Source organism: Tachypleus tridentatus, chromosome 5, assembly GCF_004210375.1.
Source record: "Tachypleus tridentatus isolate NWPU-2018 chromosome 5, ASM421037v1, whole genome shotgun sequence".
NCBI classification, from domain to species: domain Eukaryota; kingdom Metazoa; phylum Arthropoda; class Merostomata; order Xiphosura; family Limulidae; genus Tachypleus; species Tachypleus tridentatus.
The window spans coordinates 37,991,724-38,063,812 of NC_134829.1; the positions used below are offsets into that span (position 1 = coordinate 37,991,724).

Sequence of the window (72,089 nt, forward strand, 5' to 3'; positions counted from 1 at the left end):
GGAATTTGAATGTATTATACTCATAAAAGGTGAGAGTATCTACTGATTTCAATGTATTGTAGTTTTGCATGTTCTGACAAGGCATCTCATGAGTGATCTCACTTATTTCTCGATGACACAGCCTTGGCTTTTAGAGGCCACAGCAACGATGGTGTGGTTAGCTGTTGGAGTTTTTGCAGGATAAGTTTCTCTGGAAACATCGATACAGTACTTGCTGCTTCTCCATTCATGATTAGAATATCCAATGCAAGCTTGAATTCTGCAGGACCTACCATTGCTGACAGAGATTTCATGGCTAACTCGGAAATGAGTGAGCAAGTTTTCAAATGCCTGATGTAATGGCTAGTAATGTATTTTCATACATGTGCTTTGTCACATTGAATTAGGCCAGATTCAAACGTCGAAGGATTGCTGGAATAGTCAACTCATTTGCTGTATAAGAAATTCTGAGAGTACTGGTTTTCATTAAGCAGATGGTCCATTATGTTTTTCGAAAATTCAGCAGAAAGGCAAAATAACCTTTCGATAGTTGTACACGGAAATAGTCATAATTGCAATTATTTAACAGTAAGTTGAATTCTAACTGTTCAAAATTTCAACTATGTGTGTAGGTTTTAAAAAAGGATCATAACTGTTTGATCATAGTCATGACCTGTAGTAAAGTTCTTCAGAGAAAGAATCATAAAACTGTAACTTTGCTAAGTATCATTTGTATGGGCTTTAGGTACTCATATTTCCCATAAAAGATGCAGCACCAGTGCTTATAAACTTTCCAATTCCCAGGTTTACTTAGGTCTATTTCCATTCGACCAACACATTTAATCATGGTGATTTATGCTATCCCTATTTGAGATGAGTTTATTTTCAAACTCAGCCTCAAGCCTCTCCATCTCTTCGGGTTATCACATGAGCAGAGTCTATTTCCAGTAGGAAAGAATGGAGATCGAGACTGCTGACTCAGATTAGGCAACACCTAATCTCACTTTTAACTATTATAATTCATTTTACGGTATCTATCCAGCGGAAAATTCTTTAAGTTACAATTTTAGTTCTAAGTTTTGGTGTGAAGTACAAAGTTTCACAATGTGTGTGTGATATTCCACCTTCTCTTTGCAAAATAATAGCCTGCATGTTTTGTATAAGTAACCATCTAGCAAAACTGTATGTTTGTCAAATACGTTTCAACCTACATTAATGAAAATGTTATATCATAACCAAATAAGACATTAAGTATCTATTAATTTAATTTGTTACTGATTAATTCACTTATTCATAAATATTTTATTTTGGTTAAATAGAAATATCTTGCACTACTTTTCACGAAAAGAATCAGATGAAACTGTTTCCAGTTTCACACATTATGATTCTTTTGTCATCATTATAACTCAATAAAAATTCGTTAAGTGTCAAATATTTCAACCTCAAAACTGAAACATCCTATTGATACCCTTTTCGAGTAACTTTCTAAAGCTATAATTCAGTAGCTGGCCCAGTGATGTGTTGCCATCAAAGATCAATCACACCCTCCTGGTTTTTCTTTTAAGACATCATGAAATAGGTAATCACTAGCTGAAGTAAGACTTTTCAGCTAAAATTTTCATCTGCTAGGATTATTACCAATACCATTATTTTAATATACATTTAGAGAAACCATAAATTCTTCAATACATAGATTTGTCGTACTTCTCCAGGTGTGAGTGTAAGAATGTTTTGATAACCAGACAGTATGTTCCATGGAGTACTCGCTATTCAGCCAGATCAAGAGAATTATCATCTTGAAATGTGGGATATTTTGTTAAAAAAAATTGCCTAGTACCTCATAAAGCAATGTTACAATGCTCTTTCATTCAATGATTTTGGATTATATGATTATCCTAACTTATAAGGTAAATAAAGCAAGTTTCATATGATATCAGCTGAATATTTTCTTTAGTGAAGCTCTGCTCAGTAGTTTGGAGAACAAAGGTTGCTAAGTCCTTCTGACCCCATCCACCTTATGACTGAAAATCTTACTAACTGTATAGTAAGCCCAGCATGGCCAGGAGGTTAAGGCACTCGACTCATAATCCGGGGATCACGGGATCGAATCCCAGTCACACCAAACATGCTCGCCCTTTCAGCCGTAGGGCCGTTACAATGTGACAGTCAATCCAACTATTCGTTGATAAAAAGAGTAGCCTAAGAGTTGGCGTTGGGTGACGATGATTAGCTGTCTTCCCTCTAGTCTTACACTGCTAAATTAGGGACGGCTAGCGCAGATAGCTATCGTGTTACTTTGCGCGAAATTCAAAAACAAACAAGCTGTATAGTGATAGTGCCAGAACAGATAGACTTAACTGCGAAGTCGACGAGCTCGTTCCCGCGAATACCAATGTAGCCCGGTATCCAGAAGAACTGGATAGAAGTAAATGTTAAAGAGAAATGGGCCAGTCGGTTTTGAATAGGCGAGAACAGGGTGTGAACTAATGTGAGGTGATTCCAAGGCCAGTAGAGGATGAAGCGAGTCAGTATAAATAGTGCAGTTTAAGTACTGCTTACCTTCTACTGTATGTGATGCAAGGCAAAAGAAATGGCATACAGTTCAGCATTGAACACAGAAGCTGTAGAGGGGATTCTGCGTGCAACTACCGAACCACAACAAACCATGGCAGAGCCCATACAGTCACCTGATTTCGAACCATTTGTATAAATAGGAATGGAAGGATGGTTCGAAAGATATTCAGCAAATAGCAGACAGTATTCCCAATCAGAAGTGTCTACTTTTTTTATATGACTTAAAGATAGGTCACAATTGAGGACTGTAAGAAGCCATGGTGAGATGGGATACAGCAATGAAAGAGAGGACACGGAGGATGTTCAGTGCTCTTGTATCTTTGACCCATAGCTGCCTGATGTGTGGTATAAAGGTCAGCTTATGGTCAAAGATAAGCCCCAAAACCTTGTCTCAGAGACCACAGGCAGCACAATTTCACCAATACGGAGTTCAGGATCAGGGTGAATACCCCGTTGACGGCAAAAGTGCATGCAAACGGTTTTAGAGAGAGAAAAGTTAAAGCTGTTTGCTGTGGTCCACTTCAGTAAACGATTGAGGGCAGCCTGTAGCTGCTGCTCAATATACCTCATGTTCGACGACTGACATGAGATGTGAGAGTCGTCGACATGGAGCTCGTTTGCAACAGTGAGAGAGAGTTGTTCAGTGATGGCATTAATTTTTATACTGAAAAATGTGCCACTCAGAACAAAGCCCTGATGGACTCCAATTTTCTATAGAAAAGAATGGGAAAGTGTCGAACCCACACTAACTTGGAATTTCCTGTCCATTAAAAGAAATTTAATAAAAATGGGCAAATTGCCACGTATCCCATATATACGGAGGTCTCGCAAAATACCATACTTCCGTGTTGTATCATAAGCCTTCTCAATGCCAAAGAATATTGATACAAGATGTTGTCATTTGAAAAAGCTTCTCTGATTGACGTTTCAAGTCGAATCAAGTGGTCTATGGTGGAGCGCTGTCGTTGGAACCAACATTGGGTGGGCGAGAGGAGGTTGTTTGATTAGAGGTACCAAACAAGACGAGCATTAACCATTTTCTCTAAAGTCTTACAAAGACAGCTCATCAAAGCAATTGAACGGTAGTCTGAAGGAATCTTGGGATTCTTCCCAGGCTTAGAGAAAGGTATGACAATAGCCTGGTGCCAGGCATCAGGAAAAACATTTTTCTGCCAGATTTGGATAAAAACGACAAGAACAGCAAGAAAAGCAGGAAATAGGTGGCGCAGCATGCCATAATGTACATCATCAGATCCAACCAATGTACTGCCAGACCGACAAAGGGCCAGTTTGAGTTCCACCAGTGTAAAGGGACAATTATTGCCATAGAGACAATCAGCTCGAAAGGAAAGAGGTGATTTTTCTGCTCGAGTCTTTATGGCTAAGAAGGTGGAAGAAGAAGCAGAAGTGCTAGATACCCAGCAAAAGCTATCACCTAGAGCATCAGCATTCCCGGAGCATTCCGGGTATCAGCTACTTCCTGGTCATCAGAGAGCAAGATCGAGAGGGGAACAGAATTATACTGCCCACTGACCTTACGAATCTTGTCCCATATGACTTTGGAACTGGTGGTAGAAGATATGACGGTTGTAAACTTAATCCAAGATTCCTTTTGGTTTTGACGTCTTACTCACCGAGCATGTGCATGTGCCCGCTGAAAAGCAATGCGGTTCGAGATGTGGGATATCGAAAAGTATCCAGGCCCGATTCTGAGCCTTCTATGCCATGTGGCAGACAGGATTCCACCATGGATGAGGATATAGTGGAAAACGTGTCGAGGTTTTAGGAATATATTGAGCAGCTGCTTGTATAATACAGTCAGTAACTGCTACCACACAGTCGTCTACTGATGGCTTACAGACAATGGCAGGATCAAGTTCTGTGAGAGCAATGAAAGAGGGTCAGTTTGCTTGATCCAGCTTCCATCGGGGCACGCGGGTCGGGTGGCATCGACCACGTCCAGTCTCTCTCAAAATTATAGGAAAATGATCACTGCCTCGTGGATTATTGTCAGCCCTCAATGAAAAATGGGAGAATAATGAAGGGAAACAAATTGAAAGATTAATAGCACTAAAGGACTGACTAGGTGCATGAAAATAAGTATAAGAACCAGTATTGTTAAGAGAAAGGTTGTGATCAGAGAGCATACGCTCTGCAGAGCAACCCCTCCTATCAGCACTTCCCCAGAGGGGATAATATCCATTAAAACCCCCAGGATGAAAAAGGGAGAAGGCAACTGTTCAATGAGAGCATTAGGGTGTGATTGATCATATGTCCCTCCAGGCGACAGGTAGAGAGAACAAACAATGTTGGTATGACCCAAAAAAACACAAACAGCTACGGCCTCCAAGGGTGCCACTCGACACAAAGACATGGTGGGCAGATGCTAATCAACCAACAGTGCCACCCTTCCATGCACTCGTCCATCACACAGCCTGTAATTTCTGTACAAAGAAAACCGCCGAAAGGTAATTGTATCAGCAGGTTTCAGAAATGTTTCCTGTAAGGAAAGACATACAGGATAGTATGAAGCAATCAGTGTTTTGATGTCATCCAGATTAAAACGTAAACCTTGACAGTTCCATTGTATCAGGGTGGCCATTTTTATTTACATGTAGGCAAATTGGGTGGAGAACCCTTCTGTTTACGACCATGTTTTTTCTTTACTGTCCTTATTCAAAAGAGGTCTATCAATCTCCATGGATCCTTCCTGGGTCGATTGGGCAAGTCTTTGCTGTTGGATTGGGATTCCAGAGACTGAGGACGTGAACAAATGATTGTTTTGCATCTTGGGATGGGAGAAGAAGATGTATCCGAAGAAATGCCTGTACTTGGAACCAAAGGATGTGGATCTTGGGGTTTGTTGGAATGTATGTAAGGGACAGAGATAGGTGTTGAAGTTGATTCATCAACTTTTTTAACCATAGAGGCCAAAAGACTTTTAATTTGTTTGGAGAACGATTCTGTAGGAGGCACAGAGAGATCTGTCTGCACCGCACTGTGGTTGTGTAATGAAATGCAGCAGCATACGTCCGAGATGAGATGGTGGACAGCAATTTTCGAGCCTCAGAATAGGTAATATTATGAATCATTTACAAACGCTGCACCTCTTTTTCTTCCAACTATTTAGGGCAAGAACAAAAGTAGGACGGGTGAGAACCATTGCAATTGATGCAATGAGGGTCTTTTCACACTCTTAGGCATCATGGTCTTTTCCACTGCAACGAGCACACGTCAAGAAACCACAACATGACGTCTTTGAGTGACCAAACCCCTGACACTTGAAATATCAAGAGAGGGTTTGGAATGTATGGCCGGACCCTGCAATAAAGATAACCTGCCTTGATGGTGGCAGGTGGGCGTGGTGACGTAAATGTGAGAATGAAAACATTGGTCGGCACCATAATTCCATCTTTGCGAGTGGATATATGTCTCACTGCAGAAACTCCTTGGGTGGAGAAACCAGCGAGAATCTCCGACTCTGGGATGTTCTTCAAATCCCTCTCCATAATAACTTCTCGTGATGAATTCAAAGTAGCATGAGGTGTATCCTCAATAGCCTTTGAGTGTAAGAGGAGTTTACTGTGTTGAGATGTGGATGTTTCTACCAATATGTCACCAGATCGAAGCTTTTTTACTGACTTTGGAGAGCCAGCAAGTCTCTCTAGTCCCTTCTAAATGAAAAGGGAGACATTTACCCTAAAGGTTTGTCTGAAAGTAAATGCAATATAAGAAAATGAGGTACAACAGGTGATACAGATGGTGAGGATTGCTGCTCAGAATCGTCGAGACGTGGTCATTTTCCTGTAGACTGTTTTTCACGATTTTATTCAGATTTTTAATTGAAGTATTTATAATAAAGGGAAATTTCTGTGCCCACTGGCCCCACCCACCATGAAGCCCTACGAGGGGACGCACTACAATATCAACAAAAACACTGCAGCAACGCCAGGGTTTCGTGAGCACTATACCCAAACACCAGCATCAGACACAATGTCCAAAACACCTGATGAGAACATGCAACACTGGTACTTGGTTGAACCCTAGCCCGAGTGGACCAGCCGATTGACTGAAGGGGGCAACCCCAAGCCGCCCGTCTAGAGGAATTCAAGGCCAAAGTGGTGAGTTAGGGTTAGACCCCTCAACTACCAGGATCCTCTCCTCCCCTTCACGCGTTGCCACGCACGGCAAACACATGGGTGGATGTTTAGATCCCAGAGGAGATAAAATGAAAGAAAAGAACCTTCCCTGGGTGGTCCCATCACCACGTACAGAAATCCACATCGAGGGACTCTGATGTGGAGACCAAACAATTCTCTGTAAGAATTTAGCCTGCCACAACAATTTCTTCTCTTTGGTAGCACACATTGTATAGCATTCTCACCAATACTAAACATATTGAATGTGACCAGAATAAACGCTGTTAGCACAAGTTTAGATTACACCTTGGTGACCTCAAGTCTTTGTATTATACAAATTCTGGAAAATATTCTGTCTTAGAGTTCTAGAGACCATTTGCTTTATCAGTCAGGCTTGTGTCACAGATTATGAGCATTCAAGACACGTACCTCTATTTATACTGACAGAGCTTTGCCTGTGCGTTTCAGTTTGCTCTTCTCAGATTACTCACAGTATTAATTCATGGCTTGAGCTATAACTTATTTCATTTTCCAAATAATTTCTAGGATCAGGACAGTTCACAGATACACAAGGCGTTATCATGTACCAAAACATTTCATCCGCGTTTCCATATTGCAGGATCAGGCAACGCAATGTGGCAAAGACATACTTTTGCAATGTTGCTGTACAATGAACTATCGCCCCTTGTTGATATTTAAAGTTTGCCAACTATGGTTCAGCTGGATTATGAATCTCCTGTCAAACAAGTAGCAAATTTGTTTATGAAGATCACAGTTACAATTTTTCTTCGCATACAGTATCTCAATTCAGGAGCTACGAGTATACGACTAGCATATGCAATTACATTATACTCTATCCTGTAGCTATAATAATTTCTGTTCTCGATTCTGTTGTCGTAATATGAACTTGCTGTCTTGTAATGGATATGAGGGCATTAGATTATTCACTAAAGCAACTTTTGTAATCAGAATGATTGGTATAATTACTCGCTCCATTCAAAAATGAATTTTTTCCACATACCATCGGTAATATGACATGAAACCAAGGGACTGTAGACGACTTCTCACTTATGTGGACTTATAATGGTAGAGTGCGTGTTTTTTAAAAGTGAAGGCACATCGTCCACTGAGGGGAATCGAACCACTGATTTTAGTATTGTAAATCTGTACTAACTGTTCTACCAGTGGGGGACTACAATACTAGACACCGGGTTTCCATGTTCATGATTCGCAGAGCACAGACAGCCCATTGTGTAGCTTTGTGGTTAACTTCAAAGAAATATAGTATTTCTCGCTGTATTACAAAGTTGGAGTTAGTCTCTTCTTGCTGTTATCATAACAAGGTCTGTAAAAACTGCATCTATACCTGCAATGGAACAGAAATATTCCATTTCTGTATGCATGAGCACGATTTTTCTGGTTTCAGTTTATTTATCAACTGGAGTACCATTTTCAGATTCTCAGCCACAGACTCTAACATGTGACCAAACATACCAACCATTGTAGACCAAACACTTCTCCAATTGCAACCCTTCAACCATCGGTTTACATACAATTTTATGCTATCCTGAGCCTGTTGTATTGGTTCTTGTATTAAATATTTGACGTGTTAAATATGTTAAAAATAAACGTGAATATAGCCAAATACAGATATATTCTAAACTAATAAGAGAAAGGTGAAATTAATAGTTGTTCCAGCAGACACTGAATTAAGTAAATATTTAAAGTGAAGATACATCGTGCTGTTGCCAAGTTACAAAACTTTTGACAATGTTTGTAAACATCTAGGCTCAGTGTAATGTTAACAAACCAACAGTAAGGTATATTAAATTCAAACTTATTTTTCTTAGAACAGAATATAGGTCTGCAGAATAACAGGAAATTCAACAATATATTTTCACCGTGTTTTCTCTAAACACATGAATCCTTGAAAATTGAATGAAGAAACTGAAAACAATGTAAAACAAGTAAGCACAGTCTTTATTACAACGCAACACAAACACATTGTGTTTATATGCTTTGACAATGGACTGTCACTTGTACTGGACTGAAATTGTTTTACCAGACTAACCACGACAAAATCGTATACCAGTGTTCAAATTCAATTCAGGTCATTTCAGATCCATCCAAAACGGAAAGCACTACTCACGCAATTAATTCTTCTCAATCAAGAAAGAGAAGGCTATAACTTCAAACACCACTTGTTTTATCATTAAACAACATTGCTATTTGCAGCATTGCAGCTATACCCTCCATGGGTGGAAGGTGTAACCTCAGTAGAATAAGGAACTGAAGCAGTTAAAATGACCTCAATTTAGCAATTTTCTTGAGCAGGAATTTAAGTAAAAGCTGCACGTACTCAGAAGCAACTAATAAACAGAATAATAATAGAATAGCATAATAAAGGTAGAAATAATGGTGTGTTTACATCACACAATAGCATCACGCTGCAAAATGAATCTTCCATTATTAAAGATCCGACAAAGATGGAGATGGAGCTGAGGAATTCAAGAATGCCATGTTTAACCTTTTTTTATACAAGATTGTTGAAAACTGGCAATTCAGATTAACATTTATACTTAACATTTAAGGGCAAATTAAAATGAGGGCTGTAGTCCCATGTCCAAAAATGACCCATCCTACTTTTTTTGTTTATTTAGGAAAATACTTGATAAAATCATTTGACCAAATCTGATTAATTTTTAAGAGAGGGGGAGTTTGTAACATGGAGGATAGGCTTATCGCACGATGTAATGTGTATAGATTTGATTGGTTTGTCTTCCAAAAGTGCGACTAGGTACAGACCCGCTCTGACCTAGTATATTTGTAAACAATTTTCAAAGAAAATGTATTAGGTCTAAGCGTGGATACTCGTAGTCACGTCAATAAAATGATACCCCTCGGCCTATCAAAATTTATTCACTCCACATCATGGTCTAACTCTCACCAAGCCATGATGAAATACATAAAAACTAGTACGTTCAGTCATTGTGAAAAAATGACATAATGAAAGTCCAACTTTTATATGACATTGGTGAATAAATTACTTTGAAAAACTTGACTTTATTCTTATGATGTATTTTGTTAAATATTACAAACAAAATCAATCATTTTTCAATGTTACAATTCATTTTATGACGTCATTTGACTCCTTGTTTCATGTGATGGTGAGGTACAATAATAAACCAAGTAAGAGCACTTAGCAAAATTCAGAAAGTTATTAGCAAACTGTCACGCAAACAAAAAAGTAACTCAATGCACCATAACTATAACAATTTGAAAATACGGCTTAGCTGTAAATTCAACAATAATAAATATTTGGAGTTTGAAACATTACAAGAACATTCATATTTACCATAAGTTTTAGGATTTTTAATTGAAGAAATCACCTAGAGAATTCTATACTGTTTAAAGAGATATGTATGTCACGTAAATCAAGTTTCACAAATAATACATGGAACTGTCATGAAGTGATTAACTTCAACCTTTACTGCCATACCACTGAAATATTCTGATTACACAGTTAAATTTGTGTTTGTAAATAACAAATCAGAAAACAAAACTGATTTGGACAAAAATCATAACGTTTGGTTTGATAAGCATAAACTTTGACATTAGATCTTCATTAGTTTCAAATATTTCTCGTAAAAAAAAATTGAAATTAAATATTCTTAATGTAGATCTTTTCCGTTTCTTTATTTTGGATAATTTAATATACTACAAGATATCATAATTATTAATAGCAAAGATAAAATGCCAAAAGTATAATGCCTGAATCAAAGAAAAACTAGGATGGGCAAAATGTTCAAACACTTATTTTTTCCAGGCTGCCTTAGCAACACATCATAAATCAAGAAGAGCACGTGCCTTCACTTTTTATATATTGTTTTATGAACTTTCATTAGCTAAATAAAACTATTTTTTTACATGAAAAGTTATAAACTAACATGTTCACAACACTAAATATAATGAAACATAATTATCATTCCCCAAATTAAATAAATGATTGCAAAAAAAGAAAAAAAATATTTTGTAAATTTCTTTCAACAATAAAGTTGTAACATCACACAAGGTTTTCAGTGGATCTGTTGTATGTTAAATTAACTATGTTCATAAAGGACATTAGTGCATCATACAATATAAGCAAGTTTCTACTACTGTTACAGCTATGGTGCATAATAAGTTATACATAATTAACTCCTTCTAAACAATAACAAAACAATAACTGTTATTAAACAAAAAGTCTGAGTCAATTCCATCTCACAAAAGTAACAACACAGAGTAAATAATGGACATCCTGTTTTCACTGTAAGTCACAAAAACGTATGGCGTCTGACATGGGAAACATCAGTTAGCATAATCAAGTATTTACAAATGCAAACTCTGACATTTTCTGTTAATTTGGGATGTTTGTTATAGAAGTTAATTATATTTTATAAAATACCTTGAAACTATGTTAAATCTTTGAAATGACTACAAAAAGAGTATTAACAACACTAGATGTTTAAGATTTGTGAGTAAACAATAACGTTAAACTAAATAAATAACTTGTATCTCTAGAATACATCTTTACTCTACTATTCCAGCTTTATAGGGAGATATCTATATGCTACAAGTTCACTAATCTAGTTACGTTACAATGAACTTGTAGTTACCAACACCTACTCAGGAAGTTGAAGCAGATCTAACAGAGATATGTCCTGTAGATACAGATTACTACTTTATTCACGTTAATAAAAGTGTCTCATACCAAATTCCAGATTTAAATTAAAGTGAATTAATAATACAAGTTTTCAACTCACAAAATGTCATACAGGTTATAAAATAACATTATAATCCTAAGAAAAATCACATAGTACACGAGTTAAATCAGCAATGAAAGAAACTTGTATTTGAAATCAAGTTCCTTCATATGTGCAAACTATCTTACACATCCACAGACACTAAACTAAAGTTTTTGAAACGCAAAAGTTAGATAATTAAAAAAACATGAAATGTCAGATGTCAGAGGATCCTAGAAAAAAAATTATGCCATCTTTTGTATCCTATTAGTTTGTTATGCATTTTTAAAACCTTAATTGTGGTTATGCTTTCCAACTTATATGAATAAAAAAAAAACACATTGATAGAACTTGGTAATTTTAGTTTCTTCCTTGAACTTTTATGAATTGACTATGCATGAAAAATATCTTTGTTATACAAAAACCTAAATAATTTTTAGAGTTTTACTTGAAATTGAAAGTTGATCATAAAACAACAAATAGAACCTTTATTATGAAATGTTTTGTTATAAAAATGTACACAAGAAATTAAACATAAGAATAGTTCATCTAAACTTATGTCTTATTCATCAAGGTGGCTATGCAATATAATCATAAAAAGCTGCATTATTAGTGAATACTTTAAATAACTATACTTTATGTGCTTCACAAAAATTCAACTATTAGAAATAAAGCGTTGATTGGAAAGAATTTTAAAAACTTCAAATATTTTTTGTATCTTGAATACTTATTTTGAATTCTAAAAATTAAATCAATTTATAAAAGAAATACTCAGATAATATGAACATAAAACTGTTTTTCTTTAAGTGGAAATAATCACAGATCTGAATAAGAGCCATGACTGTTGTTGATATATATAAATATTTATATACTTTCATCTAAGTGTTGATTCAACTACTATGAAGTATTAGATACAAGTTTTGTGTTTTAAAAGACACTAAATTAATTTTATTATAGTTTCTACTTTGCAACCAGCTTCACTGAAAAGAGTTCTCTAATACCAGAAATCAACAACCATATACTTAAGGACACATACAATTTTAAATTTTTTGTTGTAATAGTCATTATTTTTTTTTGTTTTTTGCCAGGAAATAAGTGTTATTAATGTTCAGGATAAATTGAAGGGATTGGCTGCTTGCAAAAACACATCAGCTGCTTAGCATCATTTTGATGTTAGTTTCAATAATATAAATGTCCATTACAAATGTGCCTCTTTTAAGAGCAGCTTCAAAGCTGCCCAATAATGCAAGCAATTGTACCCTCCTAATGACATTTCCTTGGCAACAGTTTATTTACACTGACTCAAGTTTAAGATTGTGGCCCTGGGGACGAAGGTCTTGCATCAGTCGAGGTCGGTGTCGAAGGGCTATCTACCTGATTTGAACCAAGAGGTTTTTTTGTTCTTATCATACGATCCAACTCTGCAACAGCATCGTTCCTCACTGCTGATTTCTCTAAAAGAGAAATGTTTAATAAAATTTGAAGAGGGAATTCAACAGCTTTTGTAAGTTAAATGATTGTTTTCAAAAGAGCGTGCTAGCAAAATAATCGATGTTCGTAACCCAAACATGAAAATGTATCTTAATGATTTACAAACAACTTTTTTTTTTTAACAAATGCTGTTGCAGTATTTAACTTCAAAAATTATAGTAATTAATAAAGGTTTATATAGGAATATATTTTTTAAATGTTATACATAAAACAACTGAACTTTTATAAATGTTTTCATTGAAAAAAGTTACATGGCTTCATCAAATATCAATGAAAACTGACTGTTTGCCATCTAGTGGCATAGCAGTACATCTCCAGAGACTCACGACACTAAAAACCGGGTTTTGATACCCATTGTGGGTGAAGCATGGATGACCCATTGTGTAGCTTTGAACTTAATTCTAAACAAACAAACAAACAGACTGTTCACATGCATGTAGTGTTATCAACCCTGAGTTCTGTTCATGTTCTGGCATGCTATGGGGTGACATGAGTTAACAGTATGACAAAATTCAGTTGCTTTATGAATTATGTCTAGTTGTGATACAATAATACATTTTCTTAAATAATGCACCATAACAAACACAGTTTCTACTCTTTATCAAGAAAACTGTTAAGGGGTGTAAATATTTTTGAGGTAAGAGGTCACAATTTTTAAGGGGGGTACAAAGAAAATAAGTCGTAACATTTAGCTAGTTTCATAGCACAAAACTCCTAGATACAATTACTAATAAATACATCAATTTTCTAGGTTTATTATTATTATTTGAAAAATTCAGTAGGATGATTTTGAAAGAGGTAAACAACTAATCATTCTTCATTTTAAATTAAAGCTGTAAAAATGTACTATAATAAAACAACTTTAACATGATAAACAATATCCAATTATTCATGAAAATAAATTGTATATATATATTAAAAACTGCAATAATGATCTACTTGTTAGTCACTCGTTAGAAGATTAAACTGCAATGTGAAACTTATCTTAAACTTCATGCATAAAACATGTACATAAGTGCTGCAAGCTTTCTATATGCAATCTAAGCTGTATCATCATATAAAGCACATGTTCATTAACATTGCATGAAGAAGTCTATATTTCAAAATTACCTGGAGTTCGGAGAGATCCTGGTGATCCTGTTCCAGGTCCTGTCTTCCTGTTCAGAAGGCTGTTGAAAAAGTTTTGTAAAACTCCTTCACTTCCAGCAGCTCCTTTGGCTCCTTCAATCTAAGTATTTAAGAAAAATATGTCACAGTGACATGAACAAGTACTATATAAAAAAAAGCTGGGAAGAAACTTCAAGTTTAGGCTTAGTTAGTTTGTTTTTTTTACAAAGAGAAAATTGAAGTATTTTTAAGCACTGTTATTTATTTCATTCATAATGAATGTACTTATGTACATCTTGTTTGATGTTTAAAAGAGAAGAACAAAGTGCAAAAATTATTATGTAGCAAAAATGTTAAGTGGTGCGTATAACTTTTAAACACTGATTATATATGCACTTTGATTATTCAACTTGTACTTCAGTATTTGGTTTAGTATGTTTTGAATTTTGCACAAAGCTACTCAGGGCTATCTGCTCTAGCAGTCTCTAATTTAGCAATGTAAGACTAGAGGGAAGGCAGCTAGTCATCATCACCCACCGTGAACTCTTGGGCTACTCTTTTACCAATGAATAGTGGAATTGCCCTCACATTATAACACCCCCACGGCTAAAAGAGCGAGCTAAAAGTTCAGTGTGACGGGGATTCGAACTTGCAATCTCAGATTGCGAGTTGAGTGCCTTATCCACTTGGCCATGCCAGGACTGTACTTCAGTAACCAAAATATCATTATTAATTTACATTTTCAGTTGTAAATTATTTTGAATTATCATAAGTTTCAAGGAAAAATAATTCCATCAGAGAAGAACCATACAATGAACATGTCTAGATATTACAGTGTTTCTTTGTATGTATCAAAAGTTTAATGTATAAAACAGGTGATTTTTCAATAACATGCATAGTATCTCATTAAAACTAACACTTCAATACTATATGACACCTATGACTGATTTCATGCATAAGTATTTCATTATTACCTTCAAGTCTAACCACAGAAAATACGTATCAGTTTACTTGTACTGTTTGAAAAACCACAGAAACCCTGAAAATGCTTTATAATTTGTGTCTAATAAAAAGTTAATTACAAGGTTGAAACAAGAAATGCAGCAGTTGCTGCAACAGTAACGTTTTATTTATAGCAATAGTTTAACTTGAATGCTTTTCTATTGTTTATAGCATAATGTTCTTGAAAATATCAGAGCTTGACATTACATTATGATATAGAAGAAAATCATATACATTTTGAGGTCCTTCATACATATTTAACAGCTTTGTAACTCGCTAGCAAAACAGAGAATTTCTTGACAATGTTTCATTATAAAAAACGTTTATAAAGCTTACAGCATAAGAAAAGTTTACTTTTTTTGGCGAACCCTGTGTAGTGGAGGATCCTGATAACCTCCTATCTGTCGTCTTCTGAACCCCTGATGAGCTCCTGATAGGCGATTCTTGCTGTGGGTACACAACGGACAGTCTTAACAACAAATGTATCCTTAATCTCAAAATTTTAACAGATTTTTTGGTTGTCTGAAATTTTATAACTTGGGTATTTCATTTTTTTTTTAAAGAGTTACTCAAACCTAATGCCAACCATTTACGTAATTTTCATTTTAAATTCTGACTGGCATTTTGGTTACTCAACAGCTCAATATCTTCTAGGTTAATAAAAAAAAAATCTTATTAAATCCATGCATTAACTCAGTTCATAGGCCTAAACATGAAATACAAGACATGGCTATTTGAACTGCAAATAATTAGCTTATAACATTAATATGATTTCAGTTATTATTAACTTACAGATCTACCAGCAGATGGCACTTGTTGGCTCAGTAGAGCTTGTTGTTTTACTAGGAAAGCCTGATCATCTTCAGAAGTAACTTCCATTTCTCTTTGCATTGCCTAATGACAATTAAAAAAACAATGGTATACTCAAATTACCTTTTTCTTAATACAAAATCTTAAAAAGCTGATTTGCTTTCATTATACTGTCATAGAGACTTCTTAGCAATTTTATCAGAAAAACTGGTGATGAAATAAAAATTGTATATAGTTTGTCATCTGATTGGCACTCACTACTGGCTTAAATAAAAGTGTAAATAGCATTTAATTAATTTTCCACAGAGCATAACCAATAAATATAATAATGAATAGCATATGTTATTACAGTATAACCAAAAACCACTTCAGAGCTAGGTTGTATTATAAGAGCCTAAAAATTGATTTCAATGAGGCAAAGGTTTGATTCAATGTTTTTTTGTAAGATGTATAATGTATGACATATTTAATGCCAACTGTTTTCTTTTAGAATTAAAGTGCTCAATTTTTAATAAATAATAACTCATGTTTCAGTGTTTATAAGTAACAGGTTTTGTTTACTGTACAATTAAATGTTTGACAGTTAAAATTTCACACTAAGTTCATTTTATAGTATTAAAATTCCACTAATCATCTATCAAATAATTTAATATGTAAGCCATCTAAAAGTTCCTTAATATGCAAGTTTTAAAATTAATTAGTGATAACTGACTGAGTAAAATCTATGATGTTCTGTTCCAAGGTTAGGATTAATTATTCAAGAACGTTTGAAAAGGTAATGAACAAGTTTCACCTTCCGAATAATTGGTTTTATAATGACATCCGAGTATCGATCATCAGGATTAACTGACGTGATGTTCTCATACAGAATGGAAATCTTTTTGTTGTTATCCCACCCAGAAGGTCTAAAACCAAAAACGAAATGATACAGTACTATACAAACAAGAAAAATACTGAGAAACAACAAGTTAATATTAATTAATAACAATCAAATTTAAAATTCTAATTTAAAAAAAAACAAAATAATTTCAAGTTTAAAATCATCAAAAATATTTATTTCCAAAAATTAACATTGTAATAAAATTATGAATATTTTATTTTTAAAATCAATTCACTTTGTTTACTTACATAAATACTGCATCTTTCTCAACCACTAGGGCTGGTGTCTTAAATGGAAAACCATATATCCTGTGGACTAGGTATTTATAAAGAATATCACAGTTTTTGTCTTCTTTTACAGAAGTATAAACTAATGCAGCACCATCTATCTTCAGGTTAAAAAATAAAACTCAATGCATATAAAGACAACCAATTTAATATATCATTTTTATTACATGTACATGCAATTAAGTTTAATGCTTTTGGAATGCCACCTGGAAGAAAGTCTGAGTTTGCATTTGAAAAGTTTAGTATGTTCTGCTTTATAAAATTCAAGTTTTCACTGTCAAAAACAGTTTTAAATATCAAGCAAACTTCATAAATGATGCTTTGTAATCATCTTTATAATTTTAAAACATTGAATATTACTACCCTTGTTTTACGTTTCACAAAAACTTAATATTATGTGTAAAATTATAATAATTTTCAAATAAAATTTGTTAAAACAGATACAAGTGTATTAATGAACACATTTATTGTAAATACACCCATTACGTATTTAAGTCAACCCCATGTCAATGGATTACTTGCCAAAGGCCACGTCTTTGCATTTGGTAGACATGCATTCATACTTTATGAACTTGTGCGAGTAAGTTTGGTATCAAATTGTAGACGATATATTAATTAATTTCTTAATTTTAAAGTAAATATTAAAAAAACAAACCTAAACATCAACTTTCTAGTGCTATGTGGTATTTTGAATGCAACACTGGTGATGTCAAAATACTATTCTATAGTTTCACATGAGTTACAAACTGAAATTACTGATACTAACAAGCTATAATATAAAATATGAACCTCATATATTTTCAATTTATTTAGGTATGGCTTACAAAGTGACTCCACCCACCTATTTCCATTTTTGGAAATGGTCCCTTATATATACTTACTTCAGTATGTCACATGTGAAAAACTTATCGAAAGCACAAAATGTACCAGACATTAAGTGCTTGGAAGCCATCTCACTGTTTCAAACCAAGATTTCAAGCAAACAGGTTGTGTCTTTAGTCTGCTCAAAATTTCTTGTATATTTTTAAGACATAATATAGTTTAGTTACTAAGCTTCGTAAATTATAATGGAATTCTGTGGTATTGACAGTTATTTAAGCTTTTTTTGGTTATTTCAAATATATATATATATATATAACTTAAAAAGGTTATTTCATTTCACATCCTCCACATGTAAAATCTGAAGAGGCTTAGCACAATCTAAGGCAAGCAGCAGATGAGTACAAAGGCCATTATAACCAGAAGATAACTGTTTGCTATGTTATTTATTTACTGTTCTACATTTTATCAATAAGAAAAGTACGTTCAAGAACTCACTTGTAAATAGTACTAATCTATATAGATATATAACGTATAATAATTTAAATGCAACTGTATTTTACCTAATACTAATCCACTAAAGCACAGCCTAGACAGGTCATTTTATAAAGACTAAAGGCCAATTTTATATTATTGGATACCATAACATGATTGCATATGCATTGTGTCAATGCAAGTTCTGTAATGTTAGCCAGGCACGACTGAAAGGTTAATATAATAAAAATAATAAATATATTTCAATGTATAATGTTACGAGATTTAAGATACTCAGATTAAACATTTGTATTTTCATACTATAACCTATAATCATACTACAATGAAAAAAAAAAATTGTACTTATTTCCTAATTTTTTTATGATGTTTATGAGATCAGTCAAAGTGACAGACCCAATACAGTTAGGGTGGATAAAAATAAAAGACAAAATAAAGTTTTACTGCAAACAAACGTTTGAAATGTATTTAGGAGGTTTTAAGAGATTATACAAACAGTATTTAAGATTTTGGGGACAAAAAACAGTTTTCTTAATCATAGCATCAAAATCATCTTGCACTCATATTAGTTATGAAATAGACTTGATGTTTTCATAAACAAATCTTTGGTAAAAATACTTCATCAAAAAAAATCTGATTTTTATGTACAAAAGACTTGCAATCTTTACTAAATGTCTAGCAAAGTTTGCAAAGATACACTTGCAGCATCAAAAACTATAGTTTAAATACTTAACTCGTGTATACGTTATACCAAACGTACTGCAAAAGGATTAAAGTGAAAATATCTATAACTAGTTTAATTCATAAATTTAAAACATATTTTGCACAAAGTAGTTGTAATTATATCTTTAACTTGAAGGTAATATACAGATCTTATTTCTGGGGAATTCAACCTTCTTTGACATTGCAACATTATATGACACTAGGTGTTGCATAAAAATACCCCACTATGTTGCATTTTCTGAATGCTTCTAGTTATTGTAATAAAATATCTTTCTAAATGATGTTAATTCAGTTTATTCAATTAATTAATTAATTATTAGTCACATAAAGGATACACCTCATGCAAAACTTTCTTAACGCCTGCTGAATGAAGTCAAAATGTTCGTCTTTGTAGTCGTATTCCTTTTCCAGTGTGGACATGTAATCAGTCTGAGAAAAATGTCAAAAATAATTTCAATAAGGAAGCAGTGATATTAATTTTAATTGTGTATTTGGGTAGGTTAAAGCACCCATCATTTTATAGAATTACATTCCCAATTTAACTAAATACATTCAACGTAATAAATTCAGAAAAATAGTATATATAATTTCATGGCTGGAAGGTTTGTGAAAATAATTAAACCTGTACATTAAGAGTAAATATTACTCCAAAAGTGCCTGAAAGCTGCAATTTGTACTTTGATTTGATTATTAAAAAAAATTAAATAGGTAAACTGTTTATAAAACAAATTTCATTAAGGTTAATTCTTAAAGGTCAATCATTTTAAGTAAAACATCATACATACCTCCAAAAACGCTTTGCAGAAACATTCTGAACAAATGTTTTAGCATATTTATGTTGTTAGGTACTTTTTGTACCTTTTTCAGTTCTAAAGGAAACCATTATGAGTAAAAAATACAGGTTTTCAGCAACTTGGCGATTTACTTAGAAACTACAGGGTGTTCAGAAAGTTACTGTGCAGTTTTGTAATCATATTTTAACAGCATTCATTCAGTCTATTTCAAGCCAGCAACTGATAGCAGTGTTTAGAAACAAAGTAAGAAGGATCCAGGCCTGTATTGATGCCAATGGGGGTCACTTTCAACATTGTTTATAATTGTCATTCATATTTACCTCCTGTATTCTATATTGAAATATGTCTGTTAATAAACACACAAGTGCACAGTGACTCTCCGAACACCCTGTACTTGAACACATTATTTTATAATGATCTTTTTAAAAGTTAATTGCATTATTCTTTTTGCCTTTTCATGGTGTAACAGATTTGCTTTTATATGTTTATTTTAATATCTATGCTTGTTTCAGTATAATTTTCTCTTTTACATGTGATGTATATTCTTGACTGCATATTGTGCAAGTCTTGCATGTTCTTGAAATTAGTAGAAGATTCTTGAGAGTAAGAATCAACAACATTTGTTTTACAAAAATGCTGAAACGTTTTGGAACATTGTTGAAACTTCGAGAAACTTGAGTGAATTGTATAAAAGTGGCTAGCTGAAAGAAAGAATAGTAATTGTGATGAATGTCTACTAATCGGAAAACTACAGAACTGGACCAGGAACATTTGTTGATTTTGAACATTATGAACCATTTAACTTCAGATGTTAGTATTTCTAAGAGGACATTAGATTTTGTTATCAGAGAAAGCTTATGGATGCTCTAAACTAGCTAGCTGTCAAAAAATGTGTACAGGTATACCAACAAAGAATTAATCTGCTCTCCATGAATGTTGATAAAATAGTAAGGTCTAGACTAGATAGAAGACTCATTATAGTTTGCAAAACACTTGTAATAACTATCAGTAATAACTATTATTATATATTGTACAGATTTTTTTTGTTTGTATATTAAAACATGTGCTACAAAAGAAAATTAAGTGTATAAATCTTCTGAAAAAGTATAAATTTCATACATATTAACACTAAATTAACTCACTTTTACATTCTTAAAATACTATGTGAATTTATTTTGTTTTATTTTTATTAAACTAGATTAGAGAGTCATTGTTATCAAAGAACCAATTACTAACAATAAGTGTCATGTAACAGTGCTGAGCAATACAACCGATTACCCGTGACAAGCAATTACATTTATTAGTGTAATTTTAATTGATTAATTAAATTGAAATTACGATTAACTCAATAAAAAAAAAAGATAGTGATTCTAATCACTATGATTTTCAATTATTCCACTAAATGTAATAATAATCTAAATTCCAATTAAGTCTATTATAATGAAAATAATGAACTAATTGAAACTGGGTTTCCAATTATTATTGTTTTTTTGAAGATTGCAACTATCCAAGTAATTGAAATATTGCCATCAAACTTGCTCATTATGTCTTTGTTATGATAACATTGCATCTCCCACCATCACTTGTCGCTAAACTTTTTCGTCTTTTTTTTGGCTTGTATATAACTGCTGAAAGAACATTGAACGACTCAATTAATGGGGTTGTTCTTCAATCATAATTAGTAAGTTAAACATACTTAATATAAAAGACACAGTTACTTACTTTGGTAGCTACTACAACTACATCAACTCCAAGGTTATTGGTTAATGTATTTTCATCTAATGGTAAAGTTATGGTTTCTTCTTCAGATCCTGGGCCTTTTTTCAGAGGTGTTATACTTTCGACTTCATCACCTGGCTCAACATATTCCTGGAATCGTTTAAGGACTGAAAGAAATACAAGTACTGTTTTTTAAGCTGCATTTACTGATTTTGTTTGTGTCAATTAAAGAAAATATTTAAGGTTTCGTTCTGTACTTAATATATGTTAATTGAAATTAAATTATATATACTGAATAGATGTACTTCTGTATCATTCTTTAACAAAAAAAAGTGTTTGGAAAAAATATCCTAACATAGTAAAAACACCAAGCAACTAGGAATTAGTTATGTGACATATAATGTCTTACAAGAATTTACTAGAAGTATTTGGTATGAAATTCAGAAAACTAATATAGAGTAGAGAATTATTCACACACATGAACAACATTCATTCCAACATCAAATTCAACCCTGAAAAAACAAATGAAAACCAGGTTCTTATATTACATGAACATAACAAGATAAAGAAATTCCAACAGTTTAAAAATTTCTGGTAATGATAAATACATTAAATGGGATTTAGTCTGCTCAATTCAACAAAACAGTGGCACATTATCCTGCACTTACAACAATATTTAATGCATGGATTTGCAGTAATATGAAACATGAACTAGAATCAATATCTGATACATTTATTAACAAGTGTTGCTTCCCAAAATATACTGTCACTAGCACATAGATCAAATGTACAAACAAGTTCAATAACAGGAACAAAGAAGGAGAAAATGACAACTTCCATGAAGAAAATGAAATGCACACAGACATACCATATCATGGCCATGTAAACCAAAAGTATCAAACATTTTGAAACAAGCATAAAAAAAACACACAATATAAACAGCAAAATTACTTTTATTCAAAAATCAAGCATTAAAATCAAAGATCATGTAAGGAAGGTTTATCCTCACAGCTTTAACAACAAAAACATCTAAAAGTATCAATGAAATCAATGTGACAGTATTAGGATCGAAAACGGAACAATCCTCCATTTATGAACACAGCACAGTGAACCAACATCCAATAAACAGTAACTTTACAATGTTATGCAATGAGAATAACATTAACAGAAGAAAAATAACAGAAGTATTAATTATTCATGAAATACCTAATTTAAATTAAAACACGGGTGCCACACTATGTTTTCTAGATTGGAACAGAATGCTTACGCAGTTATCTAATGTTGGCCACAAGAGTGGTTGAAAAGTTGTAATGAACATGAAATAAACAATTCACTTACAAGTTGGATATCTGAACTTTTATTTGATGTTATGATTTTTTGAGATTTTTAAACAAAGTCTCGGTAATTAACTTAGGTCTAAATATATAGATCTATTATAATAATATCCAGTTTTTTCCTGTACTAAAAATGTGCATACTAGTACTCCATTTCAGTAGACCTAAACAAAAGTTGGATGCACATACTTTAGTAGATGTTGTTTAACGAAGTACTAAAGAATTATCAAAGATTTTAAAAAGTTCTGATGTTATGTCACAGAAAAACATTACAAATCTATTTACTGATATTAACTACAATAAAGTTAAGCCCTTACTAAACTGAAGCAAAAAACATTCACTAGTTAGTGTTAATTTACCTCTTTATTACATATATGCCATGCTTAATAAAACTTCAACTATTCTTAGGCTCAAGACAAGTGGACTTACAGGATTCCAGTGTCTACAGTTAGAGTTCTTTCATATTATTCTAGAAATGATGTATTTAAATACTGTTATGATAAAGATACTAATATGACTATAAATATTTTGTGGGTTCTTCTTGTCTTCATGTTTATACAGCCAATGCTTTAATTCAAGGATATATCAATTTTAATGTAAATTACACTGTCAAGCTTATTTCTATTTCAATGTTTCTCGTACGATTTAGTGTACTTTCCTTTGAAAAATAACTTAAAAGTATACAAAGAGGACTAGCCTCCTCAAGTAAAACTATAAATATGCTGTTGTTTATTGTTTAAATAGAAATTACTTTCATTTGAACTTAATTCCTGGAATTATTTTTCTGGTTACAGAGTATATTTAATTTCAATTATATGTCAACTCCACTTGTACTTAGAAGTTTACATTACTACATATGATCTAATTATCTAATGGATAACACCTACAAACATTGTTTTTGTACATAAGATTGACTTAATCAGTGTTATAATATTATGATTGGTTGGTTATTTGTGATTAAACTGATTAATAAAAACATGAATAATATGTTCAAAGCAGCTGGCAAAAATAAACATGTATATATGATCATGTGTATACATACATATTCAAAACTTTCACAAATGTTTGTGAAGACTTTCAAAAAATTATTTAAAAAACAGAGCTACACAGCCTTTTAAATCACTAAATATCTAACAGACTGAACTAAAACTACAAAATTGTATTACTTTGAATATTTTAAGCATCAAAATATAATAATAAAAATAAATTGCTGTAAAAGTAAGGCAAGATATTAGTACCATTTTAAATACTTGCTAATATTTTTATTCTTGAAAAAAATGTAACTAAATCATGCTGCCAATCACTTATTTTTACTAGAAATTACACAGGCCAGTCTGTCCTTATTATGAAACTTTATGCTACACATGAGATTTGCTAGTAGCAATAAGCTAAATATTTCTGAGCTGTCAAACTTGCTTTCTCATAACATCCAATTAAATTCCAAGGTTGTGATCTTAGTAGTAGTTTTTTTTTGTAGTATTGTGACCCAGTACAGTAGTGAACTGTCAGAAAGGACAATATTTCATTAATCTGTATCTTCTTTTTCTCTGGTTTTCTGTAATCATTGTAACACAATACAGCAATGAAAAGACAATTTTTTATTAATCTGAAGTCACTTCAAAGTGTGATTTTCTTATCAATTTGTGCTAAAAAAATAGTTATCCGAGCTTACTTTTTTGCTTTTGTTGTTCCAAAATGTCAGGGTCTAGCTTGAGTCTGTTGATGTTTTCTTCCAAGATGGCTGTCCAGTTCTCCAAAGATTCCAATATATTCCATGGCTGGGTCATGGATACTGTCAGAAGAACTGTGATGTGGGGGAAGGTGTCTTCATTCACTACATACTTAAGAAGATTTCTGTGCCATGAATCTCCATCAAGAACCCAAACTCCAAGTCTTGTTTGATCTGAAAAGTATTTTCACTGTATCTTCAAAAGTGAACATTATTTTATGGCATGTAATATATATTTAATAGATTTAAGACCATGTTTTTTTTCAATAGACGTGCACAAAATTTCTCTATTTTTTATACAAGATCATCAAGAAAAGGACAAGTTTTGTTATAAAAAAAGAACAGATTTGAATTAAAAATGCAAGGATTTTATGAACACTCAAGATTAAATTATTTGAAATATTTTAATTCTTAAATGATATCTGTTTTTGCAAAAGCTAATTTTTTATTTAAAATGTTGCATACATGTATTGTTTCTGTTCAAGACAAAGGTTTGTTGGAATTAAAATATTCAAAAATATGTGCATACAATCTATTCTACATGCATCATGGAAAACAACTTAAGTCTGACAAAGAACAAAAACTTAAATTCTTGCCAAACAACTCACCGTCTCGGTATTCATCCCTGACAAGAATATAATGGTATTCTAGTCCAGAGCCTTTCTTGGGATCTTCATTTCCTTGTAGTTTAGCAGTAAGAGAAGTCTTCCCAGACTCATCATTTCCTGTAGCCACAAAATAGGGTATAAAAAATAAACACTGAGATGTAATAACATTTATGTGTAAAGCACACAATGCAAGCTTAAAAGACTTATTCTGATATAGAAAAGGAATTGTCACAAGTGCATAAGGTATGACATTAATTTGCACATACTTATAAAACTTTAAAGAAATTACAATGGGTGTGCTTTCTCATAGTAAAGTCACTTGGGGCTAGCTGCTGTGTCCATCAGAGGGAAGGGAGTCAAACTCCTGAATTTAGTACTGTGAATCATAAGGCTTACCACTGTCACTCCTGTGGGGAAAAGGGAGAAGGGTAAATGTTGACATAAAAAGATTATTTATCTTCTACTGATGAAAGGTAATTTCAATATAATTTCTGATTGTTTGGTGAATTGTATAGCCAATGAGAAACAAATGAAATGTAATTTATTTTTTAAAAGCATTTTTATGTTTTCTTCTAGAGCTAAGCAATTAGTGGAATTCACTAAATGATTAATCATTTTTTTTAAGGACAGTAATCAACCTAAATGTAATTTTTGACTCATCAATAACACTATGTGACACAAATTTTGTTCCTGGATAGTATGTGTTATTTCTTACTTGCTTATGTTGTAAAAGTACAGAAAGTGGCCATTATTCCCTTCAAACTTTGCTTTTGTGACCTGGATAATGAAGTTTAGAAATTAACCTATTTTATATAAAAAAATGGGCAAATTTGCACATTTTCATTTACATAAGGTCTGATAAAACATATGAATCAATATTTACATGTATTTATACTAAAGTTGTAAAAAAATGAACAAAGATGTTTAGAAGTGAGTAGTGTTTTGAGATTTGCGACTGTAATGTAAATCACTTTTATGTATCAGCCCCAAATATACTCTCCCATCATGTTTTTGCTATATGCTTCTTGGTAGCAGCATTCAAAGTCCAGCATATCTTGGTAGAAGTGCTTGCCTTGCTCCTCTGAGTAGGCTTCCATGTACTCTTTGAATTTATCAAAATGAGCATCAAGGATATGAACTTTCAGGGACATCCTGCAGCCAATTTTGCCATAGCTCTTCACCAGAGCCTCAAACAGTTCCCCATAATTTTCGACCTTTTGATTGCCCAAGAAACCCGGAATCACTGCGACAAAGCTGCCCCAAGCTTTTGTTTTTTCCTTCCTTCCGAGCTTCTTGGGGAATTCTGTGTACTCCAGGATTTCTTTATTTGCGGTCCAATGAAGATACCAGCTTCGACCTTTGCCTCTGACAGCTTAGGGAAGAAGTCTTGAAGGTCATTGAAGGCTGCAGACTCCTCATCAAAAGCTGTGACAAATTGTTTCATAAGACTCAATTTTATGTCCAATGGTGGAAACAACACCTTCTGGAGGTCCACTAGTGGCTCACACTTGACATTGTGCTTCCCCATGGAAAACTTAGTCAGTTGTGCCCAGTGCTTCCTGTTGTAGTGTGCTGTGGTGTCCCTGCTGTCCCAAAGGCAAAGATAACAAGGAAACTTGGTAAAGCCTCCTTGGAGACCCATCAGGAATCACCATTTTGAAGTCTCCAATAACCTCCCAGCCATACTCATCATACTTCAAGGCTTCTAGCAAGGTCTTGATGCTGTTGCATTCCTCTTTCAGGTTCACCAAATGAGCCAGGGGAAAAGATGAATACTTATTCCTGTTATGGAGCAGCACAGCTTTGAGGCTTCTGGATGTGCTTTCAATGAAGAAGCACCCCTCGTTCGGGTTACAGGCAACTCCAATTGCCTAGCACAGACCAGATACATTGTGGCAGAAGCAGAACCCATCTTGACAAGTGAAGTTCTACAACATTCTAGAAAGTTCTTGAAAATTCTTGTAAGTTCGAGAAAATTCTCTATCAGCTACTCAGCACTGAATCTACCTGGAATGTTCTGGAAAATGGGTAAGTTTGAAAATTTCATTATCCAGGTCATAAAAGCAAAGTTTGAAGAATAAAATAAGTCTTTTCCATTTACTTTAGGTACAAGCAATTGAGAAATAACACTTTCTGCCCAGGAACAAGTAAATATTTTGTTATATGGTGTTATTTTACATGACACACAGTGATGCACTTAATACTTATGGGTTATTAATTACTCACACTAATCACCCAGCTCTGTTTGCTTCATCTTTCAAGGTTAACAAAGTTAACATTTTTCTTTCCCATTAATGTATTTCATGTAAATACTTAATTATCTGCAGAACAAAAAGCTATTACCTTGTGCAATTGTCAAATCTTTTGAATGTACCATAAGCACTGAATGAAACTCATAACCTCACACTAATTACATGCAAACATATGATGTAATTATTCACCAACTGGAAAGTAACACATCCTCCATACACCTCATGAACACTAGCATTTCCACAAGGGTTCATTCCTGATCAGGCAAAAGAAATAAACTGAAAGTAGGGGGGGGTGGCTGTTCAGTGGTGAGTTTCTATCAAAATACATTTTCAGGTAAGGAAAAATGTAACCTCAGAATATTCCACAACTTTCGGCAGAAAAAAAAAAAAAAAGCTGGAATCCCACAGTGATAATAAGGTTGAGTGACCAGATAAAAAACAAAAATGGCAGCTGCCTTTCTGAAATGATGAATTCAGAAAGAGAAAACCCATGGAGCATTTTAGTTATTAGAACACAATTTAATGGAAAATGTATTCTTTTCATGAAGGAATACTTTTTGCCCAGTAAAAGCAGTAGAGCAAAAGATGCTGTGAAAATAAAACATTATGGATGATTCCAAACCAGGCCTCAACAAATATTTTCATATCTAGGAGACAGTCCAGAACTATAGGAGACAGGTGTGCTTTACCTTACTTCACCTACTATTTGTACTGGGAAACATTTATTTACTTTTACAGCAACTAATGATTACATGATATCAACAACCACTTGACAATATTGCATGAACTGTCTTTGGTCCAGTATAAGTTTAAACACAAGTACTGATCAGTTGAAGGGAAAGAAGAAATATAAAATAGCTATAAATTAGTAATGTTGTATAACTGTAGAGATGTTACAGGAAGTCAGAATGGCAGAAATGAAACAGATTTCATAGTGGAATAAAATCCACTGAAAATAACAGAAAATGGAAAGACCATTCTATGGGAAAAGGTATGGTCTAGGTGATATAATTACTTTGCTACCAGGATTTAAACTCATGAGAATTGATATGGACAGCCAAACAGAGTTTGCTGGCCAAAAGATAAAGTCTGGGAGAGAGAAACACAAGCAAATTTGTGGATATACTTTTGTTGGTTTGACATAATTCAGTAAAGAGGACAAATATGTGCATGTCCAAGAGGAACAAGGGACTCAAGAAGAGAGAGAGCCCCCAAAAAGAATCATATCCTCTCATGCACAAAAATAAGGAGGCATGAAACCACTGTTATTAGAAGCTCCAAATCTCAAAGGTATAAAAGAGAAGGATGAATCTGCTCAGCATACAGAGATAAATTCCCAAATCAATGAGATACAGGGTGTGGACCAAGAGTACATTGTACGGTTAAACTACCTCATAAATGAAACACATCTTGAAAGAAAAATGATGTTGCAGCAATGGATACCACAATTGATGGGGAAGCAGAAGCAATATGACCATAAATCAGTGTAACAAACAGTAAGCAAGCTCAACAGAAAGAAAAAGGATATAACACAATGGAAAATAGAATGGTCCAAAAAGCCTTTGCAAAGAAAATGATAAACATGTCAAAATTACAAATGGTAATGAAAATATAAAATAATGAGTAGAAAAAATTCCATTAATTCCTAAGAAAATAAATGTCACAAAAAAAGCAATGCTGAGGAAAAGAAATACAAGCACTCATGTAACCTTATGTACATGGAAGGCCATAGTGTCTGATGATAACTACATCACAGGTTGACGAAGTCAATGTTAATATGGGTAAGGATAGAAGTTCTGTTAAAGACTTATAGCATATTAAAAAAGCATTGTGGCAGACATGGGCATAATAGCTTTGTTCTGCAGAAAGGGTGAGTACAATTTCTGAATATCAATATAATTATCCAATCTTAACACTATAAAAAATAAGAGTGCCATAATGCAAATATTTGGGTTTTTTAAAAAGATAAACCAATCAAGTTTCAATACCAATCAAACAATTAATGGAAAAACAACCAACTATATTTCCACAAATCCAAGCTATACAATGTGGCAATATAATCAATTTTAAATAATTACAGCATTCCACATGTATGAGTAACTGTCATGAGAAAATAACTGGTTAGTTTTGTTGCTACAGTTTGAGACAGGTTAATTTGAAAGTGACCTAAGAAGGTCAAAATGTTGTTCTCTACTTTATTTTAATAAAAGTTTTAACACCCCTACAAGCTTTCTTGAGATACACTCTTACTTCAAGTGGGTTTCTTGTCATCACAAATAACCCCTTTCTTGTTAGGTTTCAGAAATAAACTAAAAAAAAAAGCACGCTTTTTTCATTTCACTTTTTGTCAGCTTATAATACATGATAAATCTGGCAAATAATTAAAGATGTATTGGTACAGTTTATCCAAATCAACTTAAGTTGGCATTACATTTTCTAAACCATAAAAAATTATTTGTGACACATTAGATATAACTGTTTAATTAAAGATATATGGCAGTATAAACTAAAATATTATTTTGGTTCTTGTTTACTCGTAACAAACAGGGAATAAAAATGAATTTTTCAAGCATACCCATAATAAGCACAAGTTTACATGAAGGTAGTTTGTTTGGTGAACTGGCTTGAACTTGGCTCAAGATAGTTGACCTGTGTATAAAATAAATAAAAAAAATACATGTCTGGAAATAATAAGCAAATGGTAAATAACTAACTTACTACAATAAAACATACTATTTTATAGCAGATGTTGTTGAGTTTCAGTGAAGTATTATTCCAATTATATTACACTTTTTAAAGAAAACAAACAAAAACATTCCAGATAAATAAAAAATTACTAACAAAGCTTATCTGGTTGAAATGTTGGTTTCATTTTCTTTTCTTAACATTTACTATTTATTTTATTTGTTGAATATTATTATATTGTTATTGTTCCTTGACATTAACACAATTATGATTAACTTCTTGTTTTGCATAATATACCAATTAACCATCAGAATACTGTATTCAGTTTATTCCTCAGAGTGCTGGACAAGTACAGGCTATGTAAGAAAGTACTTGTTATGACAAATACTATATAGCAAATGATGCACTATGAAGCAAAACACGTTCCAACACACCTGTACCTTATGATCATTAACCAACATGGCTGTCAAGAATTCACAGCAGACTACAAAACAAACACCTGAAGTTCTCTTGAAACTAACAACAAAAGATGTTTTTAATGGGAAAATTCTGTAAACACTCAGAATAAAGTTATACTACAAAGTAGTTCTACCACACAGTAGACTAAGAAACATTTCATTTTTTTATCATTATTATTCTAAACTTGAATATATGAAAATGCCAGTTCCTTGGAAACTGTATGAGAACTGCTTGTCATTTTGGTAATCAGCATCTGAATACAACACTCAAATTGTAACTGCTTAACAAGAATTCTGTAAGTATATAGTGAACCATTATTATTCCAGGCATCAACAACACATGATTTTTTTGTGTAGACAAATCATTACAATGGGAAATTTAATCAAATCCATATATTTGCATTACAAATTCAAAGAGCCACTTCATATAGTAATAACAAAGTTTCTATAGATACATGATTCAGTAATTTCTAGATGATTTCACAAGTAGGGATCAATCAGAACAGGAAACAAAGTGATAATTACTGACCACTGCAATTACCATGATTACTTCTTCATGACAATTTTCCTGAGAATGGCATTCTCAAGTGGTAGTAAACAGTTTAAAATAATTATTCTGAGAAATGATCATTACAATATAAACTGTACCAAAGGTCATCACAGTGATTCATGCTACAGTCATGTTAAGCCACAGTGCTCCAAAATGAAGATGCAAAGAAATATTAGCATCATTAGAAAATGATTTTTGTTTAGATAAAAGAATATTATATATTTTGTATTCCGAAAGTCACTGGTTTAGACAAAATTATGATTAAGATACCACTATGATTATACACTTTGTAAAATTATAAATAACATACACAATAATAAAATGCTAAGTTTATTGTACATACAATTACATTTAACAACGGGAATAATGTTCTCTTCCATTCACCTTTGAGTATCACTGCGGCAGCAAGAGTGAACACATGTAGGACCAAAATGCATAACCCAAGAGAACAGTTAAAGGTAGTTAGATTTATTTTTATAAATGACTTTCAATAAAAAATCAAGTCACCTCAAAGGCCAGTTTTGGCCCTAAAATGCAGTGAACAATAAGTCCTGAGAAAGAAAACAGTAAACAATGCTTTTGGTAGTCCTGGTACAAACCTACTTCTCACAAAGTAGTTATGAAAGTTTATGCACTGTGTTTATTGATATAGAGTGCATATTAAGGGTATCATATTGATTAGTATATTTACATATACTGTAATATTATATGTATCTTGCCACTCATAATACTGTGATATCTTATAACACTGCACAACAAAGTTTTTGCTTCTTGAACACTGTTGGGTGTTCCTTATAGACTTTTGGCTGCTGATAACGAAAATCACATCCAAATTTGCCCATCACATACTGTTTCATCAGGACATTGCTACAATGGAAAAATGATATCAAGGCAACTGGAATCCATCAATGCTTGCTGACTGTTGTTGGACACTGCAACCTGATGCACCGAACATTGAACACAAACGAAAATCAGGAGCAACACATTATGTTGAACTTAATAGTGCATTAGAAACATAAACGCAATTAAATATGTTATTGCCGGTAAACAGTTAACTGTCTATTTCTCAGAGTTTCTATGTGATGAAGCAAAACCAAAACTATATTTGTGCATACCCACCAGGTACCTGTCACAATCAGCAAAAACTTTTCAGGAAGCAAAACTTTGGAAAAAATTGTTGTGCAGTGTAATTATACTTTTTGCATTTCACTTTTGACCAGCACATGTCTATGTATGTAAAATGTGACACAGGGATTCTGGAAAATTTCAAGATCACATCACCAGTATGTCAAGGTGGAACAGCAGTACTGATAACACTGACTAAAGTTCTAGTGACTGCATAAAATGAGCATAATGGATCTAAATATTTCACATTTCCATGGACTCTTTCACATCACATGTATACTTTACGCCTGTTATAGTTGTAATTTTTGTGGGTTACAGGAATAACACTTTCTTACTCAGGTTCTCCTTTAGTAACATCTAAACAAAGTTGTTGTTTTTGTGTGTGGTTGGCACATTACAGAGTATCATGTGTTCTAGTGACTAAAATTCATAATAACAGTCCTTAATGAGACCTGACTCTTCCAAGAATGAATACAATAAACTACTTCATCTAACAAAGTAATATGGTGTAAACTATATGAAAATACAGTTTTATTATCAAAATATAGTTGCTGTAACATTTTCTTAAAGATTTGATATGTGAGGATAAGTCTGTCAGTTTATTGTCCTCTACTTCCAACTAACCAATAACACAGTCAACCTGCTACAGAAAGAAAAACAAACAAACAAACTGGGTACCCTTCTTGAAACTATTCAGTGTTGACCCAAGCTCCATAAAGGTGAATGTTAAATAGATAGACTTTTTAACAAGATGACCCAGGCTGATAAACAGCTCCTATAAATCACATACAGTCCTAAGGACTTTCTGAAGATGATAGGAAAATATCACTCAAAATATAAAATATAAAGTAAATTGTAATTATTACCTAATAACAGCAATTAAAAATTAGAAAACAATTAGTAATTAGTATTCAACACAACAATGAATCTAATGCCAATTTCTGTTTTATCTTTTCTTATATATACTCAGAGAAGAATTTGGATATAGACATTACCAAGACATACTAAAACACCAGATACCAAGGAAGAATTTCGATATAGACATCACCAAGACATACTAAAACACCAGATACCAAGTAAATGTTGATTATTGCTGGCATGTGCATTACTGAAAATAATTTAGGCAGAATTTTAGTTGCATCACTCAAAACAAACTATATAAAGAGAGAGAAGACAGAAATGTCTTTTTTGTTAGATTGTTTTAATAGTAAACTGTGAAGAGCAAGTCTGAGGTGGTTATCAACCGTCATATCTGTACTAATTAAGTGTGGAAAATTATTCTAAAATAATTAAATTTAACACATTAAAGTTTGAAATGCCTTGGAAAATTTATCTTAGATACATTCATACTCAATAGCTTATTAAATAAATTTTCATGAGAGGAAATTACTTATTCCAATAGTAGAGTCATAATTTCTAGAAGTTTGATTAATACCCTTTATATGTGTGTGTATATATATAAAAGGTGCTTGTGTATTATTGGGGGGGGGCACTAAAATCACTTGAATGTATGAGAAATTTAAAACATATTAAACCAATATTAAATGTATATGGTTTATTTAGATTAATTTATGTTCTAATATTATAGCATCGTTGAATTCTTTCCTCAAAGTACACTTTCATCTTGTGACCTTTTTTGCATATACATTCAGCAGGGAGAATTCCTTTGCCTTGCAAAATGAAGTGAGAGACCACATCTTCTTCACTTTTGGATAGATCCCAAATTTTCATCATCTTTGGGACAAGGATAAAGCATGGCTTAACCAGAAAATTAAAAAAAAAAATTGTTACTTGCATGAAATTTAATCACATTATATTTATATTAAATATGATAAAAAACATAATAAATAAGAAATTAATGGCCCCCAGTTAATACATAGGTACCAAAAACAAATTGTGGTCATATTTGTTTATCCTTTTATCTCAATATAACCTCTCAGTTCTGATTAAGAAGTTAGCACACAGGATCATATACAAATATAATGATTTTCAAACAAGGCCCAAAACTCGAGCACTTTTGAATAATTCACTATTATTCTTCATGAGAATAAAAGGTTATGTTTAGTGAGTGTAATGAAATGTATATGCACAGATGTCAACATCAGATACATTGGATGTTCAATATGAGTGTCTTGAGAACCAACCAATCAATATAGAGTTGTTGGTGTCAGGTTTAGTTTGTGCCAAAGAGGTATGTACAGTACATAAAAGAAAAATAAATAATAATTACAAGGAATGTTAACCAATGTTTATAAAAATAAAATAATGGCAAAAGGTTGTGGAATATAGAAGAAAAGATAAAGTGATGCAATATTCATGAAATAGTACAAATATATAGAAATTAAAGCATGAATAATACTAATAACACAAAGTAAGTTTAACTATAAATTTAGTTTTGAAAATTATTTCAAAGACATACGAAGGTCAACAATTCTGGGAACAAGATCATGATTCAATATTGCTACCCAATAAATTTCAATTTTCCTGTTTCTGTTAGATGTAAAATTTGCCTCTATATACATCAGTGTAATGTCTTCAAGAATGTTCATTTTAAAGTGTTTTGTGATTGGAAGTTCTTTGTTTGATTGTTGATATGTGGTTATTAAAACTTTCCCCTGTAGTTGTTTTGGTTTGAGCTGCATATTAGAAGTTGTTTTTTTTTAGCACTGGATTAAATGAATAATATTTTTTGTAGAGCAGGTTATGGATTTAGTGATTTTGAGCTGTTTCTGGCTGTCTTTATTGGAAAATATGTTTCCTGCATAAACTTAGGCACTTGACATCTATTGATATTGCAGGGATGGTTCTTACCTATGTCAACTTAAAGTGGACTTTAGCATGAACTAAGTGTGAAAGCAGAATTCTTTCTTAAAGAAATAATAGAAACTTCTATAAAAATTATTTTTAGTTGATCATTAAGTTGATTGATGTAAAAAATGCCTTTTTAGTATACAGGATAGCTTTTTTTGTTGTTTTGGGTGATAGGTAATACCAGTAAAACACAAGAATTTGTTTTGTAATTGTTACAAGTCAGAATCACGTGGCATACTAGTAGCTTTAAGTTGATATTTATATCACAAATGATTCTATTTGTTTGAAATTGCTGTCAACCAAATATTATGCATTATGAAAACTTTAATGATAATATTTATATATAAAATTACATATTAAACTGATTATTATTCTATAAATAGCACAATGTCTAAGCACTAATTTGTCAGCCCAGATTCTAATTCTATTTCAACTATATTTCTTGCTCTATTTGTAGTTAATTAGAACTAAGTTCAATAGCTGTTGAACATACTTATAACCACGAACACATACAAAATATTACCCTTTTTTCTCATTCGTTAGTCAATAATCAAAGTGAATGCTTAGTGACTTCAATAATAGTTGAACCTTTAAGTGATATAAAAATATCCTATTGTAATGAAAACTGTTTGAAACATTAAAAATGTTTTATACCACACCGAGTAATAAGGAATGGAACCTTTTTAAAATAAAAATAAACAAAAAATATATGTAAAAAATATGTTGGGATGTTAATGAGTGGGAAAAATTAAAAAGACCAAAGATATATTACAGGTTGCTAATACTAATTGCAGTGCCTCTGAGTCTACCAACAGTAGCATGAACCATGTGGTTGCAAACTTCGTCTATCATAATTAACACACAGATAGCAATAGCTATGGTGGATTTGAAGTTTGACTGTCAACATACTGTACTTTTAAGGCTTAATTTGGAGTTAAATACAAATTAATGTCGACTGTACTAAGTCAGTTTGGTATGCCGACTTATTATTAAGTGACAACACTGACACTGGTCCAATCAATTGTAAAGTTGAAGTTAGTTAGTACTACAAACTAGTAATGTTACGAAAATGTTCGTGTAACAGTTTATATAAATATATATACAATTTCAGATATTCACACTCTTAACTTCTAATTAAGTGGTAATTTTATATAGCAATTTGTAAAAACTTAAAATTAGAGTTATAATTTATAAATAGAATATTTACGCTTACCAGTATTTGTAGTACATAAGGTATATCGTACTTACACACGATGTAATTCGTAAATCTGAGTTTTAGTTACCCTTTAACTTGAAGTAATATTAATAGTAATACTACTAATAGTACTTGTTACTATGTTGTATCAAAACTTATTAAATGATTTTCAAAATTTCATTATAAATGTCATTAGATATAATTTATTTAATCAACTTTCCTAAACATAAAATAAGGTTAAGTATGATAACCAAAACGCTAGATAGTTAAACGTATATACATATTACCATAATATAATAAAGTTTGACAATTATTATAATATTGAAATACTCTTTACCAAACACTTTGATTATCAGTTTCATCTTTTGATTCTTCTAGCTGTGAAGTTCCTGTTATTCCTTGGCCTACAAGCGCCATGTTTGTTTGAGCAAGCCGATGAGGGTGGGACTTCGCAACGTCATCACGGATGACTCATCAATGATCTTCCATTTGAAAACCAAATGCGTATATGGTTGTACGAAGCTTTTACTTATATAGATATTATAAGAAATACTCTAACATTATTTTCTGTTAGTTTTTAGTCACTGTCATTATTCAGCTCTACATCAGTTTATATTAAAATGACATATGAAGATGGGGGTTAGATGACTTAAAAATTAAAACTTGTTCCCTGTGAAAACTTTATTAATAGTAATTACTGTTCGTAGTTAAAATCATGTTTATTTTCTTAAAATTCATAAATATAAAAAAGATGTTCAGAAAACAGTTTTTGCAAATTCACAAAACATCTTTAATCGTGCATCACTCAAATCAAATTTGTTTTAATTGACGTTTTAAAGACACGTCATGACAATGGCTAAAATCATCACTGTTTAATTGTCCGTGGATAGTTGTTTTATTAATGCAAAGCAATACAATGGATTGTTTGTTGTTAAGTACAAAGCTATACAATGGGTTATATGCATTCTGTTCATCGAGGAAAATCGAACTCTGAATTTTAGTGTCGTAAGTCCGCAAACTTACTATGATCCAATGGGCGATCCTCTGACGCGTTTAGGAATTTTATAATCAGCATTCTGTTATGAGATTCATTAATAAAATTTGACACATAATATAAAGCAGAATTTATACAATAGAAAAAATATGTGTTGTTTTTCAGGATAAATATCATAAGTGATTTGTTCCTGACTGGTTGGGTAAACTTTAATTTTTAACTTGCCCACCTTTACTTGAAATGCGTATTATTATTTTTCATATTTTTTATTAAATATATTATTGAAAATTGTCCTTTCTGGTGTTTTTTTTCATATTCCTCAACTTTACACTCGTACTGCTTTAATTTTGTTATCTTAATTTGCATTGAAGATTTTGTTTGTTTATCTGTTGAATTTGCGCAAAATTACTCGATCGAAGCTTAACTTTTAAGTGATAGACTACAGGAAAAACAACTAGTCAGTTATTACCCACAACAAACCCTCTTGGGCTACTCTTTTAAGAATGCTAGAAATGACACACACACATAGGTAAAAAGGCGAACATGTTTGCTGATGGGATTAGAATTCGTGACCTAATCATCAGGGCCAGAGATGAAGACTCAGTAACAAAGACCAAAACCTTGTCAGAACATATAATATCGGGCGAAGTTAGTATCCAGAGAAAACTAGCCCATTTAGATTTTGCATTCTTTTGAAATGTTTATAAAGTTTATTAGGTTGTTACGTATAAAATGTCAAATTGTTAAAGGAAAATTTGAAATAAGTACATCTTTTTGTTGTATAATTTATTTAATCAAAACAAGCTCTTTTAAACTCAATCCGCTTCTGCTAACGAGTTATAACTTTATGAAAATCTTTAAAGAACTAGACGTCCTTTGATGCAATGAAGTATTCGAAGGCACTTTCAATTTACCTTTGATTTGCAATTTTTTCCTTTAAAAATGTCCAAATGTTTAAAAAGTGATAATCTGTACTGAAACAATATGGTGGATGAGGTAAAGTTTCTTACCAAAGTCTGTTTAGCTTTTTAGACAGTAACACACAAGACATGAGGTCGAGTATTGTCATGAAGCAGTTTGGGTCCACTGCGACTGACTATTGCTGGATGTTTTGAAGACAAGTTTTGATACACAATTTCAAGTTCACAACAATAGTTCTCTGCCGTAATTGTTTATTCTGGGTTTAGGATGAATAATGGATCACACCTGTTGACGACCACCAAACACTGACCATAAGCTCCTCAGAGCTGATTTTGGCACGTTTTGGTGCTTCATAGTCAAGTCACTGTCCGGTTCTCTTGGATTGTCGTAAAGGGGTTCTTTTTTTTTTTTTTTAAATCACAGATGACAGTTCTGTGGAGAAACGGATCGTTTTTGTTGCGCGTAAGAAGTGAGGAACAAATTTCAATTCGGCTTATTTGATGGTTTTCAGTCAATTTGTGAAGGGCCCATTTATCGAGCTTTTTTACCTTACTAATTACTTCAAGATGTTGAAAAACTATTGAGTAATGAACATTACTGTAGGCTTAATTAAAATTGAGAGAAGCGAAGTTTAGCTTCATAATGTGGTATTTGGTGATCTTCCTGTTATTCTATGTCTTTTATCTGTTTTACCTGACAGATATATTTAGCCGTGCTCTTCAAATCCCTTTAGTGTTGAGTTGAAGCCTCAAAGCCGAGAAGACAGTTATATATATATATAGATGTTGAGTGTATAATTCCTCTATTCTGTATTTTGGATTTGCCAGTGCTATAAAGGTTCAAGACCTTTTAAGCTACAGCCATGGGCCTGTGAAGAATAATCCCTGGAATCTGGTGTACTCAGAATGGCAAACTAGGCTTCTTTTTAAGGTTTGACATGAATGCATAGGAAGCATGAATGGCTAAGAACCATCACAGTGGTTTGCAGCCTGAAGTGCCCTAGATTGAATAGGATGATCTCTGTAAAACTCATGAACATTTATCAACCAGAGTATTTCATCCATGTGTTTAGTTAGTACCACCCCAATTAACAGAGAGAGAGAGAGAGATTGGGGAGGCAAGAGCTACTTCAAGAGAGGTAGGCATGGACTGGTGAAAGTGAAGCATTTTTGTGCTTCCATTAACAGGGTGTTATGCTGCCAAGGCAGTCATGGGTCGTGGAAACGTTTAGGATTGGCAGAGAAAATAAGTGATAACTTACCATTCTGCAACAGAACTCAGACACCTAACACATATCCAAGTTTAAGTGTCCCTGTATAAGCTCATTCTACTGCACTTCCATCATTTAGGATGTCTCAGCCTAGTGAAAATTGATTACAATGCCACAGGTAACTACAACAACAGCTAATATCATCCTGACGTTCAAGGAAGTAAAAGAAAAAAAGAATATCTAAATTACTTCTAAAAAATTTCAGGCAGGTCACTAACTGAACTTGTGACAGGTGATGCAGTTCGTTACTTTGAATTTGTATGATTCATACCCTGATGCAATCAAACATTGGAATGAAGCATAACTCAAGAACCAGGATTTTATTACCAAATTCAGTTGACATTTAGATCTGATAGAAAATTGAGCAGAAAATAAAATGAGTTAAGTTGAAGGCTTGAAGGTGTAAATCTAACAACTTGAGTAGCTTTGATAGTGATCTGCACCAGTTTTATGGAGAAACCTACCTGCAATGGTTTGCAGAAATTAAGAAGCCATCTTTTTTGATAAGCTTGCAGATTGACTGCCTAATGAGACAATTAGATATAAATTGGGTGTAAGAGATATTTTAACCCCAAAATAGGTAGTTTCAGTAGTAATAACTTTGAAGTAATACATTCAAATATATCACAAGAGAAATAAGCCAACAGTAGTAGCTGTGGTGGCTGTACCTCAAACTTTTCTTTCTTAATGGAGTGTTTCACATTAAGGTCAAACTCTACTAAAGGCAAATTAGTAGTTGATACATCCAAGCACTGCAACACAACCACACTTATTCCTAGTAAATGGGCAGGGCTAAGAAGGTCTGCCCACGATATTTATGTCACAGCCAATGACACTTCCACCTTGACTTTGCTTTTGAGAAAAGGATCAGAGCATCTGCTTTGGTTATAAACAGCATGGTAAACTGTTCATATCTTAATGCGCAGCAAGATAGGCAAGAGGACCAACAGTGAGAAGCAGATAGTTCTGTTCCAAGAAGCTAATGGAGAGTGATCACCAACTTTGGGAAGAGCAACAGATAGCTTCTGCTAATAGGTTTGGATGTCAGCCTATGGTTGATATTGAAACTATTAGAACATTGGTTAATTTTGCCATATAAGGAGCATTCCATGTGAAGTCATCAGTTTTAGTCAGTTAATGCTGAATCCCTACTGATCAATGATGATAGATTAGACTCAACTAGAAAGTTAAAGTTCCATATATGTTTAAATTAGCCATGGAAGAATAGTCAGTCATCTCCAATTTAGATTTGGCATGGCTATTTAAAGGATTGATATCCTGCAGAATTATTCATCAGTTTTGCTTGTGCAATAAATGAGCTGTGCTTTCATGAGAAAAATATTTGATGCAAACCAGATCAAGCCCAGGATTAGTTGATTCCTCAAGGGTGTATTGCAGAGCAATATATAGTACCTTTATGTGACAATTGTCATTCTGAAGTTTACTATGAACAAGATTTAATGCACTGGTTGTGAGTAACAAGGTTGCATGAAATGCTGTTTCCTTTCAAGAAAGAGGCAGCATTAGCTTGGACAGTGACATATCTGGGGAGAGCTGAAGTTCAATGTTATTACGTACTTATATATTGTTCATTATTCCACTGCACTGCCCATAATGGTAATTGACAAAGCAGGTAAAGCTAGTAGTATCTCTAATGTTACATCTTTTGTGCTATTTCTGAAAGAAATACTTAGTTGTCAACACATCTGAAGTCATTTATTGAGTCCTGTCAAAGAAATCATTATTCATTTCAGCAGTAGCAGCTCACTGAACTGTTGGTAGATATTGCTGATGTAATTTTAGGACCAGAAGACCATTTAGGTCTCAAGATGTACCTAATCATTGCAAAGACACGGGCAATGCACATACAATTAATTAATCAAACATTATTCAAGATGGCCCAGAGTACTGTAAGTATAGCAAGCACCAAGATGCAGTGGATGTTAAAGGATGGGATCAGATAGTTGTGAGAGAGTGCATGGTTATCTCTAATAGTGATTGTGAGGGAGAGTATCCAAACTTCCTATGTTGTCTGAATGACTGTGATGAGCTGCACTGAGGTCTTCCATTGCCAATGACAAGACAAATTTCTGTATATGGTAGAAGATACCCTATAGTGAATCACCTTAGACTTGGTTTGTGGATAATTAGAGCAGGTCTAAAACAGCTTTTAGAACTTGAGATGGTTTCTTGATGATGAAAACCCACTTGAAATAAAAATGTATCTCAGAACAGCTAGTATGGGTATTAATACTTTTACTGATAAGGAGAGAACAATGTTTTGACCTTCCTAGGTCATCTTCAGATTAAGAAAGTGTTTGAATGTGACCTGCAATCTGGTACCTGTTTCTACTCTACATCCTTGAGACATGTGTCCATCAACAGTCACATTCAAACACTCTCTCTTTCTTAACCTGAAGATGATCCAGGAAGGTCGAAACATTGTTCTTTCCTTATCAGTAAAAGTGTTAATACCCATACCAGCCGTTCTGAGATACATTGAGATGGTTTGTATGAGATCTGCATCATGCCAATTGAGTTGTGTAATGTTCTCACTACTTTTGAGGGTCTGTAATGGGAAAGTTGCCTGGTAAATGTCAAAACTGCATTAGTATTTGATTAAATGTTTGAAACCACTCCTGGAAACCGTAAGAATGGTAATGGTTAAGAACAGCAGGACTAGAACTGAAACTAGAAAGTTTTGTATTCATGCACACAAAAATTGGAATTTCTTGATAATTTTATTAAAAAGAATGATCCTGTAAATACTTTAGAAGCATTAGCTTGTGACTACATGAGAAATTCATAGCTTCCATAGATTTGCATTCTATTACCTGCTCTCATTAAAACTCTTGCACGTTTTACATGTAATGATAAGAGTGACAAGATATTCATGCCTCTAAAACACACATTAGTGAAATATCCTGATGAAGCATTTTAAGTGCTTCAAGTGTTGAGAAATTATATGCAATATGGAGAAGAGTGATACATGCTCACAAAGGCATAAAAATGATTATATAACAATGATTGATTACGAAGAGAGAGTTGTTGAGAAAACATTTGTGTTTTTACTATTTCCCAAACGATGCTATTGAGGTCATGATAAAGGTCAAGAATGACACATCAGAGATGGGAAAGTAGATTGTTATCTACAGACTGGCATCACAGCAGCACTGAGAAAGCTACGGCAAATATTTAAATTATCGCCCTAAAAAGTTGCCAAGAAAGTAATACGTTGGAACTTTCATGTAGTATCCGTATCAAAAATGTGTGTAAAGATAAAACCAACGAATTAGTGGTTTTTGTTTTGAGAATTACAATATGATCAAGGCAAAATAACCAATTAAGTGTCAGATATATTTGCAGGTATTTGCATACACTATTTGGATGATTGTCTAGTATAAAAACCCATTTTTGAGGTTTGAAAGTGAGTTAAGAAGAAACTGCAGTAGAGGACAAGAAGCCAAAGAAAGTAGCTGAAGTTTCATAGCAGTCATTTAGGAAAGAAAAATCAGCTAGATAAAAGATGACTATTCTTGTAATGGAGCTACCCAGAGTTTCTCATCTAAACACTCTGTAAGTAGCATATTGTCATCTTCCATAGCATCTAGTAGCATAATTAACAAGCGGCCAACTCAGTTATGACATTGGAAATGTAATTCAGAAATGTTCATTATTTATGTTAAAAGTTTTGTCAGTTTTATCCAAGTTATTCTATGAATTGATTGTAACAAAGAATGTTGTGAAAAGTACATTAAAAGGGTTTTACTGTTTTGACTCTTAGTCTCAAAGTCAGATTCTTTACTTTAAACTTCTTTGAGTTAATGTTTGTATGTTCCACTCACCACTGCAATCCTCACTTAACATAAATAAATTTTGATTGGTAGTAAGAGACAAACTCCAACAGCTAGCCTCCCTGCCTGTCTATTACACAGTGATGATATGCCCATAACAAGAATTGAGGTTTTATTGGATGCCAATGACAATGGAATACAACAAGCAGGCAGTGTTATCCCAGCTGCAGAATGAAGTGGAGTATATAGTTACACACTCATGTATTATTAACAGTATTGCACAATAAAGTAAGAACTGTTAGCAGTTATAGTCTTCACCAATTATTACTAACACTATCTGTACAATGTAAGGATCATCTTTTGGGTCGATCTTGCATTGCTGAAGTAGCTGGTGAACTGTAAAACCCAGAAGGGATAACTAGTTGTTGGATAACAAAGCCACAAACACAGGACTTTGTCATAATGCATTGCCTGGGAAAACAACACAGAAATGCAGATGTAGTAGTCCAATTGTTGAATATTCTTCTTGAAACACCAAGTGAGAGATCTAGAGTTACAATAGAATCGTAACAGACATACATCACTACTTCACTCAAGCTTCTAAACAATGTAAGAAAGAAAATACTGCAAATTTAAAAAGCTAGGATGTAATTTAAAAGTTTAAAGTTCCTGGAACAAGTAAAATCAGGCATTTTGTATTTGACCAATTTTCAGATGAACCATGACAGTACATGACTTATACTCAGTGTATGTTCATAAAAGTTTATCAGTACTTACAGTTTGTATTAATTGTAAATTGAAAGCTATAATTAAGATTAATTACTTAGTTATGCTGCTAATAAATGCATGAAAAAATGAAACTGCTGTGAAGCATCAATTTTTCTTGAAAACACATATTTTCATACGCAATATGAAAAAGACATATAATAACTATTCAGGAATTTTAGAAGTCAATATGTATAGTACTTTATCAATGATCTCCAAGTAACATACTAACTGTTCAAACCTACATTAATATTGTAACAACAGTTTTTAAGTCATGCATAATTTATCTTTACTTTTTTACTAGCTAGCTCAATAAACTTATTGTCATATTTGAAAGGGTTACTAATTTCACACTTCTGTAACTATCACAGAATGCATCTTTATTCAGGTATATTCAGATAACTTTTATAAAGGTACATGCAATTTTTGTATGCACTTATTCACATCCGATTATCCATAATGACTGTAAGGTCATAAATTTGTGCTAATACTTTTATCTCTCATTGGCACACCTTTGAAAAGTTATGTTGTGGAACACTTGGGGTCTAACCATACCCCAGCACAAAATTACCATTACAGTAAACTGTTGTGTGAAATTCCAAAAACCAATTGCATTACAACTTCTATTAGGGTTAGCATGCAGTGTGAACAATATAAAAGTACATGTAATGTACAGGAAATATGTTGACAAATCATGAAATTACAAAATTAAGTTGTTCCTCAGTATATAAATTAGTAGAATTAAAGTATTCCTCATACAAAGTGTATCAAAAAAAACACAAAACAAAGTTTTATTATATTTCTATACTGACCTCATTGTTCACTACCATATGATAAAATTCACAGAAGACTACAAAATTAAACCCAAAGAAAACTGAAAGTGTACTTTGTGCGTTACCTTGGGTCTGAACAGATCCCAACATAAATATATCTTTTATGGTAGGCTGTGGATTGAAAATTCAACAGACAGGTTATTTACAACTATTATCAAGAGAAATGTCTATAAAATATGGTATTATAAGAAGTAATTGCAGAGAACATGTGTTTGAGATGCACATATGTGACTGCTACAATGACATAATAAACAAACAGACAAAAGGATACTGTATTACTCTGATGGATTAACCTCTACAACAGTCTATAAAGTGAAAAAATGTTAAAATATTTGTTTTGTATGCTATAGGTCAAACTGCATGTACAGTGATGTCAATGACAGAATGAAGCCCATGTGGAACGTAGATAAATATTAGATCCAGGGTCAAGTGTGCTGATGAGGGATAAACAAATAAACACTCTATGCTGCAACATTTATATACAGGAACCACTGGTTGGAGAATGCAAGTTGTGAATCTGAAGGATATCTTACTAAGGCATCCCCTGCTGGTACAGCAGCAAGTCTACGGCTATACAACGCTAAAATCAGATGTCCAATTCCACTCGGTGGACTCAACAGATAGCCCGATGTTGCTTTGCTATAAGAAAACACACACTCTTACTAATGCTTGGTCTGAGTATAACAAGTGAAGTATTTCTGTTTCTTGTCACACCCATCTCTTGGTTCAGCCCTTGTGTTCCTGCCCTCAACCTCAGCATCAAGTTATACAGAAAGAAGCCAGGCAGCTTGGTAATATAACAGTTGCAAATACAGAATTATACATTTCTAGGTTTGCTTATTTTCTTGTTGTTGTACAAGTTCAATTTATTATTTGCTTAACAATCCTGAACTTAAATTTTTTTGGATTAATTTAAGATTTTTATGTCTATCTGAATACCACTCAGTTATATAACTGTTTAATTACTGTAAGTAGATGTTTTTTTCAAATATAAATTAAAAAAGCATTTTTTAAGCTGTATACAATCAAAGAGATTAACTGGAGGTTATCCATTGTACTTGAAGTTGACTTATGGAAAAGAAACATTAAAATGGAGCAATTACGATATTAGTAACATTATCAATAACTTGGTAGAAATGATATAGAAATGGCCCAATTTTTCTATTATGAAAACATAAAATAAGCTAATTAAATAGTTTAATATGCAGGTCTTCATTTCAGTGATTTATGCTATTCTTACAATATATTTATCATTGTTGTCAGTCTTGTTTACCATCATGGCTGACTCAGTGAAATATACAGCAATCAAAACTATACTTTTCAGGTATTTAATATGAAGGTTTTATTATTATGATTATCTTTTACACACATGGAAAGATATTTATAAAAATTAATAAAGATAAGATTTGTATTTAAATATTATTAAATTTTAAAACACTGATCCGTTTTTGTTTTAGCAACAAAACATGTTTGTAGATTATGTTAAATGGGTTAATTCCATTTATTAATAACTTTTTTTTAAAGTAACTTCTCAGATGATTATCCCAGATTATTTATTATTTTTGTTTGTATCAGTGTCACATTTTTATATTGAAGAAGCCTAAGTTTAAGCCTAATCAAAAATTGAATAATTTTTCTTTTAATAATACTTATTTGCATCAAGCAATGTATTCTATATAAAGTTGATTAAACTTTCTCAATTTTTAATAGTTTAAAATTATCAATCATTTTATATGTTTATATAAAAACACTGCAGTTGACATAAATAACAAAGTGGAATGATCAAATAACATTCTTGAAGCCTCTTATTAAATTGTGTACACAAGACACAACTTGTTTGTCAATGCAAAAAGGTTGCAATAAAAGTGAGAAAGTCTACAATATTTCTGTAATTAAACTATTCGAATATAAACTGTTTACACAGAAGGTTTTCTGGATCACAGCAAACTCATTTTCATTCAGGACTTCACTCGATTAGGTGCAATATAGGACTTCTTCGACAAAAGATCATGCCAGCCAATAGGCCCAATCTCACAGTCAGCACAGGTCAGATATTTGATTTTTCCAACTGTGCTACTAAATCCCACATTTTCAAAACTATAAATGTCATCCACACACCAAAACTGTTTGACAGTTTCACCATCAGGTGCAGAACTTGAAGTCTCTTGGTACATAAAGGGAAGAAATTGCTGGAAACAATGAAAAAAAGGAAAGTTGTTATTTTGGAAAGCTGATTACAAAATCTTACTGGAACAAAAGTCCATAAACATAAAGGATAAAAAACACTGGTGAGCTTGGTTGGTTAATATTTTATGTATTATAATGCAAAGTAATATTAGTTATTATATTAATATATAATAATTCATACTTAAAATTAAAAAAATACATTTAAGACTACTTCAAACTATCAAAAGTGAGAAGCTTAGTTTGTGGCATGCTAACAAAAATTAAATTATAAATACATTTTATCTATAAATCACACATAAACAAGTATGTAACTTAGAAATCAAATTACATTGTTCCTATATAACTTGTGTTCAACGATTAAGCACCTTGTAGTTGCTTCTTTAAAATCTGCATTAGAAATAACTTATGTCTTCAATTAGTGTTAACTTATCAAGAGAAATACATTTTCATTTGTCAATGGTAAACAGTAATTTTATAAAGCAATAAAATATTACAGTATTCCTTTCATAAACAGCAAGGTATATAGAGCATATTATTTCATATCAGCTGATTTAATTTTTAAAATAAGTTAAGCCAAGAATGCCAGCATTAAGTTTTCAATCATTAACACCAGGTGTCATGGGGTCAAAAAGACAGGGTTAAACTGTTATTGGGTTTATGACTAAAAATGAGACATCCAACTCAGTATTAAATGCATTCTGATTATTAAATGTTTAAGTTTTCACATACCTCTTTTTCTGGTGTTTTTTTTTGTAAAAATATCTTCAATATCTTTCTAGTTAAGTTTTAATTGTGATCTTTATTCTAAGCCTACTTTTTGATCAATGATCATCAATAGTTTTTCAAGTTAACATACTTGGAAAACAATACAGTTTTAAAGTCATTTTTCAAGAGGTGTCATTATTGTTTTATTGGTAGATTATGATAACTATGGTAAGTTTCTTTGTGCATACGTAGTTATTAATGTAGCTAAATATATAGTATAAACTACTTAGATTACAGAAACAGTAATTAATTTTTTTCTTCCACATCAGATGTTTTAGCATAACAACAAACAAGTACCAAAAATTAATACATGGAATGTTAATTTGCCCTGTCTATAAACAATTTTGAAGACCACAAGTTTGAGGTAGGAAGTCAAATGGAGACAAATATTTATGTAGTGTTGAATGCAGTACACAAAATTTGTTTACCTTTAAAGTTTATTAATATCGCTTTTTAAAAAAAAAAATATTAACATGTCACAAGATCCAACCAACTAAGGAAACTCATTTTAGTTTTAAATCCATATTCTAAGCCCACAATACAAAATAACTTCATAAGTGTAAAATTAGTAATACAGAAAGATTCACACGTATATTAAATATCATAATCAATAGAGATAATTAAATTATATTAAGGAACATATAAGATAATGTATTAAAATTAATTTAATTATAATTTTTACAGTGATAAATTATTATAGTGGCCCAGTAGAAATATAGCTTCCCATGTTACACTCAGGAGATATTAATACATCACTGTCCATGAAATTAATAAATAGTAAGTTATAAACTGGTAGCTTTACTCTAAAATTACTATGGAAGGCAATATTCTGATACATCTCTCTATTATAATAGTGCAAAGAATCCATAAGTTTGACCATAAACATGAAAAGTAACAGACCAAGCTCAATGACTAGTGCAATGTTTCTCAACTTCTGGTGTATCACAACGATCTTGTGATTCATGTAATTTCACAAAAACAAAAACTGACTGAACATGCATGTGTAAATTGTAATGGTTTTTCATTGCACTTGCATGTGAATGGTTTCTGACTGTTTAGGGAGGCAGCGAGAGCTTGTCTTTGGTACTGAAATACTGGTCTAAAAATTATTGTAAAGTTACTTTATTTGTAGTCATGGAATTTTAACTAATTTACCTAAGATTTGGAACATTTAATCCTTCACGGATGTTCTTGCACATCCATCATTGAGAAAGGAATAGTTTTAAGGCAACATTTATTTTTCTAGAAATAGTAAGTTCCCCTCTTAAATGCAGTGTAAGCCTCCATCATGAATGATGACAACCAATTCCATAAGTAAAACACCCTGTTAACAAATAAAATAGTGTCTTAAATACAAATTATCGTCTTTTTCCTAATCTTTAACTTGTGTTTTCTCACTCTATTATCATCAGAATACAGCACATAGAAGTCAAAGATATTTATTCTAAAAACTTACTTCAATGTTTGTAGTTGAAGCTAAGCCTGGTTTTAAGATTATAGATGGACATTTTTGGCACGTAAAAGTACTTTCATTTTTTGACGTTAACGCTTCTTTAAACATGTCAGGTAAACTTCCAATGTTTGTCTCCTCAAATCCTTTGTCTTCTGAAGCTTCCTGTTTCTGACAAATTTCTTTTTCCATTTTCACCTTTCAGTCAACCAAATTAGATTTGTAAATTTAAAAAAATAAAGTTAATTGTTGAAAATAATTTCACTTCATGTTCTATCATGTTTCATATAACTGAAATTGCAATATACAAATAACTACTGTTTTGGTTTCTTGTTTTATAAAAGGAAAGAAAATAGCCTTGACTAATCACAACCAACTGGTACATGCATAATATTTAAAACAGTCATAATAAGTAAATACAAGAGTACGTTGCAGTTTGAAATAAAACAAATCACAATGGATAAAATATTGAAACCGGTTTATTTGGACTTGAAATTGTACGAATTCTTTTGATTACAGATACTAATAAATAATATTAATAACGTGTACTTGTTACAAGTTTTATGTTTTACTATTACTACTACTAATAATAAACGGTATTGGTAATACTTAATATCGCTGATTTTACTGTTACTGTTTACTGACAGTGACGCTAATACTTAACGTTAGGTTACAGATTCAGCATCCTTGTACTTATTATACTGCCGGTCAATTTTGGTCACACTCTCGTTCGGAAACATTTGGTTGTGTTGTAAATAACATAATACTGTTCTGTAGTTTTAATTAAATGGCTAATATTACTAATAAAAACTGCTCACCTAAAATATATTTTAACTAAAACATGCGCATTTACAAATAATAAAAAATTGAATGCTGAAAATTGAAACCAGAAAATGCACGCTTAAATTAACTAACCTTGTCGCCACCTACGCGGCGTCTGTAATAGAATTGCCAATCTGCCAAAGATATATATAACTACGGCAGAGAAACATTCGTAGCAAATTGATTAAATTCATGGATTCAATATTGTGTTGTTGCCGAATTTATTTTATAAGTTGGGTTGCACTGTAAAATTTGCAAAAAACACAAGAAACAACTTAATATAAATTAATTTTTGAATAATATTCTTAATACTCAAAGTACTGCTTCAAAGAATGCAAAGAGCCAGAAAATAGATCCCTCTTGATATCGGTCGCATGTACAATACATCATGGCACTAATAACATAATTTGTTTTTGTTTGATTTGAATTTTGCGAAAAGCAACACGAGGACTATTTGCGATAGTCGTCCGTAATTTATCAATGTAAGATTGAAGGAAAGGTAGTTAGTCATCACCACCCACCGCCAACTCTTGGGCTACTCTTTTACCAATAAATAGTGGGATTGATAGTACATAATAACGACTCCACGGCTGAAAGAGCGAGCATGTTTTGTGTGACAAGAATTCGAACCCACGTCCCTTAGATTGAGCGCCCTAAACACCTGATGATGCAGCTTACAGAAATACTAAATATTTACCTCTGTGCTAGAACATAGACAATAAACGCAGACGACAGTTCGAGAAAATGTATTCTTGAGTTCCAGAAAAAAAACACACAAAACTTTGAGATATTGCACACATGCTGAATATCTTCACAACTCAATCCGTGTTTACTATTTTACTTTTAAGGCATGGCATAGAGAGAATAATTATAATAAAAAATGAGCCAGTTTATACACTGGGAAAATTAAGAGGCTGTAGGTATCTCAAGTTATTTCTCATTTGAAATGAAAATAAATGCGTTTGTTTACTGTTAAGCATAAAGCCACACAATACTATTGCCACCACAGGTATCTAAATCAGATTTATAACAAGTATATAATTTGTCACTTCTTCTCCAAAAGAAACTTAATTCGTTTTTTTAATCCAACCATTTTCTCCTGAGCTTTCCACAGTAAATAAGGTGTTAGGAATACCATAACGCAGCTTGTGCCTTGAAGGCATCCATTTCTTTCTGTTCTCGATAAAGATGAAATCGGATGTTTAAAATTATTACATTATGATGTTATTTAATACAATAACAGAAACAACGCACTACTGGCGGCTATTTGTTCTAGTAATTAGTAATCCTGATATATACACCTCATTGTGAATATTTTTTAAAAACGTATTTATTTATTTTTTCTGGGAATTATTGCACAAGAAAAGTGTTCAGATTGTGCTATATATTCCAGTTCCCCAGTAACTCAGCGGTATGTCTGCGGACTTACAACGCTAAAAACCGGGTTTCGATACCCGTGATGAGCACAGATAGCCTATTGAGTAGCTTTGTGCTTAATTCTCTACTCGAGGGCTATCTGTACTAGCCGTCCCTAATTTAGAAGTGTAAGACTAGAGGGAAGGCAGCTAGTCATCACCACCCACCGCCAACTCTTGGGCTACTCTTTTGCCAACAAATAGTGGAATTGACCGTCACATTATAACGCCCCCACGGCTGGGAGGGCGAGAATGTTTGGCGCGACGCGGATGCGAACCCGCGACCCTCAGATTACGAGTCGCACGTTTTAACGCGCTTGGCCATGCCGGGCCTACTGATATAAACTGTAATGTTTTTATGTATTAAAAGCAATACATTTTATTTAAAAAAATGTAGTTTCTTAAGGAGTCCAGCTTCTTAGTACTACATTTAAAAATTACACCATTAAAAATACAATCAAAACTTCACATACAGTCCTAGTTAAAGTCGTGTTATTTTATTGTATTCTGTTATACAGAAAGGATCTATTTCCGTTTGTTTTCTCGCGTTGTGCGGTCGGTGTGAGTGCTAATCGTAACTGACATATTTATCTCAAAGTATCACTGCAACACTTCAGTAATGAATAGCAATCGTATTGTTAGTAACAGTGCAAATGACAAACGTAAGAAAAAGTGCAAAACTGCGGAAAAAGTACTACGCTACATATTAAAGTGGAAGTAATAAAGCGCAATTGAAATGGTGAACAAGCGGGTAATATTGGGTGCCGTTTAACACTTTCTTCAACAAGTATAAATACGGTAGTGAAAACTGCTGAAGAAATATAAAGTAAAGTTAAGCACGTTTCAAGGTGTTCGGAGATTAAAATTAGACGATAAAGAAATGCAATCATAGAAAAAAATGGAGCAATTCCTGACATTATGGATTGAGGACCTCTACAACAAGAACAAGCCAATCAACTTAGCCTTCATTCAGGAGAAGATGCCAAGCTTGTAGGATAACTTGAAAAGGAGTTGGGAGAAGAAGCAGCTAGAGCAAAACCATTTAAGGTTACCAGTAGATGGTTTTATAGATTCCCGGCTAGGTATAGGTAAAAGAACATAAAAATGCAAGTGGAGTCAGTCAGTGCTGACGTAGACGTTGCAAAAATATTTCCGGGAAAACTTTAAAAATCATTGAAAATGCTGGATATGATTCTAGACAGATGTTTAATGTTGATGAAATGATGGAAATGCATGCCTTCTATGACGCACATTACCATCAAAGAGAAGACTGCAGCCGGCTTCAAGGCCTCAAAGAATCGCGTAACTCTCTTTGCAAGAGACAATGCTTATAGTGACAAGAAACTAAAGCCATTTTTCCTGTGAAAATCCACAAGCACTGACAAACGTTGTAAAATTCTGTATTCCTGTACTGCGGAAATCCCATCGAAAGGCCTGGATAACGAGACCGATTTTACACTAGTTATTGGTGTGTCACGTTTTTGCCAAAAATGGAAAAGCAGTGTGAGGAAAATAATCCTATTTTCAAGATTCTTCTTGCGCTAGACAAATGCTAGTGTCCATGAACTGAATTTTGATTGCTTGTGCAGCCAGTGAACCAGGGTGCCAATATACATGTATGCTCCAAGGCTTATTCTTTGAGAAATATTTTCTACAATCTTATTAGTGGTATTAGTGGCAATAACAAACCAACAGTCAAAGAATTCTGGAAGAAGTTTGAGATTTTTTACTCTACTTTGCTGATTGGTTCTTCATGAGATGAAGTTTCGAATTACCTAATGAACAGTAGTTGGAAAAAACGTATCCTGATGCAGTACATTCCTTTGAATAATTATATAACACATCACATATACGTGATGAGTAGTGCAAACAGCAATCGAAGTGGACTTCACAGAAGTAGATGAAGATGAGTCGAAGAGCTGTTGGAGTCGACTGATATGCCTTTAAGCAATGAAGATCTTGCTGTATTAGATAAACACATTTTTGAAGAATAAATTATCAATGATAATGATGAGGATTCTCCTCAACAGAGAAGATTCACAGTTCAGGTGCTAAGAAATATGTTTGAACTTGTCGAAGCTACAATCAATATTATTCAATGACACTATTCCGGATCGATCTAAAGGTGATACGAATAGTTAGAGATTCTGTAGCATGCTACCACGAAATTTTAAACGTAAAACTACAAGTAGGAAAGCAGACAACCCTAGATTTTCCATTAAAAACACACACCCAAGGAACCCAAAGCAGGCCCTTCTGGTACTCAAGTGAAGAAAAATCTGAGTCTACGTGTTCTATAGTGGTTTTGATGATCATAGAGCTGCATCAACATTCTCATCCTCCGCCTAATCTTCTCTCTATATCTTCTTCAATCGAGCAAATCAAGCAGAATGCACACCTTCCCCAAGATAAAATTTAAAGGTTGTGGTGAAATCGTTTTGAAATACTCTTTAATATTCTCTGTTTTTTTTTCTATTAAAAAGTAAAATGTTTTAAAATGTGCAGGTCTGTTTCAAAATGCTCATAAAAATGTTTTTCAATGAAGTGTTTGGTAAATATAAATGTTGTTGTCTTTGAGCTCAGCCCCCTAGTGGCACAGTGGTTTGTCTCCGGACTCACACACTAAAAACCGGGTTTTGATACCCGTGATGGGCAGAGCACACATAGCATATTGTGTAGCTTTGTGCTTAATTCTAAACAAACAAACAATCTTTGAGCTCAAAATTAATTGTAAATATGTGTACATTATGTGTTGTATAATATAGTATAGTACAGGTGCTGTGCATGGGTGCTAGGTATAAAACAATATTTTGTAAAGTTATGGTTCATATTCAATACCACATTTCATTGTTTCATATAGAAAAACTGTTTTGCTTTGCGTTGCATAAGCAATGTTTATGGTTTTACGGTCCATACCCTCCAACTACCCATTATTCTTACGGAGAGAAAATTCCCCGTTATACATTGTTTCGTTATAAGTTGCAACTTTCCGATACTTAACTCTAACGTATAACAAGTATTCCTGTATCCAAAATATGAAACTTTTTGTGGATTTTTGTTTGTGATGCCACAGAACAGATGGCAATGCATTTCAAAAATAAAAAATTAGCTCTCCTGGCATTGGTATTTTGTCTTATTTCAGCACAATAGAGGCACCATTGTATTTATTATTTCGGTCACATAGATAGATAGGTATATTGGCGATCACGCTATTGCTCCATTATAGTAAGATATATACCAACTTGACCTACTCTTCACTTTAAATGGTAAAGTAAAACAGTATATTGCATATAATTATCTATAATAATAATACTGATATAATATACTGACATGAATTCCCGCCACAATCCATCATATAAATCTAGTAATTTAAGCAGAATGATGTGATATAGAACGTTCAGAATGATACCGCGTATTTAACACCATCTTGGTTTATATGTACAATTTTCGAAATTTCTTTGTTGTTTTTTTATAGTTCTGTGGGGAGGTGGAAAATTACTCAAGTAAAAATCTAGCGTTTCTTCATTTTATTGTGAGGATGGTCAACAGATTGGTCATTAACTGCATTCTCATGCAGGAAGAGTAGTTTGTGATGTCCCAAAATAGACAGCTCCCTATTCTGTTGGTGAATTACGTACTGAACTTGAGCTGTTCTGTTCTTGCACTTGAACAACAGTGGACGAAGGTCATGTCAACGACTAGCACTTGGTGAGCAACCACAACATGTGAAGCCTCCAGGTAGTACAATGCTAATCGATTCCCCTCAGTGGGCTCAGCAGATAGCCCGATATGGCTTTACTATAAGAAAAACACACCGTGTGAAGTTAGTGTGTAAGGCCAAGTTATATCTTATTAGACAGATTCTGATAAATGTTTAAAATTTGATTTAATCTTTATATATTTTATTAAAAGTAAACTTTGTTTTGCTTTAACTTTTAATACTAATTTAGAAGGAGACTTTGCTATATTGTTTAATTTTGGGTTTATTTTCAATCTGTAGTTTCACTTTGTTTTCTTTTGCCTTACAAGGGAAAAAGGGTCACTCTGAACTGGTCAGAGAGAGCTGAAGAAAGTGTCACTTCCTCTTATAACACGCTCATTATAAACAAGCTTGACTTTGTTTTGTTTTAGTATATTGTGTTTGTCACTGTCTACTTTTCTTTATTATTAAAATTGAAATTAAAAACATTTTGTACATTGGTTTTTTATGGACAAACCCAGTGAAAGTTCACAAAGTAACAGGCCTATGTACTCTTATTTGATATATATCTGACCTTCAGTTAGCAATTCCCATTCTTTCTGTACGATAAATCAGAAGACTAATTCGTTACTTTTTACATCGAAACTATTTATGTGATTTACAAATATACTAGTGCTTTTTGTAACTGACACATCAGTAAGTTTGTTATAATATTGTTTAAACCAAATAAAGATTTTTAGCTATCTTCTTTTACGAAGACATTTGAAATTTTAATACATTTTCCAAAGGCTGTTTCAACTATAAATGTTTCTAATGCTTTTATAATATTTATTTCAATCGAATACAAAATAAATCATTGTATACTTTATGAAAAAATAATTAAACCTGAAAAAATTAGTATAATAAATTAAATATAAAGCAATAACTCAAAACATGTAGGTGCATTTTCATAGATAAGAATGTAAACTTGATTCAATGTTTTACTTTTAAGATGTTTCAAAATATTTTTAAAACAATTCAAATTATAATAAAACTGTTCAATAGATAGCAACACCTCATCAAAAAGGATAAATGTTATGTGCAACGGTTTTTAATGTAAAAATAATAATTTTAGGATGGTTTCTAAGCGCCTAAAGCAGTTAAAACCATTAAAACCATGAAGCAGTTAAAACCATTAAAACCATAAAGCAATTAAAACCATTACTCCTAAAAAGTATCATGAAAACAAGTGAGCAAATTAAAGTGTAACTTTTAGGGTATTATACCGTATGTATAAGTAGTGATTGATAGAATCTTTTGTTTCTTATCTTCCAGTCCAACTATCAGTTCTGAGAATGAACAAAAAGATTATTGGGCAGTGACTGATGGGGCACAAGAGATAGTTTTGACTTTTGCATACCTCTGATTTCTAATTTCAGTGGATAAGTTAAGAGAAATGTGAAAACAAAAACATCTGCAGTTAACTTATGTTTATAACGATAAAGTTGTTTTTTTTAAATATGTTGCAGATACGTTGATATCTTTACTTCAGAATGATACAGATGTGTTATAAAAACGTTTCTTAGTTAAGCACGCTATATCTTAGAAACAGTGTGATATAAGAAAGTCAAATATCTTAACGACTGATGAAGAATGTGTTAGTAGGCATAGCTCCATCGTCTGGTTGAAAATTTATCTATCTACATGTAATATTTCCTACACACCTCCATGATGCTAGGCATTAAGAATGATATGGTTTCACAGCTGACTTTTGCTACTGGACCACACTTTTTTAAAAAGCCTTTAACACGTGGACTGCAAACCTATAGAAATGAAATGTGATAAACATTATAGTTTTCACGCAGGATAGTACCCCTGTACATACTAGTGATCAGATTAAATATGTCTTGAGGGAACACTTCAAGGACAAACTAAGTTCACATCAATTTTCTTATGAATGAATACGTACTTCACTGGATCTAACACCACCACATTTCTGTCTGTGAAGTACCACAAGAAACGAGTACCCTGATTTAAGACAGTATACAAGACGAGACGATGCTGCAGTTACTTGTGTTGTCAAATTGATGCAGTAAATTTTTGGATGTTGGAAGAGTATTTGTGATTGATCAGACGGGTAGGTCATGATGGTGTCAACAAGTGACAAGTGTTGTGCTTGCATCTGAGTGACACTTTTAATACCCTTCTCATTATTGGTCTTGAAAAACTGCATTATGCGATTTCTGAACACTTGTATCCTATTTGTACAATATAAAGAGATATTCACCAAACCTATAACCTTCAAGATCATAGTCATTAGACGCCAGAACTTGTCTCTGTAGAGTTTAGTTTATAAGATACGTTAAGTGGAAATCTAATTTTGTAGTTAGAAATAGCGTTCTAAGTTTCTCCATTACGAGAGTGTATTATGTTTTCACTAGTTTCTGGAAAAACTATCCTTCACCAGAATGTGTTCTCCACTGATCTTTCCACAAGGTTTAGATTAATATGGAAAGTTAGGTGATTGTAATTGTTTTTGCTATTCTCTTCTTCATAACAAAATGATGGTACTTCCGGTAATAGCCGTTTTTAATCATAAACGTTTTATTAGAATATTTTCTTTTTGTGTGTTTTTTTCATTTGTCGCAAGATGGCTCTATGGTACAGCTTTGGATTTGGGAACTGGTATTGTGGGTTTGAAATCGTGTGTGTGTGTGTTTTCTTATAGCAAAGTCACATCGGGCGATGTGCTGAGTCCACCTAGTGGAATCGAATCCTTGATTTTAACGTTGTAAATCCGCAGACTTATCGCTATACCAGCAGGGGACGTTTGAAACCGTGCGATACTACAAAATGTTTCTAGCATTTTAAGTAGTGTGTGCGTTATAAGAATGATAGTCAATTTTTTAGTGTGTATAACGGATAATAGTTGTTGATGGCTAACTGTCTTTCCTTAGATCAGTAGTTCAAAATCAGAGGCACCTCAGCAACAGAGCGGTATGTCTGCAGACTCACACCGCTAGAAACCTGGGTTTCGATTTCGTGGTGGGCAGAGCACAGGTAGCTCATGGTGTTGTTTTGGGCTTAATTTCAAACAAACAAACAAACAAACAAACAAACAAACAAACAAACAAACAAACAAACAAAACCAAATCAGAGTAAGCTGCAGATCGCCTTAGTAGCTTTTCCATAAATACGAAACAAACCATTTCTTCATTTTTGTAACAACCTGACCAAGGAACTCTCCTCCGATGGTTTTGAAATAAGAATAAGTTTTCAGGTTATATTTATTACAATACTTGTCTGCGTTTTCGTCAGTTGACAAGAATCCTTGAAATCACAGGGAAAAATTTTTCTATGAATTTGCACATTCGTCTGAAAATTTGTAGAATAAATATTTTACTTGTAAAACAAACAAGCATTTTTTTGAAGTTTGAAAATTTCAAATTTGTTCTGTAAACGTTTCTTAAGAAAAAAGAATAAATGTTGCCTCTGGGAGGACTATATGAACATAAACTACAAAGCGTAAACTGAGCAGCCTCCGCCACACTCAGAGCTCCAGTGGTTATGTCGATGGAATAGCGCTGATCATAATAATTTTGTGGTCCAACAAGAATATGCGTAAAAGAAAATCAAAAGAAAGGCAGATAAAAAACTTCACTAAAAAAACATTTAAGCATAACATAACACGACTCAGACGAATGTGTCTCAACAACAGGTGAGAATACCACTCTTTTACGGTAGTAAAGTTGTCGTTGCATGTTCTGCCCTCTAATATTAACTTTATATACTATTACTGAAAACTATTCAATATAGCAGACTACAGAAGAAGAAACTAGTATGGGGCTGTAAATTGTCAAACTTTCTAAATTAGGAGGTATTCTTTTCTTCTAATTAAATGAAAAGAAAATGTAAGTAGCTCAAACTTATAATTTCTGCTAAACTTCTGTATATCAATTAGGCTTTATCTAGTCCAAATTCTAAAAAGTCTATTAAAATTAAAAATTAAATTCCTTTATCAAATGTAAAAAAAATTGTTAAAATTTCGAAACTTGAAAATATTCGGATTAAAACAGCTGAAAAGCGTACAAAAACTACAGAACGTGTAAGAACCCGACTAATCAAAACTTTTTAGTTATAACTTTGTGCCGCCAGTGTTTGATGACCCAAACTTACTTTTTCTCAGTTTTCCATCTTACCCTACCTTATGCAAAAATGTCTGTTTTAATATTATTTTATTCTAAAGTTTAAGCACCACGAATTCACTTTTCAAACTTGTGATATTTTTAACACCAGCTTGCATGAAACAAAGGAACATTTTGTGATTATATGATATAGAAACACATGGAAAAACGTGGTAAAAAACACGGAAAGGTTAGTTTTATTGGTGAGATACGACTAAAGTCGTAAATACTGTCATTTCAAGTCTTTAATGTAATTTCCTGAAACATATAAACATGAAACGTGCACTTATTTGTTTATAAGAGGTAAGCACTTGATGAAATGTACAAGTCAAGTGGTAAGTTAATTTAAATTATCCCAGCCGTGGGGGCGTTATAATGTGACGATCAATCCCACTTTTCGTTGGTAAAAGAGTAGCCCAAGAGTTGGCGGTGGGTGGTGATGACTAGCTGCCTTCCCTCTAGTCTTACACCACTAAATTAGGGACGGCTAGCACAGATAGCCCTCGAGTAGCTTTGTGCGAATTTCAAAAACAAACAAAACAAAATTTAAATTATATAAAAATTCATTCTTATTCACGAAGATTTGGTTTGTTTTGAATTTCGCGCAAAGCTACTCCAGGGCTATCTGCGCTAGCCGTCCCTAATTTAGCAGTTTAAAGTTAGAGGGAAGGCAGCTAGTCATCACTATCCACTGCCAACTCTTGGGTTACTCTTTTTCCAACGAATAGTAGACCGTCGCATTTTAACGCACACACGGTTGAAAGGGCGAGCATGTTTGGTGTGACGGGGATTCGAACCCGCATCCCTCAGATTACGAGTATAAATGCCCTAACCACCTGTCCATGTCGGGCCTATTTAAGAATAGATTAAACTTTATAGTAAGATAACACTTCTTCCCATACCTATCATTAGTGTAGCATCACTTCTAGTATAAAGCCCGGCATGGCCAGGTGGGTTAAGGCGTTCAATTCGTAATCCGAGGGTCGCGGGTTCGAGTCCCCCGTCGCACTAAACATACTCGCCCTTTTAACCGTGGGAGTGTTAAAATGTGCGATCAATCCCACTATTCGTTGGTAAAAGAGTCGCCCAAGAGTTGACAGTGGGGGGTGATGACTAGCTGCCTTCCCTGTAGTTTTACACTGCTAAATTAGGGACGGCTAGCGCAGATAGCCCTCGAGTAGCTTTGCGTGAAATTCAAAAACAAAAACAATTCGGGCCATGGGTGAACGTGTAGAATAACAGTTTAAATTTCACTGTTGGATTAGTCAGTAGTACCCCGAGAGATGGCGTTGAATGTTGTTGAAAAGCTACTTTTCCTGCAGTTCATCTGTTCACAATTTGAGACAGTTATGTTCAGAAATCCTAAAAGTGCTCCTGTATCTCCAATACCACCTTTCAACAATGATATTTTGTAAAACAGTTATGCTCTTAATAATATTATATTTTACCATTTGTTTGTCATAAAAGTCACACCAAAACTCGGAAAAACGCACGATTAAATAAACAGAAAAGTCTTAACAAATATATAACGTCTTTTTTGTCTACTGAATAGACGAGGGCTATCTGCGTAAACCATCCATAATTTAGCAGTGTAAGACTAGAGGGAAGGTAGCTAGTTATTACCACCCACCGCCAATTCTTGGGCAACTCTTTTACTAATGAATAGTGGAACTGACCGTCGAATTATAACGCCCCACAGTTGAAAGAGCGAGCATGTTTGGTGTGACGGGGATTACACAGGCTACAAGTCGAATGCCTTAACCACCTGTCCATGCCAGGCCTAGTTGCACTAGAATTCAGATTAATGGTATAATTTTGACTTCTTTTAATAAATACGGTTGTGAATATAAACGAACAAACAATGACTGTGATGTCGAGAAACCCACTTGTTGAGAAATTTATATGCAAAAACGGCTCGTTTGGGTTGAGAAAATATTTTACATAGAAGAGCGAACAACGTTTCGACCTTCTTTGGTCATCGTCAGGTCGTGAACCAAACGAGCCGTTTTTGCATACAAATAACAATGACTTCCTACAATCTCAGGTATGTGATGTTATGTTTCCTGGAACTCTAATCAAGGTTGAGTACTTGAATAACAAACATAACAGTATAAAACTTACTGTTGGATAGGAACAGAATCATAACCTTTCACTTCCTAACATATTGACCTTTTAACAATAATCGCCCCTTCCAATGAATAGTAAGTATACCATAAAAGTATTTACTGGTTTGTGTTTTGATATGCAAATTCCTTACCAAATGTTTTTAGTGAAAAGTTGGTTAGATGTTTGTTCAATCGTAAGAATAAATTATTAGCACTCATAAAGCTTTGCGTAAAGAATTTAAGAACATCATAAAAGTTTTATGCAAAAATATATAATTTTTTTATTATTATTTATCTTATTGGTGGAATACTTTGTCACTGTTTAAATACAGTTTTATTCAATCAGTTATATGTGAAGGTCTTAAATATTCTGGCATTATCACTTTCTATACGAGGTAAATATTATTTGATTGTTGTTGTTTTGAATTAAGCACAAAGCTACACAAGGGGTTATCTGTGCTCTGCCCACCACGGGTATCGAAACCCATCTGTCAGCGTTGTAAGTCCACAGACATTCCGCTGAACCACTGGAGGGCTTGTTTGATTGTTATTAGTAGAAATCAGTTAAGAAATGTACTTTGCAGGGTTTGTCTATGAACACAGGTGAGGCGTATTTTTAAATCTAAATGTCGCCTACGATGTCGTTTTTTTGTGTTTTTCTTTAAGGTTTATGTACCGTATTTCTGTATTAATTTATTTAATGTTTATGTACCGTATTTCTGTATTAATTTATTTAATGTTTATGTACCGTATTTCTGTATTAATTTATTTAAGGTTTACGTATTTCTGTATTAAAAAATTAAGTGTAGTGTATAAATTTTCTTCTCCTCGCTGTAAGTAAAGCTTTCTTAGGTCGAGAGTTTTCGAACATACCATAGGTAAATATGACACACTTACCCAGTCATATTATTTTAAGATTTCAGTAAGGGCCAACAACGAATAGAACCTTCTATAAAATAGAGCTTGATCGTTAACAAAACAAGGCCGAAAATTAACCAGTAAAACTTACAAACGATATGTAATATCTCAAAACCTTCTTATCTTCTGATATGAGCATTCCACTTCTTGGTGGTAAAATGACTACTCTCTCTTTTGTCACTGGAAGTTGTACTTCTGGTGTTTTGATTGCCATGTAGTTCACAGGGATTTCACAGGGATTTCCTGATCACAGACTGTAAAGCTATTTCAATCTGCTTAACCTCACGTGAATTCAGTTTTCAGTATTGTTTGTTGGTTTGTCTGTAGTCTGCGCATCACGGGTACCGAAACCAGGTTTATATCGTTGTAAGTCCACAAGCATACCGCTATGCCAGTGAGGGGGCAGTTTTCGGTACGCACTTTTCCTTCGTGTCAATCATCGACGTACGAGGTCTGTTCACAAAATACGCGGACTGACGTCATAAAACAAAATGTACTTTATTTAGAAGTTACAGGTCTGGGACCCCTTAAAAGTACTCTTCTCCCCAACGCACACACTTATCCCAACGGTGTTTTCACTTGTTGAAACAGTCCTGGTACGCTTTTTTTGTAATGTCCTCCAGCTCCTTCGTCGCATTTGCCTTAATCTCGGGAATCGTCTCAAATCTTCTTCCTTTCAAGGGTCTTTTGAGTTTGGGGAACAAGACAAAAAGGAGCAAGGTCAGGTGAGTAGGGGGGTGGGGAAGAACAGTGATCGAGTGTTTGGCCAAAAACTCACGAGTTCTGAGGGCTGAATTTCGCAGCAACGCGGTGCACCTTCAATTTTTCGGTCAAAATCTCGTAACAAGATCCAACTGATATCCCACACTCTTCAGCAAGCTCCCTGACAGTCAGACGTCGATTTGCCCGCACCAGGGTGTTGATTTTGTCGACGTGTGGGTCGTCAGTTGACGTGGAAGGACGTCCAGGACGCTCATCATCTTCAATGGACTGTCGACCATCCTTAAAACGTTCATGCCACTTTAAACATGCCGTATGCTTCATAGCAACATCACCGTAAGCCGTGTTAAGCATAGCAAAAGTTTCAGTCGCAGATTTTCCAAGTTTAACACAAAATTTCACAGCAAGTCGTTGCTCCTTCAGGTCATTCATTCTGAAATCCGCCAAACGAAAAAATCGCACTTCACTTAAAACCGCGTAGCTAATACACAAATGAAGATATCTGCAATCGGGAAATGGCGTCGTAATCAGCTGATCTGTGTAAACCTAGCGACACCAAGTGGATTCCCCCTGGAACCAACTGGAGCCGCGCAATTCAAACAGTCCGCGTATTTTTTGAACAGCCCTCGTATTAGAAGGTGTGGATGAACTTCCAACGGCAAGGATATTTTCTAACTTTTCTTTTGCGATAGTGTTAGGTCCACTTGCTGTTCGCATCGATTTCTTTTCCTTCATCTCTGGGGTGGGGATGTGAAGGCATTTACAACCTTTTATTACCATATCATGTATGACAACTGCAGCTGTTAAACCAGTGTCCGTCACTATATTGCAAGATACGTCGCCACTTGGTCCACAGACTCATACAGAATTTCCTACAATAATGATTCTACAGGGTGTTCGGAAAGTCACTGTGCAGTTTTGTCTGTTAATAAATATATAAGTGCACAGTGAGTTTCCGAACACCCTGTATTATTTATTTGAGATATTGGATCTCTTCTAGATAGAATTCGCCTCGAAAATCCGACTAATTTCCATTTTCTTTTTTCTCTGTTTAAATGTTTTGCTGTTCCTTTAACCTGTTTGTGCTCTGTCTCCTTGGCTGAACAACAACTGTTCATTTCTTGTAAACTCGACTGTAATAGCCATGTATCCCAGAAATACAACAGTTTTCTTTTCTGACATTCTATGGGAAGAGTTCTTGTTTCATAAAGGCTTTTACGTGCATTTCTGGAGAATATGGGCTTTCAAGTCACCTTTAAACATCTGTTGCCTTGTGATTTACCAATACTTTTAATTCTTCTGGACTATCACAGGAGGAGCTGGTGTTCCAACACTGCGAGATAGAAGGATCCAGTTACTTCCAGATGTTGCTCTTAGTTATTTATCAGCACCTTTAATGGGTTCGAGTTTCGTCGCCAGCTGGGAAAATTCCTTTAAAATTTTGCACCTGCTTTGCTTCGATATATTTTTCATATTCTCGTTTGTTATGACATATATAAATTGGTGCTAAAGAATCCATCGTTTCACGTGGCGCACGTGGGTAAGATAACTTGGAAAGCATTTTCAAATCTTGTGCAAGTTTGGCAAAGACTTTCCTTTTCTCTTTATCCTGCTCCATAACTTGGTTCTGGATACTTCTGTCTGTCATTCCGAACCTGCTAGGTAGTTGTTGTAGTACTCAATTGTAATCTCGCTAAAGGTGTTTTTTTTTTTTTTAAATAGGCGAATAACTTGTTGTTTATTTCTGGAAATTATTTCGAACTGAGAGTCACACGATATTTTTTATATCATAGTCTTGAGATGTCGAATTGTCTACCAAGGTCTTGCACTATCAGAGATAACAGTTGTGGTAAACGATGTTTCAGATTGGAATTTTTGAGCACGTGTAGAATGCAGTGTGGCTGTATTATACTTGTATTTACTATTTTATTCTGTCATTGGTTTCTTTCTTTAACTTTTTATTTTTTTCTCATTGTAGTCTTTCTGTACCTCACTTATGTCGTCCAACATTCTTCAGATTTGTTGTTTTACTTTTTCTGTATGTATTCAGTAACTTCGTGGCTTTTGTCTTCAGTTAAATCTAGATTTATTCTTAATTCGTTTTTGAATATTACGTTTTAAATTTTAACTTCTGCCTTAAATTCTTGTTTCTTACTCCATGACCTTTAGTTTTCTGTTTCACTCTTCTTCAACTTATTTTAATCTTATGTTCTTTCCTTCTTGACCTTGTTTAACTTTTTGTTTTTCTCAGACGGGTCAGTTGAGTAAAACGACAGAAGTGGCCTTCCTTCTCAAGCTCAGAAGAGTGTCCAAAATAGTAGTTGTTATGACTATTTATATTGTTTGTTGTTAATCTTAAAGCTACACAATGGGATCTCTCTGCTGTGCCCTCCACGACTGTAGAAACCGGGTTTCTAGCAGCGTGAGCCTGTAGGCTTACCGCTGATCCACGTGGTAGCGAAATGAAAACATTACAGAGTAAACATTTTAGAGATCACATAAGTCACATTGAGACGAGCGATACGATGAATAATCTTATCCATCCTAAAATTAGCAATAAGAGACAATTGTTTCCCGTATCCTATTTTATTGATTACGAAACCACGTATAAAGAACACCAATCAAATGACCAGAAAGAAGTATAGCTATATTCCTTCAATTAGTAATGAGTATTACAACATCACAATGTGTCAGTAGACGAAATAGCCACTTTGATGTAACAAACACTTTCACTGGTCATTAACTAAAAGAATTTGATTTATGTATCTAACGTTTACAATCGCATTCATTTCCATTTTACTTTTAATAAATTTTGTATTTCTGACTGATAACACTAAACGATCACTTGGTTAATTTAATTCGAATAAGAATGTCTAACTATCTGCAATTATTTTTGTTATATGTATATATGATGAACAGTTTGCCCTGGAGCAACTTTCATTCATTACAGTTCCATAATAGCTGCTCGCTAACATCCAGCAACTCACGGCCTTCAGCACTATTTTAACTATGACAACTACGTATAACATGAATTTCAAGTACCCAATGCTAAGCAGTCAGAATGTTTTTTAGAAGGTCATTATAAAAGTAAGGAATACATAGCACAGCCTCAAGCACATGGTTAAGTATGTAACAAAGAATACTTCCAGTACAATACTTATTAAAACAAAAAACGCGTTTGCTTTCCTGACTGGCTGCCTGATATGTCCCACGATGGGTATGTGGCAAACTTACGGACTTACAATGCTAAAATTCAGGGTTCTATTCCTTCGTGTGGCTTTACACTAATAAAATAAAATTTTAACCGAATATTACATTACCTATTGCCTAGCGCGTAAGGCGTGCGACTCGTAATCCGAGGGTCGCGGGTTCGCGCCCGCGTCGCGCTAAACATGTTCGCCCTCCCAGTCGTGGGGTGTATAATGTGACGGTCAATCCCACTATTCGTTGGTAAAGAGTAGCCCAAGAGTTGGCGGTGGGTGGTGATGACTAGCTGCCTTCCCTCTAGTCTTACACTGCTAAATTAGGGACGGCTAGCACAGATAGCCCTCGAGTAGCTTTGTGCGAAATTCCAAAAAACAAACAAACCTATTGCCATCTACCGGACAGTACTGTCGTCTCCCACATAACAATTTGAATAAATTACGGAACCTATTTTGAAAAGCAGAAAAACAAACGGACAAACAAACAATTCTCTGAAAGCAATTACTGATTACTTATTGTAGACTTGAAAATTTTGGTTATCTCATAAACGGTTCGACATATACAAAGATTACTTCCAACAAATATTGCCTCAAGAAACCATGAGGGAATTTATGTGAATAAGGTATTTATGATTTGTGTCGAAAAGTTATATTGAGGAAGGAAAAATGTATTCGCGAAATTGTGATTCTACTGTCTAAAAAGGTAACATTAAACATGTACTTCCATAAACATCATACGCAATCGAACAGTTGGATCTTTAAGTATGCAAATATTTTCATGAATATATTATATAAAAATTTTGTTGTAATTTAAAATAGCTTATTTTTCCAATGTTCTCATAATTTGTCTCACTAGTAAATAGACAGCCTTACTCAAGTATAAATATCTCCTTCAGTTGTGTATCAGTAGGTTTGTGACAATAAAAATAGGGCAGAACACGGACAGCCCATGAGTTAGTTTTGGGCTTAACAAAAACCAAACTGACTCCTCAAATATATTTTGTTTCAGTTTGCAAGTTTATTGGTAACTGGTAGAATAATTTTTTATTGTTTTGTTTCTATCTTTCTATTTATAGAAAATTTATAGATTAATGAATTTCTATCACAAATTTTCCTTTATTTTAAGAATATAAAAAAAAGACAGCGTTATTCAGTTGGTACGTGAGAAACAACTGTGATTCTTAATGTTTTCTGGTTTATATATACCACGTGTAACGTGTATCAAGTGTTACAGGTCGAAGTCACCCGAAATATCTTAATTTATCTAGAAAACTATGAGATCACAAGGGGCAATACTCCCATCCACTCATAGGCCCGGCATGGCCAAGCGCATAAGGCGTGCGACTCGTAATCCAAGGGTCGCGGGTTCGCGCCCGCGTCGCGCTAAACATGCTCGCTCTCCCAGCCGTGGGGGCGTATAATGTGATGGTCAATCCCACTATTCGTTGGTAAAAGAGTAGCCCAAGAGTTGGCGGTGGGTGGTGATGACTAGCTGCCTTCCCTCTAGTCTTACACTGCTAAATTAGGGACGGCTAGCACAGATAGCCCTCAAGTAGCTTTGTGCGAAATTCCAAAACAAACAAACAAACACACACACCCATCCACTCTGTGTTAAATACGGAATGTTGGCTAACAATAATAATTGTTAGCGACTCTTTGGCATCATCTTGTCTTTCACTCAGCCGACTTACTAGCTTCACAATAAATCACGTTTCTCATTAGGCAAAAGTGTGAGACTTATTGGATGTGGTGGACATAGTGTGGTCGAAATACCATTACATACACTTTTTCTCGTAAATACGCAAAGGAACCGAATAGAAAAAAATAGTGCTTAAAATCCATTAAGACTAATAATATTGTTTTATCATAAATATGATTGATTATAATTACGCTTGGTCAGCAAAAACAAAACCAAACAACAACAAAACAAACAAACAAAAACTTGTTAGGTTTCAAAGGAATTTGTGACTTAGAAGGCAAAACAAAAAACATTTATTGCATCGATTTTATACGGATAACGTACTTCACCTTTCTCTTGGAGGTTTATGACCAGTGTAAGACTTTCAGATTGTAGCTTTACATCTTCAATATGAATATCAACTTCCTTGGCATAGACACATTTTAAGCTTGTTATGTAACCTATTTCGGCATACCATGTATTTTATGGCTGCTTTACTGCATAGGTACAAAGTGCTATTTTTAATACTATATCGAGAAGGGCTGCTTACTTGTACGGTTTGTTTTGAATTTCGCACAAAGCTACACGATGGCTATCTGCATTAACCATTCCCAATTTAGCAGTGTAAGAATAGAGGGAAGGCAGCTCGTCATCACCACTCACTGCCAACTCTTGGGCTATTATTTTACCCAAGAATAGTAGGATTGTGTGTCACGTTATAACGTCTTCGCGGCTAAAAGGGCGAGTACGTTTGGTGTGACGGAGATTCGAAACTGCGGCCCCCTTGGATTATGAGTCGAGCGTCCCAACCACTTGGCCATGCCAGGCCTAACGTGAAACTTTGGCTATTTGATCTGCTAACTTAAATCTTTAAGAGGCATTTAAAGGCTTCGAGGTGTTAGACAACATTATTTATTTTGGAAGCTAAACTTATTACATTTGTAGAAGATTATTTTTTTTGTTTGTTTGTTTTTGAATTTCACGCAAAGCTATTCGAGGGCTATCTGCGCTAGCCGTCCCTAATTTAGCAGTGTAAGACTAGAGGGAAGGCAGCTAGTTATCACCACCTACCGCCAACTCTTGGGCTACTCTTTTATCAACGAATAGTGGGATTGACCGTTACATTATAACACCCCCACGGCTAAAAAAGCGAGCATGTTTGGAGCGACGGGGATGCGAACTCGCGACCCTCGGATTAAGAGTCTTACACTGCAAAATTAGGGACGGCTAGCGCAGATAGCCCTCGAGTAGCTTTGCGCGAAATTTAAAAAAACAAAACAAACCTCATCTCTAACCAGTTACTAACCACGATGTATTCGAAACCGGGTTTCGATATCTGTGTGTAGTTTTATGCTCAATTCCAAACAAAGAAATACGGATATGTCACAAGACATTAACAGTGTTTAAGTTGAGATCTGTGTGAATACCGAAGTTACCTAAAGAAGCTGCCTGTTGTTGGGTCTTCACTGTAAAGTGCTGTTGTTGGCGAATTCTAAAGTGCTCGTTCGACTGAACAAAGTCATAAAATGAACTCATTCTAATTAGTACAGACTCGTGTAAATTATAAGAACACTTTAATGGTTATTCTTTCACATATTTCTTTACTAATGTGAAGAACAATAGAAACTTGTTTTTGTCCACATTCACTGATAATTTTGAAACCAATATAAGTTAAGTGTCTTGTTTTCTAATTACTGGGTTATATTATAATAACACCCCAAGGAAACTCTCGATTTCTGTTACAATATGTTTTTTCTTTAATAAAATATTTCTTCTCATGTCTTTTGGATATATCGCTTATAAGTTTCATAACTCTGTTTGTTATGAGATCGTTTACGAAACTGATATTATGTTTGCTGGCATAATTTTCATAAACCCGGTTTTCTGTTTTGAAATCTTTAATGGGCATGAATATTTCTTTGTTGTGAGGACTTTTATATCTCTGCTTACTATGGGATTTTATTTTCTGAAAACGATATATCACTTAAATATTTTATTTTGTTTTCCCAGAAATTCCGTTACGTAATTTTTTACTGTTTTTTTTTTTTCATTTTAAGAAGGGTTAAATTTGTTTTTCCAACATCATAAACTCAGAAAAAGAATTATTCCATCGAAGCATTTAAAAGTAAGACTTGTGATTATCATGGCTAGTAGCAGCCTCTGTTTCTTGTTAAGTATAAAGCGACACGATGGACTATTTGTGCTATATTTACTGCGGATATCGAAACTCGGCTCTTAATGGCATGAACACTTATGCTTGCCACTGAGCCATCTAGCGGGCGGCTCATAGCTATTTTAGAATGATAATGTCAGGGTTTATGTATGGACTGGATTACAGTAAATGTACGTGACTTGTTGGCGATAAGCTTCAACAATAAACGAACTGCACACAATCTACTTGTTTTAAAATAATGTATTGAATCAAGTCAAAAGTATATACAAATATTTCTTACACTGTTACTTATCACAGTTGCAGGTAAAGCTCTACATGCTTTTTTTTTTTTTCAAAGTCAACACAGGCTAGTTCAATTACCAAAAAAAAACAAACAACTCTAGTGGGGTTAAAGGGGTTAATATCCCTGAACAGCCCAGTTTAGGAAAGTTTTTTCTATCCTTTAAAATCTAAATTCCTGTCACGAAAATTTTCGTTTTTTTGGTCATGTGTTGTTTAGTAACAAATTTAAAGTTTTGAAGTTGCTGAATGGAGAGATGGGAGAATAATAGAACTGATGACGCTGTTGATGTTTAATTAAGCACAAAACTACACAATGGGCTATCTGTGCTCTGCCCACCACGGATATCGAAACCCGGTTTTTCGCATTGTAAGTCCGTAGACATACCGCTGAGTCACTGGGGGCTTGTAACTGAGCCACTAGGGGGCAATTGATGACGTGATGACGTGAAGAAGAGAAATAAGGGGACAAATATTCGACAAAACACACGATAATAAACTTTTCATGATGAAGGCTACAGGGTGGCTGAGATGATCACATCGAGGTGTTTTAGGTGTGCATGTGTGTGTGTGGTGGTGGGTGAATGGGAGTAGTCAGTGAAACCCACTTTCAGAAGACAGGCGCTGAGTCTTCTACCTGTTCTGTGCCGAATGCTGCTGAAAACAAAACAATAAATATTATTTTTGTAAATTTAATTTGAAGTTAAAACGTTTACAGAAATTCACATTTGGGTGTTTTGGAACCAAGGTATATGTTGCACATGTATATTGTTTCCTGAAAAGCGCTGGTCATGGTATTTAGCTTTGTGGGTTAAGGAGTTTATTGCTTTTGTTAATTGTTAATCTCTGTAGGCTAGTGCTGTTAGTCTGTCTATGAGTAAGGACATGTTGCTAATGTTGTGCATGTTATTATTTGTGGTAAATTTTGTCAGTATGAGGGTTAATCTTAGAACTTTATTTTGTTGAAGTTATAGCGATTTGGCGATATTTTGGAGCACATTGTAGGTGACTTGGGAGCTGTATTTTATCAGGGGCATATATAAAGCTTTATACATTTTTAGAATTGTATTATATTTGCATCTTATTATGAGTTTAAAATAATCGATTCTTTTTCCTAGTGGATTAATTAATGTTTTTAAAGTGTTGCATCTGCACGAGTCGGGTATCAAAGGTAATACCTAAAAATCTGACATGGGGCATAAAGTTATCTCGTCATTGACTAGTTTAACTTTAAAAAATGTTAATGAAGTGTTTGTCTAGAATGTATCTGAACGCAATATCCAATGTTTTGGTGGGATTTTGTTTCAATTAATTTAGAAACCAAATTAAAAGACGAATTATTCTCCTCTGATCTGTTACTTCAATACTGTCTGTGATACGTTTACTTTAAAAATTACCACTATTTACTTTTTATTGCTACATTCACAATCAGACTAAGAGGTATTATGCTGCAATAGTCATCAACCAAAAGAACGAGAAAACTTAAAAGGTTCTATTAACATGACGCATTAAAACAGCAGTTGCCAATTCACAACAAGTTAATTATACAACGTATTATTCGAAAACAGTTACGTAAACAAACCTGCGGAT

General features: G+C 33.6%; 2 protein-coding genes across 5 annotated transcripts; both read right to left on the bottom strand.

Moving 5' to 3' along the window:
• Window positions 1–9,735: 9,735 nt before the first annotated feature.
• On the bottom strand, window positions 9,736–36,849 carry LOC143250958 (cytoplasmic dynein 1 light intermediate chain 2-like). Of its 2 annotated transcripts, none has more exons than XM_076502194.1 (12): window positions 36,682–36,849; window positions 30,096–30,169; window positions 25,269–25,385; window positions 24,604–24,834; window positions 21,601–21,764; window positions 19,420–19,513; window positions 17,012–17,147; window positions 16,677–16,788; window positions 15,866–15,967; window positions 15,428–15,520; window positions 14,075–14,192; window positions 9,736–12,927 (listed from the first exon to the last, which is right to left on the bottom strand). In XM_076502194.1, the coding sequence occupies exons 1-12, from the start codon at window positions 36,759–36,761 to the stop codon at window positions 12,782–12,784; spliced, it is 1,467 nt and encodes a 488-aa protein (XP_076358309.1). In that variant the 5' UTR covers window positions 36,762–36,849; the 3' UTR covers window positions 9,736–12,781. The 2 variants fall into 2 exon arrangements, with proteins under 2 accessions (XP_076358309.1, XP_076358308.1); XM_076502193.1 differs by having other exon boundaries at window positions 15,410–15,520.
• Window positions 36,850–46,244: 9,395 nt separating this feature from the next.
• Window positions 46,245–50,265, bottom strand: strat (RAB interacting factor STRAT). Of its 3 annotated transcripts, none has more exons than XM_076502195.1 (3): window positions 50,142–50,265; window positions 49,330–49,521; window positions 46,245–47,110 (listed from the first exon to the last, which is right to left on the bottom strand). In XM_076502195.1, the coding sequence occupies exons 2-3, from the start codon at window positions 49,513–49,515 to the stop codon at window positions 46,880–46,882; spliced, it is 417 nt and encodes a 138-aa protein (XP_076358310.1). In that variant the 5' UTR covers window positions 49,516–49,521; window positions 50,142–50,265; the 3' UTR covers window positions 46,245–46,879. The 3 variants fall into 3 exon arrangements, with proteins under 3 accessions (XP_076358310.1, XP_076358312.1, XP_076358311.1); XM_076502197.1 differs by having other exon boundaries at window positions 50,239–50,263; XM_076502196.1 differs by lacking the exon at window positions 50,142–50,265 and adding an exon at window positions 50,017–50,041.
• Window positions 50,266–72,089: the final 21,824 nt, after the last annotated feature.

What these genes read in the sequence shown, in the direction of transcription:
- strat (XM_076502195.1), bottom strand. Translation starts at nt 49,515, where the DNA reads ATGGAAAAAGAAATTTGTCAGAAACAGGAAGCTTCAGAAGACAAAGGA. An exon ending in CTTCAACTACAAACATTGAA is followed by an intron (nt 47,111 to 49,329) that starts GTAAGTTTTTAG and finishes CATTGTTTCCAG; the next exon opens with CAATTTCTTCCCTTTATGTA.
- LOC143250958 (XM_076502193.1), bottom strand. Translation starts at nt 36,761, where the DNA reads ATGGCGCTTGTAGGCCAAGGAATAACAGGAACTTCACAGCTAGAAGAA. An exon ending in TAGTTGTAGTAGCTACCAAA is followed by an intron (nt 19,514 to 21,600) that starts GTAAGTAACTGT and finishes CATTTTTCTCAG; the next exon opens with ACTGATTACATGTCCACACT. An exon ending in AGGATCTCTCCGAACTCCAG is followed by an intron (nt 12,928 to 14,074) that starts GTAATTTTGAAA and finishes TTTCTCTTTTAG; the next exon opens with AGAAATCAGCAGTGAGGAAC.